The 72,089-nt window shown below is 35.8% G+C and overlaps 3 protein-coding genes, 3 long non-coding RNA genes and 2 other non-coding genes across 12 annotated transcripts in view; 4 read left to right on the top strand and 4 right to left on the bottom strand.

The window, feature by feature from the left end:
• Positions 1 to 32,250: 32,250 nt before the first annotated feature.
• LOC113303888 lies at positions 32,251 to 34,624 on the top strand. Its single transcript, XR_003337869.1, has 3 exons — positions 32,251 to 32,477; positions 32,907 to 32,956; positions 34,340 to 34,624. It is a non-coding gene; the product is annotated as an uncharacterized LOC113303888 (long non-coding RNA).
• A 217-nt stretch (positions 34,625 to 34,841) lies between these two features.
• Positions 34,842 to 35,429, bottom strand: LOC113304163 (F-box protein CPR1-like). Its single transcript, XM_026553222.1, has one exon. The coding sequence runs from the start codon at positions 35,427 to 35,429 to the stop codon at positions 34,842 to 34,844; it is 588 nt and encodes a 195-aa protein (XP_026409007.1).
• A 1,023-nt stretch (positions 35,430 to 36,452) lies between these two features.
• Positions 36,453 to 36,526, bottom strand: TRNAN-GUU. Its single transcript has one exon. It is a non-coding gene; the product is annotated as a tRNA-Asn (tRNA).
• Positions 36,527 to 38,983: 2,457 nt separating this feature from the next.
• Positions 38,984 to 40,781, top strand: LOC113302472. The gene is made up of 6 exons (XR_003336896.1): positions 38,984 to 39,065; positions 39,158 to 39,192; positions 39,332 to 39,443; positions 39,541 to 39,606; positions 40,019 to 40,079; positions 40,652 to 40,781. It is a non-coding gene; the product is annotated as an uncharacterized LOC113302472 (long non-coding RNA).
• A 2,293-nt stretch (positions 40,782 to 43,074) lies between these two features.
• On the bottom strand, positions 43,075 to 44,758 carry LOC113306698 (cysteine proteinase inhibitor 12-like). Its single transcript, XM_026555606.1, has one exon. It carries the CDS (start codon positions 43,948 to 43,950, stop codon positions 43,537 to 43,539), a length of 414 nt encoding a protein of 137 aa, XP_026411391.1. The 5' UTR covers positions 43,951 to 44,758; the 3' UTR covers positions 43,075 to 43,536.
• Positions 44,759 to 47,813: 3,055 nt separating this feature from the next.
• Positions 47,814 to 48,740, top strand: LOC113301883. Its single transcript, XR_003336527.1, has 2 exons — positions 47,814 to 48,093; positions 48,311 to 48,740. It is a non-coding gene; the product is annotated as an uncharacterized LOC113301883 (long non-coding RNA).
• Positions 48,741 to 60,684: 11,944 nt separating this feature from the next.
• Positions 60,685 to 60,758, bottom strand: TRNAN-GUU. The gene has a single exon. It is a non-coding gene; the product is annotated as a tRNA-Asn (tRNA).
• Positions 60,759 to 69,007: 8,249 nt separating this feature from the next.
• LOC113303700 overlaps positions 69,008 to 72,089 on the top strand; it is a 3,393-nt gene continuing 311 nt past the window's right edge. The window contains exons 1-7 of one of the 5 annotated variants that reach the window (XR_003337702.1): positions 69,008 to 69,182; positions 69,263 to 69,340; positions 69,587 to 69,614; positions 69,758 to 69,835; positions 70,261 to 70,338; positions 70,803 to 70,868; positions 70,974 to 72,089. The exon at positions 70,974 to 72,089 is cut by the window's right edge and continues 311 nt beyond it. Coding sequence is in view for 1 of the 5 variants with exons in the window: in XM_026552758.1 (XP_026408543.1) it covers positions 69,078 to 69,182; positions 69,263 to 69,340; positions 69,758 to 69,835; positions 70,261 to 70,338; positions 70,803 to 70,868; positions 70,974 to 71,049; positions 71,155 to 71,216 (543 nt within the window). In the remaining 4 variants the exon portion in view is untranslated. Of the gene's footprint in view, positions 69,183 to 69,262; positions 69,341 to 69,482; positions 69,615 to 69,757; positions 69,836 to 70,255; positions 70,339 to 70,802; positions 70,869 to 70,973 lie in introns of all 5 variants that reach the window. The other 4 variants (XR_003337700.1, XR_003337701.1, XR_003337699.1 and 1 more) reach the window with 4 other exon arrangements.

Below are 72,089 nucleotides of genomic sequence, written 5' to 3'. Positions count from 1 at the left end.
GGAAAATCTGCTTTTGGCAATATTTAGAATCAACCCAATTATTTAAATTGCATAGTAAAAAAAATATTAGATCACATAAGTATTGTTGAATGGTGGAATCTTAACCCCTATTTTTCCATAAAATTTTACGTCAGTTTGCTATTTTCCTAAATTTTATTTAAATCTAGAAATTTTGTTACCTTCACAATTCTGAAAAGAACCCAGTTTTTACCACTATTACAATCACTATTTAAAAACCATCAATTTTTGGCGCCGCCGACGCGGATTTGTGTTTAGGTAGCATTTTTTTTAGATTTATTTTATTTTTATTTTTATTATTATTTATGTTCTTCTTTACGTTTTTGGGTTTTTTTTGTTTCCTTGCAGATTTTTGAAGATTGGAGCGAAAGACAATTTTGCCAAAGCTTGTGGTGATTTACTTAAAGTTTGGGAGCGAAAAGCAAAGCGAAAGGAGCGAAAGAAGAAGATTTTCTTTATTTTGTAAAAAAGAGAAAAAGAAAAAGAAAAAAAAAAACAAAAAAACAAAAAAAGAAAAAAAGAAAGAACCAAAATTCTCGTGCAAATCCGAGAGATTATTCTCTCAACTGCTCGAGAAGAAAAAAAAGAGAAATACTCTCGGATTTGCACGAGAATTTTGGTTATGTTGGCTATATAAAGCATTGCTTCGAGTCTTAGAGGGGTTAGAAAGTTTTAGGAAACCCTTAGGAGAGAGTTTAGAGTTCAGGATAGACGAGAAGAAGAAGTTACAGGAGATATTGTTGCTGTTGTTGCTGCCATTGAAGATCCTGAAGAACACGAAGAACAGACTCACATAGTCAGTCGTTCTTCAACAGTCTTAAATAACAACACCAGTGTCGTTCTTTTGCAGCAGTAAAGGCTTATCGTTTACAGAAGTCTTAATAGCACTTACCCCTTTGTAACAGTGACTCTGTAACACTTCTACAGCGTTGCTAATTCCTGTTTCATCTTATATACATCAATAAAAACACCTATTTTAGCCATGAATGTATCTTGTGAGTGTGTTTTTGGGATGAGGAGCTAAACCCAATCCCAGGGGTGATGGAGGAAGCCATTCTTCCAAAAGTTATGTGGTAAAATTCATTTAAATTTATTTAAGCAATCCTTTTATGATTAATTGCACCGAATGAAAATTGAATAAATGATTTTTATTAATTAATTGTGTTTTCTCTTGATGAAATATGCTTGGTTTATTGCTTTTGATATTTCATGCTTGCGATTAACAATGGATGTTTTGAAAATCTGAATTAGGCAATGATTAGAATCACAATTGTTTTTGATTTGAATTATAATGTCTAGAATTGCATGATAATAATTATTATTGAATCACATGAATTTTGGTGAATGGTGAAATCCTAACCCCTGGTCTTTCCATAATATTTACATCACCTTTGAATTTAATTTGTTTAATCTTTATTTTTATTAAGTCTAAAAATTATTTCCTTCACAAGTCTGAAAAGAACCCAGTTTTTACCACAACTACAACATCATTTGAAAATACATCAAATTTTTGGCGCCGCCGATGCGGATTTGTGTTTAGGTAGCATTTTTTTTAGATTTATTTTATTTTTATTTTTATTATAATTTTTGTTCTTCTGTACTTTTTTGGGTTTTTTTTGTTTCCTTGCAGATTTTTGAAGATTGGAGCGAAAGACAATTTTGCCAAAGCTTGTGGTGATTTACTTAAAGTTTGGGAACGAAAAGCAAAGCTAAAGGAGCGAAAGAAGAAAATTTTCTTTATTTTGTAAAAAAGAGAAAAAGAAAAAGAAAAAAAAAAAAAAAAAAAAAAAAAGAGAAAATATTGAGACCAGACCATTTGACCAAAAGGAATAAATTCAATAAAGTCGACCACTGGTACCCTTGTAGATGCCAGTTGTGTTGACCTAGAGTTAGGTTATCGACCACTGGTACCCTTGTATATGCCAGTGTGTTGATATTAGTCAGACTAGTATCTCAATCCATTAAGATAGGTTCATTTTGGCGGAGGCCTTCAGACAGATATGGGAAACGCCGTTCACTTAGTAAACATCAAAACCATATATGTTTTTCTATATCCATCTTCTTGATCTATCCATGTGATTAGTTTTGACTCCGAATATGATGTCCATAGTGCAACTATCTGAGTAGAGCTCTGTCACTTTATATGAATTTTAGTATGCTTGAGTGCAAACTCGTGTACATAAATTGGAATTTCTCATCAGGGTACTTCTTCCTGTAGTCAATAAGTATGCCAACCAAGGAGATTCTTTAGTTCCTTGCAAGGTTCTGCGTAGATAGTTAAGGTCTGGAGTACAGGTTTTGTGGGTATATCTCTGGTAAGCCCTCCCGAGACTATAACTCGACCACTAGGGCCACCTCGGGGTTTAAAGGTTTATTGCATACGCTAAATGCAATCGACGATGCCTGCGACAGTGAGTTAGGATTTTATTTTGTAGTTTTGATTTGCTCGGGACTAGCAAATAATAAGTTTGGGGGTATTTGATAGACGCATTTATGTGTCTAATATAGCTCATTTGTATATATTGTTAGTGCTCGATATCGTACTTATTTGGTTATTTTATTTATTTATAGGTGTTTTTGGAAGAATAAGGCTTTGTGGCGAAATTGGCTAAAAATGCGGCATTTGGACCTCCGTTGATAACGTGCCGGAAGCACCCCAGGAATACCCCGGAGGAACTCCGAAATAGTGCGGAAAACATCCCATAAGAATTGCTAAAGGCACCCCTAAGTTGGATAAGGGGCACACATTTCAGGGCATGTACTAAAGGGACTCTCGAATTGGATAAGGGGGAGGTCATCTTCATAATTCAAATCTGAAAAAAAAAGGCGGGAAAACTTGGTTTCACGATGTTGATTTTGGAAGCAAATTGTTTGAGTTGTTCAGGGAGATTCAATGCTGCAAATCGATTGGGATGAACTTCCCAGACAATAACAAGCCCAGTACAATCGATTGGACCCATCCAATTGGGCTGGAATGGCCGAGAGAGGGTTTCAAAGTCCCAACAGAGAGACGTGTTCTGTTTGGAGTTTAGAAGATTTTTGAGAGATTTTCGGAGGACTTTGACGATGGATTAACATGTACATGGTCCTATTCAAGTCTAGGGAAGAGTTTGGTAGCTATTATATAGCTAACAGCACGTGGAAAAAAGAAAACAGAACTGATTATCGTTTCAACCTCAGAGAAGAAAAAGAGGAGATTTCATCGGGATTTGATGAACCTGTTGAGTTATAAAAAGGTTGGGTCGAGTCATAAGAAGGGTTAGAAAAGTTTAGAGAGAAATAGGAGAGAGTTCAGAGCCGAAACGAGGAAGATACCATTGATTGTTGCTGCTGCTGCTGTTCGAGGAGGAAGAAGAAGAGGAAGAACAGACCTGCTAAGGCAGTCGTTCTTCATCAGTCTTAAAACCAGAAACGAGTGTCGTTGTTTTACAGCAACAGAAAAGTATCGTTTAATTTTCAGCACTTACCCCTTTGTAACAGTGACGCTGTAACACTTTTGCAGCGTTGCTAATTCCTGTTTCATCTTATATACATCAATAAAAACACCTATTTTAGCCATGAATTTATCTTGTGAGTGTGTTTTTGGGATGAGGAGCTAAACCCAATCCCATGGGTGACAGAGGAAGCCATTCTCACAATAATTATGTGGTAATCTCTATTCTATTAATTTATGCAATATTTTTATATGATTAATTGCATTGGTAAAAATGATTTAAAATGGTTTTTATTAATCAATTGTGTTTTCCCTTGATAATGCATGCTTAGTTTTAGACTCTTGATGTATTATACTTGTGATTAACATTTGATATTTTGGAAAATCTGCTTTTGGCAATATTTAGAATCAACCCAATTATTTAAATTGCATAGTCAAAAAAATATTAGATCACATAAGTATTGTTGAATGGTGGAATCTTAACCCCTATTTTTCCATAAAATTTTACGTCAGTTTGCTATTTTCCTAAATTTTATTTAAATCTAGAAATTTTGTTACCTTCACAATTCTGAAAAGAACCCAGTTTTTACCACTATTACAATCACTATATAAAAACCATATTAACATGTACTTTGTTTTGATCCATGTCATATATTTTGGTGCTATCTTTTTTCTTCTTTTTCTTTTTTGTGTTTCAATGGTCCACGGTTGCTCTTTGTTTTGCAGGTCAGCTCATCGATGAATGTTGAATAAACAAGTTAGAGTGGCTATATCAAGTGACAACCACTGTATTTGTAGCCATATTTTGGATTATTATTCTTTTTGATGAATTTTAGTCTTCATTATTTCTTCTTCGCAAGTGGATTCTTTCCTTTTCCTTTGTGGTAAACGTTAAATCTTTTGCTCCAGTTACTTTAGGTCTACTATTGGTGTTGCCTTTAGTGTTCCAGTTACCAACCATAAGGTAATATTTGGAATCAGTTTTATTTGTTTTTTCTAAGAATTGTGTAACTTCTTTCTAAATTTGCTGCATCTAACTTGGTTTATGTTAATTATTAACCCTTTGCTTTTTATCCTTCATTGTTGCACATATATATGGTTTAGCGGTGCAGGTAAATAGGTTGTTTTGCATCTCATTTGTGTTGGTTCTGGGGAGTGGGGAACCATTTTCAAGGTGATGGTCATTGTTGTTGATTTCCCTACTTCAGGTTTGTACTATTAGCTTTTATTTTTAACTGCATAAAATTTAACTGCATAAATATGAGAAAAATCATGCCAGGAACATGTTTCTTATGAAAATTCTGGAAAAGGTGATATCCCCTGCACTCATGTGAAAGTCTACATTGGACATTTGTTGAATCACCACATTGAAGAATCAACTTAGTTGACTGGCATGAGAGTATATACCTAGATGTCTAATGTTAATTTGGTTTTGTTTGTTTTTCTTTGTCGCGATATAGGTATCCAGAATGCAAAGATACTAATGATACTTTTATTTCGCGTTTTTTCAGTGTAAGATATGCAATTGATATCGCCAACGAAAAATATGCGCTCATGGGTCTACAATATATATTTAGCTGCTTGCCTTATTCTGACTTCAGCATATGCTAAACGAGGGCATCATAAATTCTGTATGGAGCGTTGCTGATTTAAAATTTTTGTTGATGATTGCAAGATTTTAGATGCCTTGTGGTGACAAATTAAAATGAGTCTCTCACAAAAAAAAAAAAAAATAATAAACAAAACGTACAAAATAGAATACCCCAAAAAAAGGATACGAACAAATAGAAAACCATAAATAGGAATCTTCTAAAATCGCAAACCATTGAAAAAATATCCTAAAGTCATTTTATTTTCAAATAACTAACCTAAAAGGGAATGTAAATCCTTTTCTGGAGCGGTGGGTTCGAAACAAAGTGAATGAAATCCGATACAAAAGTTATATGCGAAATAAATAAGTAAAGCGGGTGGAGAACCGAGATTATACCCAGCTCCATCAAGGATGATGTTATGAAGGAGAGGTTTCTAGGTGGCCTGACTTAATGCTTCCTTGACCGTGAAAATGAAGGAAATGGGCACCTTATATATGATTAGTTACAAGTTCTGAAATACTACCTTTGTTTTAAAAAAATACGTTGGTTTCATGTACAAACTACACATGAAACAAGCCTACGGAGGGAGTAATTACTTCTCAAATTTATTGAATTAAATTTTTTATATCAATTCATTTATAGGTTTTACTCCCAAAATCCATTACAAGACATCATTTACACTTGGGTTCCAAAACTGTTTATCTAATAATTCACGGGTCTCTGTAAACTTACTCAATGAAAAAAATCAGGTTTAGATATCCTTATTGGAATACCTCACCGACCTCGCAATTAATTTACCCAACAGGATCAAGTTTATGTATCATAGAGTAAGCGTTCCTAAACAGGCACGCAGATTTTAACTATCATACATTAGCAGGTTCCAATATGAATTTTAATGCGTTTGTTGCGCCAAAATGAAACACGTTAGTATAGTGAAATTCACAGGTACGTAAGCCTACACAATGATTATTTAAATATTTACGTTCATTCACTATATTCACAGGAATTGATTTTTAAATATACAAAATACTCAGAAATCATGTATCCAATTATTCTTAATTTAAAATTTTATTTATCGCGTAAATTACAAGTACATATATAGTGTCGGGAAATTCTTATAGTTGTCGAATATATTTCATTGCATTATTTCAATTCGACTGAGGTAGAGGATATATCGGTTCGTCGTATGGGTAGTTTTTCATAATCATCTCAGTAATTTCATGAGAAAGTATTTCTGTATTTGATTTCATTTTTTCTGATTTTTTTTTTGTATTTATCCATGAGAAAGTATTTCTGAGTTAGTGCAAAAATCGAAATAAAACGAAAAAGAACGCCAAGAAGTTACCAAAAAAAAATATCTGCTCGATATCCATTTAACCTTGATAAAATACCAGCCTAAAATCTATTTAACCTTGAAAATATCCGCTCGATATCCATTTATACATAAAAGATCAAGTGCCTAAACATGATTTATTCTTTTACATTATGAGGTATCACGATTTCGATGACGCTTCTACGGATAAAGCAAAGCTATGTAATAATTTAATGGACTTAAAATGAAAGAGTATAAATGAGTTCTAGAAAGAATCAAAAATTTGGAAAAAAATTCGAGCATCATAACTTTTAATCAATTTATGAAGTTGAAATAAATACTGCATGTTTTGAAGATGTTGTGTTGCACTTCTTTATTTTTTTGCATGTTTTATTATTGGCTATTGAAATATTTTATTTGTTTTTACTGTCATGGGCTTCTTCAATTTTTAATACTTTCTTAGAAATATTTTTTATTCTTAATTGAAATAATTCTGAATACAATCCAATATTTGATAAGCAAGAAGTAGACCCGTGCACGGATGACAAACTAGTATATTGAAAAAGAAAAACTCAAAGCTACCATAGTGAAACGGTAGCCTTGTTAAATTATACAAGCACTACAGAGTAGCTAAAACGGTTCATAACAGACTGATAATTGATTAGAGAAAAATAAAGCTACACAGAACCAAAAACTGAACATATAAGGAACATCAACCATTCCTTCCCAATTGGGTAACTCATACTGATTATGATTACTGAGATAGAAATTTTTGAAAATATTGGTGCCAAACCACCAGTTGTTGTGTAAGCATATCACTTCACCAAGTAATTAATCAAAGTAATTGTATTTGGACCCAGACTAACTTGACAGTTGAAACTATTGAAAAAGAAATTCAGAGAATTTCTAGTTTCAGTAAGATGCAAAAAGTTATGGGAATTGGTTTCTACAACTTTTTTGTACATAATGGAACCATTAACTATTGAATTCCTTAAGAATATCCAAAGTCGGGTTGCATTATAGCATAATATCCAAGTAAAGCAAATGACTTTTTATGCTATTCTTAGCTTCCACGAGCTCTTACGAAGGAATTTGATTAATCCTTCAATCTCTCACTAGTATTATATGATGTTATAGTTCAGCGGCCATTCACACTTTAGCTTCTCTAAGGTCTCTAAGGTTATAGTGAGTTTGAAATTCAAAGCAGGGATACCATTACTATGAACCATTGTATGTATCTTATATAGAAGCAAATTTATTTTTTGATATACATCCCGTAGAGAGTAGAGAGTAGGAAATAAGTTAGCCAAACAGTGCTCCTAACAATTTATCCTACTAGAATAAGACTCTATTACTATTTTTCACTTAAACTGTAGAGTTCCGTTGAATAATAAGTTTGAGAATTGAGATTACTTCACCATATATTGCCTAGGGTTTTGAAGAAACATTCGGAAGTAGACCATTAACATCAAAATTGTTGTTTTTCACCCCGACCATCACCTTTTAATGGTTAGTCCACACGATGAACTTGGTTAGCCACTAGTCCCGTTTAATGTTTTTGAAGCGAAAATGTTGTTCTCTGGTCAATTACACGTGCGGTGTACATCATATTTTTTCTTAAAAAAAATCTAAGAATCGCCCTTCCATCTATAATCTATTAGAGAGATAAGAGAGAGAGAGCAAGAGAAAGGGAGTCAGAGAGCCAATTCTCTTCTTCGATCTTTTTGGTTATTCAGTTTTGCTTGGCTTCGTTTGATAATCGTTAAAAATGAGAGAGTGCATGTCTCTTACTCCTCTTTCTTTTTGGATCTATGGTCAAAATAAGAAGAGATCGATATGAAGACTTTGATTTTGATTTTTGTGATCGTTGATTTGTATTTTAAGAATTAGGTTTAATTAAAAAAAAAAGATATGATGGAAAATGGGGAAAAGAAGATCAAAGTGTGAAAGCAATCAAGAAGAAGAGAATCAAGTGATGGTGAAGAAGGAGAAGATGAAGATTTTGGTGAAGAAGATCGAAGATAATATGTTTTCTGAAAACATTTTTGGGTTTGTATGATTACAGTACATATTTTGAGTTTTGCATGTACATATGTTGGGTTTTTGCTAGTATATATTTTCTGTTAGAGAATAACAATTAAAATTGATATTATATCAAATAACTAATTTATATAAGAGGTACTTATCTGATTTTCGTGTCGTCTCCGATTCAATTGTTGATGACTTGAACATCCCTGTTAAACATCATGGAAACAAGAAAACGGTAATGGTAGATTGAGGCGCATGTTCAACATACTGTCCTTAAGACAAGAATGCCCGGCTACACTCTAAAAAGATGATGCTATATCCCTACGGGTACATCTGCCTCCAAGATACAACAATCTTAACAAGCTTGAATAGCACATTCAAACTTGTCCTTGTAGAACTTGGCAGCGGAAAACTCACGAATCGTTAGCACTTAAAACCCCCGTATCAAAGATCGGAAAAACGAAGAAGAAGTACTATAAACCCTAGGGGATATTAGAGAGGTTTTTCTATATATATATACAATAAAAAATAATTCTTCATATATATAAAACCCTAACCCGATAAAATTTGGAAGGTGTTTTTATTTTTGGAAAAACCTTTTTATTAGTAATTTTTATTCACATAAAACTGTATTTTTTCCAACAATCCCCCACATGAATAAAAATACGATAAAACACGGAAAACAAGAAATATCATGAATAGGCATAGGTGTCCATAAGGTCTTGAACCTTTGCTTAGTGAGAGGTTACCTGAACTACTTATTAGCCAGTGTCCATTAGGTCTTGAACTGTCTAACATTTGGTGTAACTCGCGATAACAACCACACATGATATCTCCACGGTCGCTGCCAAGCTCCGCCGTTGTGTCCATTTTGGCCCTGGACGTCTTGTTTCTCAGAATGCTCTAGAGAATCAGCTCATATTCTCATAGAAAGCGACCCACTTCCTCATTCAGATAGGTGAGTTCCATTAAGAGTGTTCACTGCTACACCCCACTTCAATCTTAAATTGAAACTATGGAACTCATTAAGACTTATTAAAGTCACCCTTCACATGCAGTCACACTATCACATCTACACCATAGGGAAGGGACGGAGAGAATATAATTCTCTGATAGTGTTTACCTTTACCTACCATAAATTAGTTGTCTCATTCGAAACCTTGATCTTGGGATCTCCAGTCAGCAAGGTTGAGTATCCTTCATGACAAGTTTATTTTATATGAGCTTAAGTCCCATTCCCCCTCGATGTATAATTACGAACTATCTCTTTAGAAAATCCTTTCGTCAAAGGACCACTAATTTTTCTGTTGACTTCCCTAAGTCTGTGAGGTTCTCTTTTGACTTTACATGTCTACTGAGACCTCTTTTTGACTTCACGAATCAACTAAAATTACTTCATTAAAGAGTATAGTTGTCTTACCGAATTAGCCTTCTTCGAGTATGTCTAGACTTTGTCATTGCTCATTTACTTTAGACTCACATAGTCAATTGAGTTTCTGCAATGATGGCCACAGGCTTCGCTCACAGAGGAATATCTTCTAAGAAGCATCTTAGTAATCATTCGTCTTCCTCTTATGCTTGAATTAAAGCACACGAACTTTGATTTCTTCAATATACAAGTTCATCTTGTCTGTTTTAAGGACTTCCTTAGACAGACACTCCTTAAGAGGATACACACATAGGCTAAGATTTATCCATAGCCTGAAACAACAACATCTCTTAAGGTCAGTACAATATGTATTACATACACAATTTAAGATGTACCTCAAGTATTGCAAGTCGTATTGCAAGTCTCTGATCAGATCATCCCGGTAATTCTTTTGAGATACTAGTGTATTTGTATACGTCTGTTATACTGCACATTTACAACACACATTAAACTCATCGAGTTTGACAAAAACCATTTCCTTCAGAATTTCTTCTGGATCCTTTCGATCATTTAGATCATATCAACCATCTTGGTCTTTCAGTCAAATCTTAAACATATCACATATTTCATAGGTGGTTGTAAAGCATATATCACATAATTGAAATTAATTATGTACCTCATGCATTCCAATCTCTGGTCTTCTAAACAGAGCATCCCTGTGTTTTCCCAGGTTAAACGCGGATAAGCACATCTACTGATCCTCTCATCGTTGATGGATTACAAGATCACATGTCTTATCCCCCACATTTAAATACTTCTCTTTGCATGCTTATTCAAAAGAATTGGCAAATTAACTTTCTCATACCGACGAGTACCGTTGTACCTTCGCATGATTTTATTGATGGAGAACACACTTTGATTCACAAAATCTAGTGTTCCAATTCCACATCCATCGCCTCATCTTTGCACCTAGTCATTCACCTGATTAACTTATATACAATCACAACCAAGGTTAGTGATAAAAATTAGTTATTCAAGAATGTGGTACAATTTCGACCTCTCTCTTTGTATTCGTTCTCATAATTTTGATTAGACACGCCAGTCATAGTCTGCTGGCTTGTCTCTCGTGCCTTCATGTTTGCTGATTCAAGATCTGTCTGGCACTCTTCCAGGAGGACATTGCAGACTCGCTAAATCTTTGAAGCTCATCAAAATATGATTGAATATTTTGATATTCAATTGATCTCAATGGCAAAACATTACCAACCATCCAACTAGCTTTCTTCCCACAGTACAAAAACTGACCAATGTACATCCCCTCAGCCGCAAGGAACAACTCCTTCTGATGTTTGTACCTGAATGGATGACGGAAGGTAACTCTAGCTAATGGTGCACCACGTCTTCTCTCTGTGTTGCTCAACAACTTCCGCGGACAGTCTGATTACCGTGAGAACTAATTTCTTTTGAGTTTCAAACTCTGTCAATCTCTGCATTTTCTTTCTCTGTCTCTAAATCTATTCATAGCTCAGCTTCCCGTCACTGCCAAACACGGCTTGACTTCTCTCTAGCCCCAAGAGAACCCTGACTAACTTCTACTTCGTTCAAGCCACATTTTGTTCGCGACACCTCTTATTCTTCGAACTTCTGGTCATCATCCACTGTAGAGATTCAGATATATCCAGGATCGTATTTTCTTTCCTTTGTGTCACCAAGCACAGGTATACAAGCACAAGTCCAGTGTGTCACCTAGCACAGACTCTTGCAAACAGTAGCGATCTCACTGTCTTCTAAGTACATTTTAAATGACAGTCAGGGAAACATTGGATTTCTCTGGACGCTGCTTTGGAGTTGGTCCCAGATTCGACATGTTGGCAGAGTTGTCAAGACGAGAAAAAAAAAAAAAAGGCGGGGATAAAGCCAGATCCTGAGATCGATGCATTCATGAAGGCAACAGCCGTGGAAGGACAGGAGAGCAGTTTAGTCACAGATTATGTTCTTAAGATACTTGGGCTGGATATTTGTGCTGATACAATGGTGGGTGGCGCCATGGCAAGGGGTATCTCTGGTGGACAGAAGAAGCGTGTGACAACTGGAGAGATGTTGGTTGGTACAGCAAAAGCACTCTTTATGGATGAAATATCAACCGGGCTAGACAGTTCGACCACCTTTCAAATTATTAAGTTTATGAAACAAAATTCTGGCAACAGTCGTGAATTGTCGTTGAAGAACAACGTTGAGAAGGTCTGTAGAAAGATCCATAACAGCATCATCTTCCGAATCTTAAGCAGCATCTTCCGAAACAATCATAGCCCCATTCACTGAAGCAGAATCAACAGCAACAACGTCCACAAAATCCGAGCACTCAAAACATCTCCAGCAGGTTTATCTAAACCATGCAAAATAAATTCAACTCCTGCACTGTTGCAAGGTCCTTCCACGACATCACCATGAACAACTCCTTCACGGCCTCTACACGCCTTCTTCCATCCACGTTGATGCATACATCAATGTTTCTCTAAAGAAACCTTTGGAAGACCTCTGCCATTAATCCATCCTGACAGCCATGTAGATGTTTGAATGGGAAGTGACAAAAGTTATCATCAGTTGTGTCTGTTTGAGAAGAAGAGATTCCAAGTATTCAATTGTCAACTTCCGGTATTCACTTGTCAGTGCTTAAGTGTTCGTCGCAGCTCCTTTGTCTACTCGACACCAAAATATATAAGGCAACCGGCTTCAGCTCCTGCTCCGCTCCTGTCGATCTCCATTTGAATAAGGTGAGTCACGACGAGCATGACGATATGGAGGTGGAGACCTGCTAAAGCTACGGCCTCGTCGAGGTGTGATGCTACGACGTCGTGGAGGTGGAGATCTCCTTCCCTGGGGGCTATTACCACTGTAGCAGAATGGAGCAGAGGCAGAAGACAACAAACATCTGTGGCTTCTAGTGATGACCTATGTAGGATAAACTTCGCATCTTCAACTAATCCGTAATTGTGCAGGTGGGAAAGGACTACCGTCCTTCAAGTAACCGAATGCATCATACATGCCGGTATATTTATGTTGTTGTATATGTACCAGGCCAGATGCCCACTATTCCTGACTTCGATTATGGCAGTTGAATGACCATAAAGGTTGTACCTCAGTAGATTCGTAATGAAATAGCACAAGGACGTATTCCTTGCTCAAACGCCAATTAATTCCAGTACTCACTTGTCAGCTCCTTAGCATGTGTACCAAGTTGGAACGTCGAAACCCTCGTGTAGGTACTAGACCAGATGATGCTTGCTGCTGTCACCTTTTTCTCCCAAATATCAAGTCCAAACAAGGTACCAAAAGATGTGGTAGATTTTTATTGACCAAAGAACCACAACTGATAGATCTACGAACATTATCAGATTGACCCGCCTGATTTTCGTCATAATGAAAACGATCAGAACTTTGTGACATACCAATAAAACGATACAACAATAAATTTATGGTTTCAAAAGGTATGGGAATAATTTATCACTGGCAAGGTAACGAACAGCTACTTGAAATAAAATTTTGGTTCGATCTTATCACCTACTAACACGTTTGATATATAGGGCCTTAAAGAAGAAATTGAGAGATAAGCAATCTCTAAAACAAACTATACAACACATGTTGTTTACGAATTAATCTTTTCGATTCAGTAGGCTAGACACTAATTCATTAGTCAATTTTACAGCACATACAAGTTCTTTCACGTCCATAATAAAGCTTCATATTTAGCTAGATTTTATGTTCCCCTCATACACTTATTTAGTCTACAACGTGCACACAAACAAATCAGTTATGGATTCTGGGACGAACACCCATGTAAATAATTACGTGGTGCATATTTTCTTCTTAGGGTTCAAAAGAAAATTTAGATTCATGAAAAATCAAGACCTATGCTCCACTTTACCGGTCCTAATCATTAAACCCAATTCTGCAATTTTAATTGTTGTTTATGAAAATTCTTGTCTTAAGTTGTTAGAGAATAACAATTAAAATTGATATTATATCAAATAACTAATTTATATAAGAGGTACTTATCTGATTTTCGTGTCGTCTCCGATTCAATTGTTGATGACTTGAACATCCCTGTTAAACATCATGGAAACAAGAAAACGGTAATGGTAGATTGAGGCGCATGTTCAACATACTGTCCTTAAGACAAGAATGCCCGGCTACACTCTAAAAAGATGATGCTATATCCCTACGGGTACATCTGCCTCCAAGATACAACAATCTTAACAAGCTTGAATAGCACATTCAAACTTGTCCTTCTAGAACTTGGCAGCGGAAAACTCACGAATCGTTAGCACTTAAAACCCCCGTATCAAAGATCGGAAAAACGAAGAAGAAGTACTATAAACCCTAGGGGATATTAGAGAGGTTTTTCTATATATATATACAATAAAAAATAATTCTTCATATATATAAAACCCTAACCCGATAAAATTTGGAAGGTGTTTTTATTTTTGGAAAAACCTTTTTATTAGTAATTTTTATTCACATAAAACTGTATTTTTTCCAACATTTTCATAAATTTTCGGTGTTTGTATGATCTAACAGTACGTATTAGTTTGTATTCAAGCATCAACAAATCGGTGTTTCCTTTTAGTACATATCAATATGTACTTTTGGATTATACACAATAAAAGGGAATATAATGCAGCACAAACACTTGTGATGTTAAAAAGATTTGCTGAAGTTTACTGTCATTAAAAGGGGTAATTTGACAGTCTGCAGTGGAACATCAGGCTTCCAAAAATGCGTCAACAAATTTGACTAGGGGAAGCTTTTGTTATATGAAGAGAAATCTCATAAGTTTATTTAATACACTACAAGACCCACTGAAGTTGCATCAACCCTACTCGTACATGACCTGTAGGTTAAGGCTTGACTCGTAAGCTCCGCTCTATCATTTTCTATGTCATGTATGTACCAGCTATTCTTAGTTAGCGTCCATTTGGGCCATCAGGATGCGAGCCAAACTGGTGGTGTTTTCCATTTGTTCAGTTTAACTAGCCCTTTAACAAAAGAATGTTCACCAGAGTTAAAATTATAAACGTATAAAATGAAAAAGTACTTCATGTCTATGAGTCATCAGTAAGACACTTGGTAGCCAAATTATTGGCCTCACTTTTTGATCCTAACCTAACAAGCAAAAACAACAAAAATTACCTGTAACTCTAAGAATATTTGGACAAAGTACAGAGGAAGTGAAATATAACATTTAAATACATCACAATAGCCTCAAACCATCATGATATTAATTTGTAATTCTCTTGTTATTAAACATTTTGATTTCTTCATGATTCATGCACGAGATTCATATTTTTGCATCACCTGTACTTCCATTACTGAGTGTTTGTCCCTTGTTTTGCCTATATTATGATAAGGACCGTTGACAAACAACACCAGCCCGATTTTCTTGTTTATGAGGAGGCACACATGGGACGATTCGAGTCATTTTCCATGAATTTAGCTTCAACATGTAGACGTCGATTAAAAAAAAAACTATCCATATCTGTATAAAATTTTATCATCTAGTAACCATCAGTTTTGCGGTCATAACCAAAAGCAAATACGCCGTTAGCCTAATTACTAGGTGAATCAGGGTAATTTTTTGTATTCCATTGTGGTTGGATCCTAAAAGGAAAGGATTGACGTGTAACCTATATAATTGTAGGAAAACCAAACCGTTAGAAGAACTCAACGAATCAACAATATTATTAATTTAAGGATTTACATCAGCAGTGGATGATGCTAATAAATCGTACCTATTGGAGCTAGCCTGTTTCATCACTACATGTTTCAACGTAAATAGGGTTGTTTCTCGGATGGAAATTAATGTGAAATTTAACAATATCAAGATTAAAAATAAAGGTATGCCAATTCTTGTAAACATACTTAAATATATATATATATATATATATATATATATATATATATATATATATATATATATATATATATATATTGTGTTTGCTAGCTAGTACTTAAAATAAAATAAAAAAACATCGGAAAAATAATAATAAAAATAAGACTCTAGAAAGAAAGATAAATAGAGTAGGGGATTTTAAGAATAAAATAAAACATTAAAGTGTGGGTCCAAATTTGTGCACCCCTCCAAAACCGAGGAGCACATTACGACTTACCTTATTTGTTGACAAATCAAGAAAACCACTTTTAGTTTTGCTCAACATTTATGTCTTTACTATCTTTTTTATTTTATTTTGGAAATTACAAAACCTCTGTTTTTCTTCCTGCTAAACCCTTTATTTTATCTTTTTATCCTGATCCATTGTAGAGATTTACTACTTACCAATACTGCATTTTCACATAGTTTTTTAATCGAAAAATCTAGTGAGACAATTTTGTAATTAAACTCATATATCCATTCATGCTAAAATTATGAACCTAATTAGCATTCACATTGGATGAATCTGCAAAATATACGACACAATTGACAACCAAAAAGAGAGCAACTTCAAACCTACTCACAAAATCATCGAATCCAATATCAATTAATTATCAAATTTAAAGTAGAACATCAAAACAAATTAAACCCACAAAATCAATTCATATAAAAACTTCAAGAACCTAATAGAAATTAAAAAAATCCCTTTAAAAAAGAGTAAGTAGGACTTAAACTGAGAGATGAATTTGATACATTATGAACAGAATTTTTAACATTATCTAGGGTTATATTGTAATTATAGGTATCAAAAAAATATTTTGATTGTAGAGAGTTGAGATTTTAATTAAGTTATAAGGAGAGATAAAAAGATTGGTGGCATAGACAGTCGTCCAATGGTTTTTCTTTTTTTTAATTTCCAAAATAAAATAAAAAATATCTAAATATCTAAAACTGAAAGTGTTTTTATTGGTTTTTTCAACAAATAAGGTAAGTCGTAATGTGCACCGAGTTTTAGAGAGTGAACTTTAGATTTCTTTTTACACATTAAACTTTTTTCAAACTAACATTTACCCACAAATTTCAAAGCATATACAGTTTTCCAATCAAGGTTGTTTATAGGTTTGTGGATTTGCAACTTTCAAATTTTTAGATGAAATTGATATATTGTATTTTTATTTACATATACGAATTTTACGGTAGGCACTTTTATTTTTCCTATAATTATATTTTGTATAAGTTTTCTTTTACAACATAAAGTTTGGTTTTATCAACGATTATTTGACAATAGTTTATGTAGTAGATGAAGTACTATAAGAATTATTTTAAAAAATGATAATATTTTCGTCATATCTTAATTACTTACTTTGTGTGTTAATATTAAATTAACTGCGAAAATATGTATTATCTTTTAAAAACACAATAGTATTAAAAATTTAATAAAACATTTTTTTGCTCGTTAGAAAATATTTCACCTGTCAAAAATGTAAGAATGACTTTCTTTTCACCTCTTAATTTGTTGGGTTCGATTTTTTTTTTGCGGGTTATATTCGTAGTTGTTTTTTTTTTTCATCTTGCAGACATTTGGAATGAAATAATTTAAGTGATGGCATTCCAGATGAAATGGAAAATTTTCTAGGACTGCAATATGTGTAAGTATTTGTCTTCTACATTTCAGGTTATTAATTTTGCATGTCTTTTATATTCCTTGATATTTTCTTTTTGTTTTTGTTTTTGGAAACAAAGTTTACCACTTGGCTCAAATATACGGTAAATCAGGATAATTGATCATCAAAGCTCTCCTCCAAACGTTACGGCATTTGAAAAAGCCTCCAATCGCCCCAAAATGAGAGCCATAATTGGTGTTCTATGTTCTATGATTTTACTATTGAAGTCGAAGTCGATCAAAGAAGCTCCTGCACCAGAACTGCGAATTCTTCACGATGATATGGAATCATATTCCTACGAAGATATTGTGAGTTTGACTAATAATTTCAATGACATACATCATCGGTTATGGTGCTTCATGTACAGTCTAAAAATGCGTGAAGGAGAACTTTAAACTTATTGTTATTAAGCGATTCTATGTTGAGGCTAAGGATCGACATGGCACGAGGGAATTTTAGACATAACATAAACATTTGACAAGATTAAAGACCAGAAAATTGTAATCTTACTTGCCTATTCACTTTTCCCGAATGGGAATACAGTAAAACCCCCATAAAAGAATATCCTAGGGACCACAAAAATATATACTTATATGGAGGTCTGACTTGAACAAACCAAAAGATTTTTTTTTCATATGTGTATTTGGGCATATTCATGCATACGCATAGGAAACACAAAAAGTATATACAAAATTTAAACTATTTAAATGAGGATTTTCTTTTTATATTTATGTATTCACAAAATTTGTAATAAAACAATTCACAATTATCACAACTAAAACTGACAATTAAAATAAAATGAGTATAAAGATATCCGTATTAAGTTGTGCAAAAAAAATTGAAAATTCACTTGAAGCAAACGAATTTGTAATATTGTTACAAGAATCTCTTCATCTTAAACTTTGATGTACGACAAGTGTTATATATTTATATATTTTATAACGGAACTTGATGATCAAGAGAAACTTGAGTGGGATGCTAGGTTAAAAATAACACTTGGAGCTGTCACGGGTCTGGCTTATTACCCTCACTATGACAAAAAAAACAGTCACGATGATATTAAGTCCTTGAACATCTTGTAGATATAAATTTTGAATCCCACCTGACCGGTTTTCAAGATTCAAAGAGCTTGTGTAATTCGAATGCTCATGCTTCAACTTCCTTTATAGGAAGCATGTTAGCATTCACGTTGAGAAGACCGACGTTTACAAGTTGGGATTGTTCTGCTTGAGCTTCTTACCGGGAAGAGAGCATCTACCAAGGGCACAAATCTCCCCAATCTGGTAAAAATTCATTTGCCCCTTTTTTGATTTACTCCTAAAGCGGACAACATGATTTTTTTCCACGTATGGTGGAATAAAAGTTTGTTTGCTCACAAGTTAAATGCAAGGCTGCGAAGAATGAAGTAATTCAAACAGTTGGTCATAAAATTTGCACAACATGTAATGATCTTGTAACAGTAAAAAAAAACTATTTGATATATGTAGCTAGATCTTGCACCACAGAAGAACTCTTTGATCCATCAAAAATGCACGAATTTTTTACTCTCGGAGTTGTGTAAATGTTCTAACAACAAGAGAGGGAGAGAGATAAAGAGAGAGAACTCTAGGTGCCCCCTGAGTTGTGTTGAGTTTTTACTCTCGGAGTTGTGTTGAATTTGTGCATACAGATTGCCTAAAAAGTTGGTGGTGTATCTTGGTACCCCTGCGTTTTCAGATACCATAATAAAATATGAGTATCGAGGGATCATTGATAAAAAAGAAATTAAATGAGATAGAGATTTTACGTGGTTCGGTCAACTCGATCTAAGTCCACAAGAGACCCCGTAGGGTGAATAATATTGATATCCTGACTAATAATATACTGGGATAATTTATAATTGCAATGACACACTTTTATTTATAGAGTGGATAGAAAATATAATTGAGATACCATCGTATTCTTGATAATATATCTTAATGAACTAGAATATATAAAGTATGGGAAATAAACTAGATACTTGTTGTATCTTGAAAACCATATAAAATACACAAGATATTTCATTCATGAAAACTTGGTTTGATCTCCGTCGATCTTCCTTTATGCTTAATATCTTTGATCTTATGATATCTAGATTGAGTCTTGAGTTTTGAGTCTTGACCATTTCATCTTGAGATTGAACACCTATATTCTAACAGGACTTCTGTTGCTTAAGATAATGTTTTTTCTGTATTTGGTGACAAACTAGTATTCCTTTGTAGATACATGGTTACCAAAGAAAATGTATGTCAATTTCACTAGTACAACAACTATTGTCTCACAAGAAAAGAAAATTATCACAAGAACCCCAAGTTACGAAATATCTTGAAGGCATGTTCAGGCCTACTCTTAGGGGTAAGCACCAGACATATTTGGCGAAAGAGCATCCAACTAAATGATGTTTTTGAGATTCATAAGGGCTATTATAGGAAACACAACGTAAATCTATATCTTTTAATTGGTAGAATGCATTATGTATACATTTCCATAAAAAAAAAAATTGACTGTTTGAGATATGTTATAAGTTTCCAAAAAGATCTTCAGAAGGAAGCTATACATTAAGTGTTTGAATTATTTTCTGCAATAATGTTAATAACAAGGTTTTTCAGTTTTTCATAAAGAGATTTAACTGAAAATTCCCCGTTGGCAGTAAACAAACACCTAAGCTTGTCAACTGTTGACATGCCATCAATATCAGTAAAGATTCTTATGCCTAGGATCTTATCAGATATTATAGCGGGAAGTTATTTCTAACTTTCTTCGAGTTCGATTTCTCTGTATCTGAATCATGAGTTCAGATACTAGTGTTATAGAATTAGTTTGAGTTGAGCAGTAAGATAAAAGAGTTCTTGAAATATCTAGAATCTAGTTTTCGGACCATACATTTATCATTTTACCATCACCTACCTCCTATCAACTATACAGATGTATAAGAAAGATTCCCTGCAGAATACATCTCCATAGCCAAGATTCATTGTAATGTTTTTTTGCATAAAAAGTTGTTGTATAGTGAAAATATTTGTTTTTCATGACTGAAGGCAAAAGTGAATTTGGTTGAGTTATCAGCCTCAAAGTCAGTTTGGTTATCATGTCATTTTATTTGCCTCCTGAAAACCTATGCCCCTCCTTTTGATAGATTCACATAAGAAGTCCCAACTTTTTATGTAAAAACATCTGGTCTCATTGTTTTTACCCACCAGAAGTCCTTCTAGATTGAGCTTATTTTGTGTGTTATCCTTTTAGGGATGACAAAACATCACATTTGATATATGTGAAGACTAGACAGTGCCAACCTAATTACAACCCTTTTACTAGATTGTGTTAGTGTTTCCATGCCACTCTTTTCTTCTAGCTTTATGACCCTTGTTTCCCTTATTAAGGTTGTTTATATACAATCTCACCAGGATTCGTATCAGTATTAAATCTGATTCAGATGGAACTTCTTTTACAATCAGATTTAACTATTTATGATGCTATGGACATTTAGATTCTACTCATTTAAATATGAGTCACCTTATTATTTCTTATCGTCATACCGAATCTAAAATTACCAAGTAGGAATACCATTCATATGTATGAGTCACCTTATTATTTCTTGATATCCCATAAATAGTAGAGAATAAGCTAGCCAAAGAGCGCTACGTAACCGTTTTATCATGTTATGATAAAACTCGATTTCCACTTTACAAATGAAGTGTAGAGTTCTCGTCAATAACAAGTTTAGATTTAAGGACATTTTTGAAGAATCGTATGCAAATAGAGCATTGGCATCAAAATTGTTGTTTTCACCAAAGCGTTAGAGAAAACACACTTATATTGCATACCAAATTTTTATTACTTATTCCAAAAACTTATAGCATGTTTGGATGTGTGCTCGGAAGTTACTTTTCGACTTCTAAAAGTTAAAAGACAAGAAATAAATTTTAGTATAGAATTTCAAAACGACTTCTAGGAGCATTTAACTTTTTTGTGAAGAAAGATAGCTATGCGTCTAACTTCTGCCGCTTCTGGTATCCAAACGCACTATTTTGGGGTGTACATGGTTGGTTTCAGTTCGGTTTTTGCTCAAACTAAAAACCATTACTCTCGGTTTTTGATTTTCCAAACAAAAACCGTGTCATTAACCAACAGTTTCAGTTTTTAGTTTTATCGTTGGATTCCGGTTTTACCATTCAGTTCGGTTTTACCATTATTTTGCCAGTTTCATGTAACTGGAAATTATTTTGTCGGTTTTACACATAAAATTACATATTAAAAATTAAATAAAATAAGAAATATACATTTATAATTTAAATCTATGGATAAAATTAAATATAGTTAATTAAAGGTAGATCAAATGGTTGATATTAATTACATCAAAACTAATAGGTTTTACTGTTGGTATTCGGTTTGGTTTTTACATCAAACCAAAACCGAAACCGCTACTTTCGGTTTTTATCTTTTTTAACCAAAATCAACCATTAAAAAATGGTTCGGCTTGGTTTTCTTCTAATTAGTTTGGTTCGGTTCGGTTTTAGTGGATATCATTTACATCCCTAGTGCTATTATTGCAAGACTTAAGTAAAAACCGATTGGCCTGAGAAAGTAGGATCCAATGACTTGCATTTCATCCCGGCAGACCCAACACAAAATTTCTAAACATCTCTCACCTCTTCAATCTATGGAGTCTGGAGCACAGAAACCACAAATCCTACTTCCATTAACCATTCTAAGATAAACCCAAGAAGACCTCCGATTTCTGCTCAAATGATCATTTTTTTTTACCCATGTCTGGTGAAATCGATGTATTCTGAGAAATGTCTGATAGATTTAATGCAACGGAAGATGATGATGATGAACACTTAGGAATTCATGCAATAGAACGATCGAGTTCAAGATGATGAAGATGAGCATTGGATTCTCTACCTCTTTGATTACATATGTGATTTCAATTATCTCTATCTTGTTGGTTCTGGTCGGGGCAAATTTTAAAGGGTTGTCTGATTTAGGGGATAAGTTAGGGAAAAAAAATTTTGATTCAGAAGAACTAGGGCAAATCTGATTCTTTTGTATAATTCAGTTAGTGGTTTTGTTTGTTCAAATTTGTTGAGAAATATGATGTTAGTATGCTTGCAAGCGGATTGCAAAAGGTTTGCAAACGGATTGCAGCAGAATAGTGAAACAATGTAATTGTAGTGTAAGTTTATATTTAGTTGTGTGTTGACTAAATGAGTGGATGTAATACATCCACATGGTTTCTCTTGTAAGGTCTTTTATAGACCAAGTAGAAGCAGGAGAGAGTAAGGTGATTGTAAGAGTGTTGTAAGAGAAGAAGTTAATGAAAAAAGAGAGTGAGAAGAACTAAGAGTTCCCACTTCTGCATTAGAAAAATCAGTCCTAAACACATTCTTTCAATCACCCAAATAACCAACAATTGGTATCAGAGCATAGATCAAGTGAATCTGATCCTAGTGAGCCAAAAATTTCAGCAAAAAAAAAGAATTTTAGCCCCAAAATCAAAGAAACAAGAATTCGGTTTTGAACCAAAAAAATGGAAAGTTCTAGTAATTCAAGCATATACATACAACAACCATCAATACCACTTTTTCATGGTGAAAACTATGATTTTTGGTCTATTAAAATGAAGACCTTGTTCATGTCTCAAGAGGTATGGGAAATTGTTCAAAGCGGGTATGATGAAGTTGAAGATACATCAACTCTAGAACAAGCCTAAAAGGATACACTCAAGGAGAGTAGGAAGAAGAATGCTAAAGCATCCATGTACATTCAACAAGGAGTTGGAGACACTATTCTACCAAGAGTAATTCATTTTCGTAAAGCTAAAGAAGCTTGGGACATTCTTCAAAAGGAGTATGGTGGAGACAAGAAGGTAAGAGAGATGAAACTTCAATCATATAGAAGAGATTTTGAAAATCTTAAAATGAAAGATAATGAAAAATTAAATGAGTTTTCTTCTAGAGTTATTGAAATTGTTAATCAAATATTGATGTGTTGAACCCATTGTGGCTGTTTTGGAAGAAACAAAAGATCTCTCTACATTGGAGTCACAAGAGTTATGGGATAAATTAAAAGTGTATGAAGAAAGGGTGTCTCGACATGCCGAGAATTCGATCGAGAGTGCTTTTCAATCGAAAATGAACTTGGACTCTAAAAATTCAGCAATGAAGAGAAATGAATACAAGGGTGATTCTTCATCAAACTACAAAGGAAAGGAAAAATACAATAGAGGAGGATCAAGTTCTAACAACTACAAAATGGGTGAACCACCGAAATGCAATTTTTGCAAGAAGAATGGTCATTTGGAGAAGAATTGTTGGAGCAAAGGAAAACCTCAATGTCAACATTGCAAGAAGTTTGGACATTTGGAGAAGGATTGTAGAAACAAAGATGATGAAGAAAAAGCTGGTAGAGCGGAAGAAAGGGAAGAAAATCAAAATTTGTTTTATGCTTGTGAAAGTGCTATGGAGACTTCCAAGAGTGAAGTATGGTTTGTAGATAGTTGTTGTACGACTCATATGTCCGGTGTGAAAAGCTTGTTTGTGGATATGGATACATCCATAAATTCTTTAGTAAAGATGGGGAATGGAAACATGGTTCAAGCTAACGGAAGAGGTACAATTTGCGTGCAAACTATAAATGGAGCAAAGTACATTAGATATGTTTTATATGTTCCGGATTTGGCATAAAATTTGCTTAGTGTTGGGAAACTTGTGGAGCTTGGGTATGCTATCCACTTTGAAGATGGATATTGCACCATTTATGACAAGAAACACAAGAAAAAAAGACAAGTGATGAAGACTATCAAGATGGAAAAGAATAGAAGCTTTCCGATTGTGTTTGAAAAGGAGAAGAATGTTGCAATGAGGATGGAAACCATGGATCAAACGTGGTTATGGCATAGAAGATTTGGGCATTTGAATTTCAATAGTCTCAAGGTGCTTTCCAACAAGAACATGGTGCAAGGGCTTCCACATCACATCAACAACAAAGAAGGAGTATGTGAGGGTTGCGCATTAGGGAAGCAACATCGTCAACCATTTCCAAAAGGTGTAGTAGCATGGAGAGCAAAGGAAATTCTAGGTTTGGTACATATCGATGTGTGTGGACCAATGAAGACACCAACTCATGGAGGTAATAGATATTTCATTTTATTCATTGATGACTTTACTCGCATGACTTGGGTGTATTTGATGAGGCAAAAATCTGATGTGTTTGGTATTTTTAAGAAGTTTAAATGTCTTGTTGAGAAACAAAGCGGCCATTACATCAAGGTCTTGAGAAGTGATAGAGGAAAAGAATACAACAACAAAAACTTTGATAAATTTTTTGAAGATGAAGTCTTAGAAAGACAACTCACGGTGGGTTATACTCCTCAACAAAATGGTGTTTCGGAGAGGAAGAATCAAACCGTAATGGAGATGAAGAAGTCCATGCTTCATGAGAAGGGTATGCCTAAAGTATTTTGGGCGGAATCCGTGAATGTTGTTGTCTACTTATTGAATCGATCGCCAACAAAAGCCGTATGGGATCAAACTCCGTTTGAAGCATATAGTGGAAGAAAACCGTCGGTAAGGCCTCTCAAAGTTTTGGAAGTGTGTGTTATTATCAAATTCCAAGGGTGAAAAGAAAATACTTGTTGAAGCAAGTAAGAAATATATATTCATTGGCTATAGTCTCCAATCAAAAGGCTATAGGTTGTATAGATTGAAGAGAAACTCAATGATCACAAGCCGTGATGTGTTCTTTGATGAAGGGGCTTCATGGAATTGGGAAGAAGGTGAAATTGAGAAGAGAACCATTATTGTTGATGAAGAAGAAGAAAATTCAGCAACAAATGCAAGACAAGGAGCATCTCCAAGTGTATCCCCATCATCTACATAAACATCACCACGACCAAGGAAGATGCAACGGTTGAGTTAAGTGTATGAAAGATGTAACTTTTGTAAGGAGGAACCAGAAAATTTTGAAGAAGCTTCAAAAGAACCCATTTGGATAAAAGCAATATGGAAGAAGAAGTTTATGTCGTTGATGTGAACGACACATGGGAGAAGGTAGCAAGGCCAAGTGACAAAGAAGTTATTGATGTGAAATGGATCTACAAAGTGAAGTACAATGCGGATGGATCGGTTCAAAGATACAAAGCAAGGTTGGTGGCAAAGGGCTACTCACAACAACCCAGTATTGACTACAATGAAACGTTTGCACCGGTTGCTCGTCTTGACACCATTAGAGCCGTGATTGCTATGGCTTACCAAAAAGGTTGGTTACTATGTCAACTTGATGTGAAATTAGCGTTTTTGAATGGAGAATTCGAAGAAGAGGTCTATGTAGAACAACCACCAAGGTTTTGTGGAGGAAGGAGAAGAAGACAAGGTGTACAAGTTGAAGAAAGCTTTGTACGGCCTAAAGCAAGCACCAAGAGCTTGGTATAGTGAAATAGATGGATACTTCAAAAGGCAAAACTTCAACAAAAGCAAGAGTGATCCTACATTATATGTAAACACTCAGGGTACGTCTATTCTCATTGTTGCTTTGTATGTTGATGTCCTTATTTTTACGGGTAATAATGTTCATATGATTGAACAATTCAAGAGAGAAATGATGATGAAATATGAAATGAGTGACATGGGTTTGCTCAAGTATTCCTTGGTATTGAAGTTCACCAAAGTGAAGATGGAGTGCTCATTTCTCGAAGCAAGTATGCCAAAAAAGTGTTGAAGAAGTTTGGTATGCATGGTTGTAATCCTACATCAACACCACTCATAGTAAATGAGAAACTCAAGAAGGATGATGGTGGAAGAAAAATTGATGAGACTTATTATAGAGGTCTTATTGTAAACTTGTTGTATCTTACACATACAAGACCGGATATTATGTTTGCTTCAAATATGCTTTCTAGGTTCATGAGTTCACCTAGTCATCTACATCTTGGCGCGACAAAGAGGTTGTTAAGGTACATACAAGGAACTATAAATTTTGGGATCAAGTATTCTATAAATTCAAGTGTAAAATTGATTAGATATTGTGATAGTGACTTGGGAGGTTGTATTGATGACATGAAGAGTACGTTGGGGTATGCCTTTTCTCTTGGTTCGAGTATATTTTCTTGGGCATTGAAGAAGCAACAAACCGTAGCTCAATCCACAACGAAAGAGGAGTACATATCGGCATCAATAGATACGTCTCATGTCGTATGGTTAAGAAGAGTCTTAGAAGATATCCAAGAGAAGCAAGAAGGAAGAACTGAATTTTTTTGTGACAACAAATCAGCAATAGCGATGTCTAAAAATTCAGTGGAGCATTGTCGTGCAAGGTACATAAAGCTCAAATATCACTTCATTCGAGAAGCGGTTGAAGATGGTGAGATAGAACTCAAGTATTGCAAGACGGAAGACCAATTGACAGACATATTCACCAAGGCACTTCCCAAAGGAAAGTTTCAACATTTCCGTGAACTTCTAGGAGTAGAAGAACATCACATTAAGGAGGAGATTGTTGAATAATATGATGTTCGTATGCTTGCAAGCGGATTGCAAAAGGTTTGCAAACGGATTGCAGCAGAATAGTGAAACAATGTAATTGTAGTGTAAGTTTATATTTAGTTGTGTGTTGACTAAATGAGTGGATGTAAGACATCCACACGGTTTCTCTTGTAAGGTCTTTTATAGACCAAGTAGAAGCAGGAGAGAGTAAGGTGATTGTAAGAGTGTTGTAAGAGAAGAAGTTAATGAAAAAAGAGAGTGAGAAGAACTAAGAGTTCCCACTTCTCCATTAGGAAAATCAGTCCAAAACACATACTTTCAATCACCCAAATAACCAACAAAATTCATGTTAATTCTAGTTAATGCTTGATTTGAAAGACTACTAAGAATAAGATGTGGTGATTCTGTTATTCTCATAGCTTAGAGAAGTTGTTTTCAGGGAATTAATAGTAATGCCAATGTGCTTGAGGACATGAGTTTGAAGTCCCTGGATGAGTATTATTACAAATAGTAATGCCAATGTGCTTAACATGATATCGTGTTTTACATTTGCAGAAGCATATTTCTGGCACACACTGAAAAGTTTGAAGAGCTCGTGCCAAATCTTAAATAGGTATCTTTCTCAAATTCTATGTATGGCTGTTAATCCCGAGTCGTTTCTTTGGTTTTCTTGTTGTCAGTTTTTTTTATCATCCTTTGGAAGAGATACTTTTGTGTTTATTTTATCATATGGATGCATCTGTGCATCTGATTCGCTATGAGGCGGTGTAAGTTATGAATCAATCATTTGAAAAGATAAGTGAACTTATAGCTTGAATTTGTGTTCAGTATCCACTCTTTGTATTTTTACCTCTCTTTTTTTTTTTTGTTTGCATCATTCCGATGATAGAGGATTATTGTAAAGCTAACGTCATATTAATTTGAGCGAACTGTGGTTGTATCATTCATGCTTAAGGCGAACTGAGTCAAGTTAAGCTTAGTGTCAAAGGAATACATCCCTAGAAAGCACCATTATCACGGGTTCTTTAGCAAGCATGTAAAATTGATGTGTATCAGCTGCTTCATTTTCCTCTCTGTTGAGGCTTTGAGATTTTAATTCTCTCTCTATTTAAAACCAATTTATGACTACTCTGCGACATAGCAGTATATGTCTGCCAGCTATTCATGAAATTTATATCATTGTTGTTTTTTAGGTGTTTTCGAGTTTCCTAAACTTGTTAAATTCCTTTAGTAACTCGCTACAATGTCTTAACTATTCCTTCAGGACATATTTCCTCCTCCTTGAACAAAATAATGGCTGACGTTAATCTTAAACTCCACATTTAGTAGTAAATAAGCTCGTCTTACTGTTCCTACTAACGGTAACCCGTGAGTTAGAAGTAGAGGGAAACCATTTTGGCAGTTAATTTGTCCGTTGTTGTTGCTGAAATTGGTCAAGCATCCATTAGAATTTTAGCACTAGAATACGTTCGATGTGTTATTCGCATGGTAAATGTAAAATTGTAGGTGTGTTTGCTTTTGACCTGAGTGATAATGAGACTGCAGTTTCTGAGTTTTGCCTCTGCCATAAACAAGGAATAGTGTGGTCTACTTGAGCACGACTGAGTTCAGGGCGCCCGCTTTTTTTTTGTTTTGACACAAACACAAGTTTGAGGATACCTGAAATGAACAGACCAAGAGAACTTATTCTAAGGACATTTTTTTTTTATCATCTTTAAGTTTTTATCCATAGTCTCATTTTCATTATGTTTTTGTTTTCTTCATCTTTTTCCATTTGGTGTTAACATGATACCATTCAGATTAATAATACACTGGATCTGACTTACTCTTATTTTTTCAAAATAGGATCTTGGCAAGTCTGTCAAGTTGCCATTCAGATTGATTATAAATGTGATATATGGTGCCTCACCTAGTTAACCAAGCCGCTTGAGAAATTAACTAATGATGATGCATGATTTGGTGTGGTTTTACCCTTATCTTTTTTGACATGTAAAATTCTTTAAGGGTTCTTTCTTCCATGTTTTTGTCAATTATCTTATTCGCCATTTGCATTTTTATTTTGGTCTTTACCTGAGACTCTCAGTTCTTTTATATTTTGGCTCAAAGAAAACTGAGATGACAGTACTTGTGTGTCGAGCAGAAAGATTGGTGAACATCGTCTGCTGCTTTTTGCCTATTAGCTTACAGCCTTCGAATTTTAGTGAATTTGTCCTCATGTCGAGCTTGGAGCTGTAGTAACTTTGACCTCCAGTTTGGCTTCGTATCTGGCAAATTTGGCTGCAATCTGGCTTTGGCAACATCAATGGCTTTACTATGATTTGCTGCAAGTTAAAGTTGCTTAACTATGCTGTGAAGTGCTCGCTCAGCGTGTTGGACTTCATGATCCCAACTGATTGATGCTTCATGAGCTTCCGTATCCTTGAACCATAGGTGCAACCGAGTGTAAGTCGATAGTGGCGAGATTAAAATGCCACAGTGACTCCACTGTTGAATCGCGACGCCACTCCATCACTTTATGAAGTATTTTCTGAGGAAAACCAAATACCAGAAATGTCTGATGCAATTGTTCATCAATCAGACCTATTCATGCAATTGAATGATCAGAGTCAAAGATGATGATGTGATACGGGACGTATTTGAGGCCTTTCCTTATGCGAGTCTTGTTTGTCAGTCCATATTCATTTTAAAGACTGTTTTGGTAGGATTTGATTTATTTCTTTTAGTTCCATAGTTTGCAAGTCTATAAGATAAGTCAAAAGGAGTTATCCTGATTATCTTATGAGTAAAGTTGTTAGGATAAACTTCACGCGTATGTGAAGTTATGGTTAGTCAAGGGTCTGTTAGGGTTAGTTAAAACTATAAGTATCTAGTTCCCCTACCGTTGTATACAGCTGCGGCTCGCTATTATTGATTAATGAAACTGTTAAGTTTGTTTGGTTAAACACCATTGTTATTCTCTTTTAACTCTTGGTTTATCGTCTTTACTCTTGGATTGGAGTTTCTATCATCACCATTAAGGAGTGGATTCTCCTTGTCTTTTATCGCTTCCGCTTGTGCCATATCATGATGAGCATTGGATTCTCTATGGTATGTGATTTCAATTATCTCTGTCTTGTTGGTTCTGGTTGGTGCATATTTTAGAGGGTTATCTGATTGAGGGGATAGATTATGCAAAAATTTGTGATTAAGCTAATAAGAAGAACTAGGGAAAATCTGATTCTGTATAATTTGGTTAGTAGTTTTTTTTTTTTGGTTCAAAATCATATTAATTTTCAGCTTTAATTCTAGCTCATGCCTGATTTGATTTGAGAGACTACTGAGAACAAGATGTGGTGATTCTGTAATTCTCATAGCTTGGAGAAATTGTTTTTAGGGATTATTGTGGTTAAGAATATGTAATTATTGTTTTTAAATGTATTGAGTATTTCGTTGAGGGCATGCGTTTGAGGTCCCTGGATAAGTATTACATTTGCAGAAGCATATTTCTGGCACACACTGAGAAGTTTGAAGAACTCTAGGGCAAAGCTTAAAAAGGTATCTTTTTCAAATTTTATCTATGGCTGTTAATCCTGAGTTGTTTCTTTGGTTTTGTTGTTGTTGTTTTTTTATCATCCTCTGGAGAGATACTTCTGTGTTTATTTCGTTATATGAATGCATCTTTGCATCTGATTCGCTAAGAGGCCCTGTAAGTTATGAATTAGTCATTTGAAAAGATAAGTGAACTTATAGCTAGAATCTGTGTTCGGTATCAACTCTTTGTGTTGTTACCTATTTATTTATTTATTTATTTATTTTTGCATCATTCCTTGCGATGATATAGGATTATCTTAAAGCTAACTGGCGTTATATCATGCTTAATGCGAACTGAGTCAAGTTAAACTTAGTGTCAAAGGATGAATGGAACTTGTTGCATGAAATCACTAGGAAGTACCATTATCATGGGTTCTTTAGCAAGCATGTAAATTTGATGTGTATCAGCTACTTCATTTTCTTCTTTGTCGAGGTTTTGAGATTTTAATTTTTTTTCTAGTTAAAACCAATTTATGACTACTCTGTGACATAGCAGTATATGTCTGCCAGCTATTCATGAAATCTATATCATTGTTGTTTTTTAGGTGTTTTCGAGTTTCTTCAAACTTATTAAATTCCTTTAGCTACTCGCTATTAAATTCGTTTAGCTACTCACTACAATGTCTTAACTATTCCTTCAGGACATATTTCTCCTCCTTGAACAAATATGCCAATGGCAGACTTTAATCCTGAGCTCCACATTTAGCAGTAAATAAGCTCGTCTTACTGTTCCTACTAGCGGTAACCCGTGAGTTAGAAGTAGAAGGAAACCGATTTGGCAGTTAAACTTGGCCTTTGTAGTTGCTGAAATTGGTCAAGCATATATTAGTACTTTAGCAGTAAAGCACGTTGGATCTGTTATTCACATGGTAAATGTAAAATTGTAGGTGTGTTTGCTTCATGACCTGTGTGATAATGAGACTGCAGTTTCTGAGTTTTTCCTCTGCCATAAACAAGGAATAGTGCCGTCTACTTGAGCACTCCTGCCACCACCTCAGTATAGGAGGGACTGAGTTCAGGGCGGCAGTTTTTTTTTTTTTTTGACAAAAGCACAAGTTTGTGGATACCAAATGAACAGACCAATATAACTTATTAAATTTTTTTTATCATCTTTCTGACTTTATCCGAAGTCCCATTTACATTGTGTTTTTGTTTTCTTCATCTTTTTCCATTTGGTGTTAACATGATACCATTCAGATTGATAATATACTGGTTCTGACTTACTCTTCTTTTTTCAAAATAAAATCTTGGCTAGTCTGTCAAGTTGCCATTCAGATTGGTTATAAATGTGATATATGGTGCTCTACCTAGTTACCAATCCGCTTGAGAAATTAACTAATGATGATGCATGATTTGGTGTGGTTTTACCCTTATCTTTTTTGACATTTGTAAAATTCTTTAAGGGTTCTTGCTTCCATGTTTTTGTCAATTATCTTATTCGCCATTTGCATTAATATTTTGATCTTTACCAGAGACTCTCAGTACTTTTATATTTTGGCGTTGAGAAAACTGAGATGACAGTACTTGTGTGTCGAGCAAGGAAGATTGGTGAACATAGTCTGCTGCTTTTTGTTAGCCTATTAGCTTATAGCCTTCGAATTTTAGTGAACTTGTCGTCATGTCGAGCTTGGAGCTGTAGTAACTTTGACCTCCAGTTTGGCTTCGTATCTGGCAAATTTGGCTGTAATCTGGCTTTGGCAACTTCAATGTCTTTACTATGAGCTGCTGCAAGCTGGAGTTGCTTAACTATGCTGTGAAGTGCTCGCTGAGCGTGTCGGACTTCATTGCTTGATGCTTCATGATCCGAGCTTCCTTACCCTTGAACCATAGGTGCAACCAAGTGTAAGTTGATAGTGGCGAGATTAAAATGCCACGGTGACTCCTCGGTTGAATCGCGATCCCGGTCCATCTTTTTATGAAGTATTTTCTGAGGAAAACCAAATACCAGAAGTATCTGATACGTTTAATGCAATTGTTGACGATTTAAGCTCATCAATCAGACCTATTCATGCAATTGAATGATCAGAGGTCCAAGATTATGATGAGCATTGGATTCTCTACGGTATGTGATTTCAATTAACTCTATCTTGTTGGTGCATATTTTAATTGGTTATCTGATTGAGGGGATAGATTATGCAAAAATTTGTGATTAAGCAAATAAGAAGAACTAGGGAAAATCTGATTCTGTATAATTTGGTTAGTAGTTTTTTTTTGGTTCAAAATCATGTTAATTTTCAGCTTTAATTCTAGTTCATGCTTGATTGATTTGAAAGACTAGTGAGAACAAGATTCGGTGATTCTGTTATTCTCATAGCTTAGAGAAGTTGTTTTTTAGGAATTATTGTGGTTAAGAATATTTAACTATTGTTTTTAAATTTATTCAGTATTTCGTTGAGGGCATTCATTTGAGATCCCTGGATGAGTATTATTAGGAATAGTGACGCAAATGTACTTAACATGATATCGTTTTTTATATTTGCATGAAGCATAGCTCTGGCGAACACTGAGAAGTTTCAATAGTTCTTGGCCAAAGCTTAAAAGGTATCTTTCTCAAATTTTATGCATGGCTGTTAATCCTGCGTCGTCTCTTTGGTTTGTTGTATCATCTTGTGTTCATCATTGTATCTAAGTCGCCATGAGGCCGACTGAGTTATGAATTAGTCATATGAAAAGATAAGTGAACTTAGAGCCTGAATTTGTGTTCCGACTTCCATATCCACCCTTTGTGTTTATCTCTCTTTTTTATTTTCGCATCACCATTGTCGATAGAGAGGACTATTGTAAAATTAACGTCATATTAATTTGAACTAAATCTGGTTATATCATGCTCAATGCGAACTGAGTCAAGTTAAGCTAAGTTCAAAGGAATACATGAAAGGAACTTGTTGCTTGAAATCCCTAGAAAGTACCCCACATATCATGGGTTCTTTAACCAGCATGTAAATTTGATGTGTGCAGCTGCTTCATTTCCTTCTCTGTTAGGTTTTGAGAATCCTAATCCTTTCTCTAGCTAAAACCAATTTATGAGTATTCTGCCACATAGCTTTATATGTCTGCCAGCGATTCATGAATTTATGTCATTGTTTTATAGGTGTTTTCGAGTTTCTTGAAATTTGTTAAATTCCTATAGCTACTCGTTACAATATCTTAACAATTCCTCCTTGAACAAATATGCCAATCACAGACACCTTAATCCTAATCTCCACTTTTAGTAGTGAATAAACTCGTCACACTGTTCCTACTGGGGTAACCCATGAATTAGAAGTAGAAGGAAATGAATTTGGCAGCTAAACTTGTCTTTCGTAGGTTGCTGAAAATGGTCAAGCTTGTATTAGTACTTTAGCAGTAGAGCACTTTGGATATGTTATTCCCATGGTAAACGTAAAATTATAGATGTGTTTGCTTTTGACCTATGTGATAATGAGACTGCAGTTTCTGAGTTTTGCATCTGCCATAAACAAGGAACAGTGTCCGCTACTTAGCATTCTGCCACCACCTCAGCATTGGAGGGACCGAGTTCAGGGACCCAGCATAAGTTTCACCTTTTTTGAATCAAGCACAAGTTTGAGGATACCTGAAATGGATAGAGACCAGAGTCTCATTTTCTTTATGTTTTTCATCCTTTTCAGTTTGGTGTAAAGTTATACCAAGTAATAATTTCTGAACAATAGACTGGTCCTGACTTACTCTTCTTTTTTCAAAATAAAATCTTAGCAACTCTGTCAAGTTGCCATTCAGATTGGTGATAAATGTGGTATATGGTGCTCTATAAGGGTTTTACTGTTTTACCCTTATTTTTTTGACAGTTTGTGAAATTCTATAAGAGTTCTTTCTTGCATGTTTTTGTCAATTCTATTATTCACCATTAGCATTTATATTTTGATCATTACCAGAGATTCTTAGTACTTTCATGTTTTGGTGCAGATAAGGTGCAGTTTGGGGATTTTGTTGGTAATCTCACAAGGATGTATTGATAGATATCTTCAAGAATGCTTGACACTGCTGCTGAAAAATTCTCGGGAAAATTTGGGGATTTTGTTTTCTTCGACACAAGCTACGTTTCTTCGCTGATTTTCAGGAATGGGTCCTCTGGTCCTATACTTCTATGTACTAAAGTTCTAAACTGGATGACTGCTATTTTCAGGAATTGGTCCTCTAAACTATAGCAACTGTACATATTGACCAACACTAATGAAATGCAAGTTTTATAGCAAACAAGGTTTAAATTTTGGCATGAAATATACATGATCAATTAGACTGCAACAGCAAATGTTTAACTGGAATATGAAACATGTAATAAAAACACCAATCCAAATCTCATCCATTATTACCCGAAACAAATACAAAACAAGGTTTTAAAATTTAAAGCCAAAGTCATAAAAATGCCCGTAAAGCAATATTTATTTTTATTCTCCACTTGGCTACTTCAGCAGTAAGTACCTGAACCAAGTGAAGCGAGCGTACTCACATATTTCTCCGCACCGCATGACATTTTGGCACCACGCGTCCGCAGTTTCTTAGCTGTATTATGCTTTGGATCGTAATAAACTAAATACTCATCAGTTTCGAAAAGTATCTCATTGTCCTGAAACTCGCATACTACCCTCAGATGACTTGTTTTGGTAATGAATTTTTGCGTAATTGTGAAACGTTTTGTCCACGATTCCTTAACACCGTACTGCTGCATTACCCATATGTCAACACTAATTCCATGAGTTTTATGAAGTACACAAAGGCACCCTCCTAAAACACCCACATCATTGGTATTAAAATCACTGTCATCGACAAGGTATGTGTCACCATTGGTATCAAGATAAGTGACAGTGTCACTGTCACTGTCTACTGGATGCACCATGGGACCTTCTAGTTTCGCGACCTCTGTGGATATCTCGTTAGTCGTATCAAAAGAAATTATAGCTTCATAGTATTCACCTGCCCTGTGATCGGCACACCAATGAAGATCTCCGTTAACAACCACCCCAGGTGTCACTCCACGAGGAAAGTAGTAAGGCATCTCTTGACATTCACAAGGATCTCCATGAATTTGACCCTAATGTATAGATATCAACTGCAGACCAAATACCATTATCAGAAGAATAAGAATCATAAATTTCGGCAAGTCTTACCAATTTAAAATCATCGATACTGTGGTCATAACCGAACCCGTACAAGCCATCAATAGTACTACTGTGTTCCAAAATTTGGTGGCACGGGTATCTTCTTGTATTCCCTAGTAGATGGATTCCATAGGAAAATGTCATTCTGACTAGTTGGGTCACTAGTGTCTAATAAGCAAAGCAAACCATCACAAGAACCCATAATTTCGAAAGAATCCGAAGGCATGATTGGGTAATCCATCTCAACAGCCTCTCTAAGAGGGTTATGTGCTCCAGATGATAATTTTGAAGACAATGAATTATACTCCACTGAGTACATTGGGTTGCTTTTACCAACACCAACCTCATAATGCAACATGATAAAAGTGCAAATTTTTTCTAATAGCATGATCGCGGTGCATTTTAACAAAGGAAGGCTTACCAAAATGACTGCAACATGTTTTGCACAAGGACTTGAACCGCAAGACAGTTTTCACGGGTAGTCTTGAATAGATTTCTAGCTGCATCTCCTCTGGAAGACTTGACATCTCTTCTTCTTAAGATTTCTATGAGTTTTATGAAGGGAAGAAGCAGTAAAATTTACGAATGGTCGATTTTAGGCAAGAAATCAAAGAGATTTTGTAATTTCAGAGGCAAAGATTTTGAGTCATGCCTTATTAAATTTACAGAATGTATGAGTCTACGAGATTCGCGGTGCATTGGTTTTGTTTAGAAAGAAATCATGTCCTATAAATCTTAATTTGATATCCCAACTATCGGCCGTTTGACTCCTCTTGTTTAATCTAAAGGAGTGCAAGTGCATTCTCTGTAGTATATGCCACTGTAAGTTGCACAAATGAGTGAGTATTGCATTACATTAGGAGTTTGGAGCAGCAACAACAAAAACCAAAGAAGGTGAAGAAAAAAATTTACAAGAAAAACGCTAGAAACAGGGATTGAACCTGTGACCTTGTGGTTAACAGCCACACGCTCTAACCAGCTGAGCTATTCCAGCTTTGTATTTCTTTATAATAAAACAAATATACTGACTATACATATCAAAACAATAGAAAACTTCTACCCATGAACTCAGCATCAATCTCCATCCATGATTCTAGAAAACTTCTACTCGTTTCAACATTGTGGGAGTCGACCACCTTCTTTATTAAGGAAGCTAGGAAACATAATCCTCTTTCTCCAAGCAGCTGTTGTTGGTGCAGGAAATCCTACAACCACACTTTGTATAAGAATCTGAGCAATATACTAAGAAAACATGGTAAAGATCATTTATTTACTCATTAAAACCTTAAATTGGATACAAGATGATAAAAAGGTTTTACTTGCTCTCCAAATAAACTTTGTCTCTTTTAATCTCTTGTCTAACACACTTTAAAGATCTCTCAATTACATGATAGCCCTTCTCTTTATATAGGGTACTAAATAGTGGATGACAGCTAATAGATCCCTTATCTTCGGAATCACCGTGCAATACAATCGCTCATGTACATTCCTTCATCTTCGCACACTTTACACTTCGCAAAGATCTTCACACTTTACTCGTGATTATGCTGACATCATCAAGTAGGTCATCTCCATTTTACTATGTGCGATGATCTTCGCTTATATTACATGACCTTTATTTCGCATACATAATGAATGTGTGATATTTCACTCCTACATTCTTCCTCTTCTAATTTTGTTTTCTTTATAGAGTGAACGATATGAGAAATCTCCATCCTAAAATATCGCACATGTTCAACTTTTCATATTCTACTTTGCCGACAAACTTCCGGAATTTGAGTTCTTAATTTATGCGTGTTTTCTTGACCATTCATTATCTGACACGTCCTTATAACCGCTTCTTCCTATCAATTTATTCTTCACATTAAATGAGATAAACCTCGAAAATCGAGAGTAAATCCCTCCTCGTAATCTCCTTATATTTCTTCGTCTTCTTCTTTCTTCTTTTTACTTCTCCTTTCTTTTTCACCTGTTACTGCAATTATCATCATCACCTTTTCTTTTTTACAATCTATCATCTCACCCCATCTTCTTTAATCATTCTCCGCTTTTTCCCCTCTTCTCCATACAACTTAATCTCAATTTTACTAATTTGATCATAATCTTACTGATTTAATCTTGATTAGGAATTTTTTATTTTTAAACCCATCATTCCCATTCTTATAATGGCTCCTGCTGGAAAAAAGATGGAGATAGAATTCAACAGACTCGAGAAAGAATTTGATACCGGAGGTTATTCGCTTTCCCTTCCTTCTGATTCTGATTATTCATCCAAACTCAATCTTCAATTAATCAATTCCGAACAATGGACTAATCAGAAGGTCATCGTGTCACTAGGAAAACTTCTGAATAATCTTCCTATCCTACTGTATAATCCAAAAATTCCCTTGTTCTACGAAATTCTGGCTGATGATCGATTCGCACGGGGAATATTTCAGTTAAGTGGTGATGCTATTAGAATAGCTTTGGAGTATTCGCGTCGTGCAACAAGATTAGGAACTTCTTATGCTAATGAGGTGCGAAATGAATTATTGCGTGACAAAGCTATCAGTCCTGCTGATTATCACTAGTGGAAAATGAGTTTATAACCACTTCCCGGGATTCACAAGTACTACTGTTGCCGGGCTGACGTAACTGCAGGTGCTGTGAGCCACAGTTGTTTTTTCGGGAAAAAAATAAAAATAAAATAAAACTTGTGTTTAACACAATCATTTTTTTAGAGGGTATTTATGTAAAAATGTATAATTTTAAAAACTATTGTGAGAGCAAATTGTTTCCTTTATACATAGAATTATCCTCGATTATATCTCCTGAAACTTTATCTCTTTCTCTGACTTTGAAATCTAACCCAGATGCAGTCTCTCTTCCATCTTCTTCATCTTTTTCACCAAACTGAAACAAACAAACCCTAACCCTGAAACTTCATTCAAACAAAACCATAGTCGTTCCCACGATTCGTTTCTCCCTGAACCCATGATTCGATCTCTAGCTTTGCATTAATTTCTTCGATCTATAATGTTTTCTTCTTATTTAAACTTCTTTGATCTGTAATATTTTGTTCTTTCTTCAATTTCTTCGATCTGTGATATTTTCTTCTCTTATTAATTTCTTCGATCTGTAACATCATCTTCTTTCATCAATTTCTTTGATCGGTTCTAATTCACTCGTCTTCTATTTCGTTCTGTAACTAAAGAAGAAATCGAACATCTTTTGATTTCATCATTAGTAATATATCGAAGAAGAGAACAACAGATTTAGTGATGAATAGGTTTTGGTTTGAAGCAATTCTTCTCTACTAGGAATTATCAATGGATTTCTTTATGTTATGGGTAATTATAGGTATTACATCTACAAATGGCAGGGGAAGAAACACAAAATAAAAACCCTAATTTTCTTTTTATAACTTCTTATGCTTCACTGATTATGTTAATTTTATAGCAGATGTGTATCGGTAATCATATGTGGGATGTGGCTACGGAGAGAAGGGATAAGAAGCTGGTCGAGAAATTGTATGATGAGAAGAACTAGTTCAGGTTTGGTTTTGCTTAATACATGATTCATTGACAGTGTTTGCAGAATTTAATTTTATATTGATGGATTTTGCAATTTATAATTTTGTATGTAGGTTGCTTTGGCCATGGTATTGTGATTTCAAGCAAGGTAATTGATTATAATTTCTGCTGTACATCCTTGATGTAATTTGAAATTTGTTTCATGTGCAAGGGTGTTGGTATTATGTGGATCATATAAGCATCAAGGTGTTTGATTTTTATTGTATTATATGATGTAAAATCTAAAGCCAGAGGACAGGACTTTCACAGCCCCATCAACTATAGCTGAATTAGATACGGAATTACTGGAACCAATAAAAAACTAAAGGTGTATCTAAAAAAGTTTTATAACCTGAGCAGGTAAAGATTTGATGAATTATGATAAGAGCAAATTTTTACAAAACTTGGTTATAAGCTTTTGATTGTGATTTTATTTTTGGCCGTGTTTAATTTGTAGAAAGCGAAGTTTTACAATTTGAGAAGGTGAGGATTAGAATGATGGATTGAACAAATTTACATCCAGGTGAGGATTTGTTACCATGTTTAATTTATAGGAGGTGATTGTTTTACTTCTATAGGTTGCACTTGTTCTTTTTCCTACACATTTCTATTCATGAATAGTAATAATTTGGTTGGAGCTACATGTTTAGTTAATCTGTGTATGTATGTTGTGATGACCTATATGGTACTACGAGTACATGGTAGTAGTTTTTTAATTTGTACCCTACCGCGTGTTTAGACATGTATAAAATAAGTGTTGAACCTTGTTTTTGTTTGTTAACAATAATCTATGTTGGTTGCAGAATTCATCTAAATTTCAATTCAAATGTATGTGAATGAATTCCCTTTTTAAATGGTAATGATATATTGCACTATCTGTTACTCAATTTTGTTAAAGAACATCATGTTCTTACCTAATAATTTTACATTTCTAGGGTCCCAAAGAAGAATGGTATGCTGGGGGAGCACTTGCGATTGCAGTTATGCTAGTGACAGGTGCAGAGATTTATTTTCTCCAACCGATGAATTGACGCTATACTTTTCCTTGAGTGTTGGGTTTGCTTTGTGAATTGCTAGAGCCTCAAGGTTTTGTTATGTTCTCAGTAATTTTATTTGTAATTATGCTATTATTATCTTACTGCCATTCTAGACCTTGTATATAGCAATATCTGAGTGCTGAAATTATTTATGTCGGTGAATTAACATGTTTTAAACATTTGCTGGTTATTTGTATGCTTAAGATTAGTTGAGTACTTATGTACTCATATTTTGGTATACTTAATACATGAATAGCTTTCTGAGCCTGTGTTTTGCGTGATTCTTTTCAGTAGAGTCGCTTGGTAATTAGTTTCTTTTTTCTTTTGTGGATTCTTTTCATTGTTCCTAAGTATAATATAGAGCACATTCATAAGAACAAGATTTCAGTCCCTAACCTGATTGAATGAATCTTGTAACCTTGCAGTTTGTCATCATAACTGGATCAAGAGTTATAACTCTGTTTTACTTCTTGTCTGTATTTTTTTTTTGAATGCTTTAGATCCAAACTAACTATCATCTTTTGTTTGCAGGAAGTTACGATGAAAGATAAAACTGCTGGTAGTGGTGATTTTCCAGTGCTATATATCAAATTGGTTGCTCTTCATATCAGCTTGAGCATGTTTAACTTCAAAGTATGAATGCTAAATGGAGATTGTTGGAGGATCCTTAAAAGGTGTCATCTGTAGACAATTTTTTTTTGTGTGTGTTAGAAAACCAGGTTGCATTTCATTAATTTGTAATGTATATTGTAACCAAATAGTATCAATATTCAGATTGTATAAGTGATAGTAGATTATTGAAGTTGTAAAATGGATTTAGTAGTTCATATAATTTTCATTAAATATAAGTTTAGGTTTTTAGCTTGTTTTAATCATATTTGATTTTAACTTAAGGTTAAGGTGAATCAGCTTGATTCAGCTGAATCAAATCCCTTTTTTTTTGTATGATAATCGAAATAAACTACTGTGTCAATCAGTGTTATTGATAGAACTGCTGAAAGAAGTATTTTTCTCAAAGAATTGAATGTTTGTGAGACACAGTCGTTTTGGAAAAAACCACTAATAAGTTAGAGCTGATGAACACAGTCGTATTTAGCGATATTACTTCTTGTCGTGGCAGTGGTTAAACTTCTATTTTCCACTAGTGTATACTCTTGATAATTTCTTCAAACATTACTATGTTGCGATCATGAAGAACGAATCCACCAAGTGGTACTTTCACTTAAGAAGAAAAGATGGCATTGTCGAAGATGAGAAGGTTATGCGAGACGTAGATTGGAACGACAAATCCAATAGCACTGCACGCAGGTCTAATGACACGTGTTGGCTTAATTGTTCCGTGGTCTTAGAAGGTCCTTTTGTGTCAGGCAGAGCTGTTGATGGTAGCGATCTTCCCTTGCCTGAGAAACTTTCTGCTTATCAGCCTTGGAAATTGTTTCTGTCCGAAGATGAGAATAAGAAAGCGGTATGAGATCTTCGCAAAAATATTCTAAACTTTGCATGACTTTATTTTCTTTATTTCTTATTTCCTGCCCCTTCAATTCTAGGCTGTTAGGTCGAAGACTATGGCTAAGAGGTCCAAAGTTTCGCACGATGCATCATCTTCGCAGAATATCGAGGTAATGAACATCCTTTCTGATTTTAACAATATTGTTGCCTCTGTTCCTTATCTTGGTTATTCGCGCAGGTTGAAACTTCGGGTGTTAAAACAATGGGTAAAGCTAAGAATCAACCCAAGAAACCTGTGTCTAGATCTTCATCCAGGAAGTGTAAAGAACTTGACCCTTCTTCAAGTCCTGAATCCGAAGATGATGATTTTCTTGTTTCTGAAGATCCATTGACCTCCTCCTCAATGAAAGATTTATCCAAAGGACGACATAATAAGACCTGACACCAATGTTCTAAGTACAAAACAGATGTGGGTATTCTTTTAGCTTTATGCAAGTACCAGTGTTTAATGCCGATGTGGGTATTTACCACTGTACAAGATGGTGGAACCAGACTATCGGATCATTAACAGAACTGACATATTGTATTGAACAATAGTAATGAGCCGTTGACAACACAAATAAAGCTAGCATTTGATTACGATTTACTTGTTTACCACCACCTACTAGACAAAAGATGCGTCAGAGAAAATGGAACTGTGTACATAGTTAGACAATCAGAGGAACACAGTAGGAAAACAAATGTTTCTGCAACTAAAAAATTTCCATAATTAGACAGGAAACTGGTAAAGAAAGTTTTTCTGAAACATCAAAAACCATAATGGGGCAACAGAGTATAGTTTCTGAATGAATCAATTATCTAGACAACTTCAAGAGAGTAGACTTAATGAAGAGTAAGTTAGCCAAAATTCAATATGGGTGGTATCAGAGCCGGTCCTGAGTCTAGAAGGACCCTGTGCGAAAAAGTTTCGCAGGGCCTTTTATAAAGTTAACGCAAATGATAACTCTTAATGTCCACCTACATGCACAAAAATACCCAAAGCAAACTCAAAATATATAGTCATGGGCAGGTGCATGCGGAAATAATATGATAAAGATTCAAAAAGTACTGATGGTCTGGAGCTGAAAAGTATAACAAGAACAAGTAGTCAGCCTAGTGGATTAAAGAACTTAATTATCTCACCCATGTCACTCGTTCGAGTCTTAACTAGGGATGAGCATGGGCCGGTATGGACCGGTTTTCGCCTCGTCCGCATCCAATCCATTGCACTACGGTTTTCAAATTTGGCATCCGCATCCAATCCAGATCCAACGGATTTTCATCCAATGGATGCACGGATGGACGGATTGGGTACGGATAATCCAATGGATTTTTTTTAGTTAAAATTTATGGTAAAGAAAATAAAGCTAACACAAATGACTCCTTATAAAACCTGCATATCCTGTATATGCATACAAATATAAAAATGTCATGTACAACACCCCAATCAAACATCTTAAAAATTCCTAAATGATTCATAGTATTTTCTAGAACTATATAAAGGTCCTTAATTTAACGGATATGGATGTCCAACGGATTTTCATGGTTGCATCCGGACCTAATCTGTTATCCGTTGGATTTCAAAAATTCCATCCGCATCCAACCCATTAGCGAACGGTCCGGACATCCATCCGCAAAAAAACGGTTGGTCCCGGTTAAATCCGCAGATTACGGGCTAAATGCTCACCCCTAGTCTTAACAGAGGCAAAGATTTTTTTCTTTTTTTGATACGTTGGCTTACTGGGCTTGGAGGGGAAATTGAGTATACATCATAGATCCATAGGGAAAAAGGCCTCAGGCAGAGCTGGGCCCTGTGCGGTCGCACACCCTCAGGCCCGGCTCTGGGTGGTATTGCTCTAGACTGGATGCAAAGTTGCAAACCATAGCTTTCAAATTACACGATTTAATTTACAGAAGAGGTTCCTTTTTCAAATCCTGCTGCTGCTGCACGAGAAGTTGGGTTCCAGCGAATTCAAAAAGAGTTTACCCTTCACATTTTTGTGTACTTCAACCTTGTACTTCTCTTCATTGTTTTCGTTCTTCACCTTGAGAAGCATATGGAACCTGGCCAACTCTTCAGTTACCTCAGCCTTCACATCAATAATCTCAAGCAGTTCAAATTGAGCCAAGAAATTACATCTACCCTGGATACTCATCAGAGCAAAATCCTCTGCATATTTGACTGCTGGATCATCTGTGGGTACTGCTTGCAATCCAGGTGCATGGCACTCTTGTTTAACCCCTAGATAGGAAGTACAGGTGGAAGCAGATGATTCATGATCAGATTCAAAACTGTTTTGATATCCTTCAAAAAAGTCACGACCATTACCATCCATAGCCATTCCGGTCACCCAAAGTTTCAGGTTCAACGTTGCAGAAGAAAAGATGTACTGTCGAGAACCAGGGATGAATCTGGATAATTCGACAAGATTACTCCAATAAAAATAAAATACCTAGTACAATTTAAATTCTCGTGGATCCCAAATCGAAAACCTCTTGACAGAGTTGTCGAGAACCAGATATGAATCTGGATTTTCGACAAGATTATTCACATTCAATAAATACCCAAAATTTAAATTCTCGCGGATCCCAGATTGAGAACCTCTTGAGATATTCAATGCAATGGTTTCCCCGATGTTCAGTGAAGAAAGAAATATATATTAATCCAAGAAAAAAATAATATTAATCCAAAAAAAAAGAAGAAAAAAAAAACGAAGAACAGTGCATTGAATCTACACTTAAAAAAAAGGCATTGAATCTGATTCATTAATTTTCTTCAATCAATTGAAATCACTAAAACAGAATCAATCAACAATATATACCACCACATTAACGAAACAAATATATATATTTATATATAAACCTCTGATCAACATCGTCAATTGATATCCATGTATCTATTCATGAACCCTAAATACATAAATTAACCTCGGAAGAAGAACTAGATTTCTCTTCTTCTACTCCTCCATTTCTCAATCAATCGGGTAAGAATGAGCAAGGGTATGATTTGATAGATTGTTAGGGATTGCATATGAGAGTGAGTGGGTTTGGATAATACAGGGGTGTGTGAAGCAGAAAAGAGAAGAAGAAGAAGAAGAAGAAGAAAGAAGACGAAGGACCAAAAGAGGATATTCTCAAAATGAGATCTTGTATTCTTGTCCTTTCAAAAAAATAAATGCTTATTTTATTTGTGGGTCGTGAATTAAGAATAGGTGGAGCAACGTCATGTGGGATAGGGGGACACTTGGGAAGTTAGCAGAGATGGCATAGAAGAAGAAGCTTATTATAGGGCGCCATGGTTTATTAGAGGGCGGCAGTGTGATAATAATGTCCCTTTAATTGTTTAGGGATGTCTTAAAGGGTGTAAATTCACTAGATTTCCCTTCTCATTTTTTAACCTAAATCAAAGCTAAATTGAAAATTTGTTTTCTTTTTTCTTCTTTTCTCCTCATCCCATCAACCGTAACCTCCATTAAAATTCAAAATTTCATCGTCTTCGATTAATCGACGATTGGAAAATTAATCAAGTATAGTGTAACGACTTATATGAAGTATGTTTTGAAAACCCAGTTACGATTTGGTTTATTTTGTTCGATTTAGGTTTAATTTCAATCAAAAATTAGGGTTTTAGATGAAAATTAAAATTGAAATTTCTGGGTTTATTTGAGTTACGGTTGATTTTAACTCAATTATGAACCGTAACCGGAGATTTTGATGTTGTTACGGTTGGTAATAGTTCAATTACCAACTGTATGTTCTTATATCTGAGAATGTTCTTCAGTTACGAACCGTAACTGGACATTTTAGTTTACGAACCGTAACTGGTATCGAGCATTTAGTTACCAACCGTAACTGGTTTTACGATTGAGTTTTATTCAAATTTAACCAATTATGGTTGGTAGTTCATCTTTTACGAACCGTAACTTCGATTTACGGTTGGTTATGAGCAAAATTCCAACTGTAATTAGCTCTGAAAATGTAAAAAATTTGAATTTTTTACGTACTTTAGATAACTTTGAGCAACAAAAAGCTAGTTGGGACTAATTTAGAAGTATATCCGGTCATTTTCAGGTCCTGGTTCATTATTTTGTTGGTTAATTTCTTCAACTGATTGAGATTGACCTTCTCCTCTAATTTATTTTTTTTTAACTCTAAAAATTTGATTTTGGTTTTGATTTTGAGTTAATATAAGTGAAATTAATCATTAACACTAAACTTGATTATCATCACTAAACCAGGTTATCAATTATGAGGGTTAATTTGTCATTTTCAGTATTTTTTTGATAAGGAACACCTTGAATGATCATTTAATGATCCTTTTTGTCCTATTAGAATGCCGCCCTTCTAATAAACCATGCCGCCCCTATATCGGGTTACTAGAAGAAGATGCTATTGGAAATCCGAACATGGGCCATATTTTCTACACTTTTCTGTTCCTTATGTACATGCGTATATATTGACCCGATAAACCACTGGTTCACCCGCTGGTTAAACTAATTGACCCTGACCCAGTAATTTTACTGGTTTGACTTCCGGTCCGGTTTTTAAACATTGCATGTTTCTTGAATGAGTGAGTTTACTTTTTAGGGAAAATTAATAAAGTGGCCAGCTTCAACACCCCTAATTAATAAACCGGCCACATTTGTAGAACCTTTTATAAACTGGGCTTTCCGTTTATTATTTCACGTGGTCCTACCAAAATAGTCCAACCAGCTGACTTGGTCAATTTTAGGCTTAATTTGCCCTAAATATCCTCACCCTTATGTTTACTCTCGACTCACCCACTTCCTTCGATATTTTATTCTTTCTTCTTCTTTTCTCCTCATCCCATCAACCGTAACCTCCATTAAAACTCAAAATTTCATCGTCTTCGATTAATCGACGATTGGAAAATTAATCAAGTATAGTGTAACGACTTATATGAAGTATGTTTTGAAAACTCAGTTACGATTTGGTTTATTTTGTTCGATTTAGGTTTAATTTCAATCAAAAATTAGGGTTTTAGATGAAAATTAAAATTGAAATTTCTGGGTTTATTTGAGTTACGGTTGATTTTAACTCAATTATGAACCGTAACCGGAGATTTTGATGTTGTTACGGTTGGTAATAGTTCAATTACCAACTGTAAGTTCTTATATCTGAGAATGTTCTTCAGTTACGAACCGTAACTGGACATTTTAGTTTACGAACCGTAACTGGTATCGAGCATTTAGTTACCAACCGTAACTGGTTTTACGATTGAGTTTTATTCAAATTTAACCAATTATGGTTGGTAGTTCATCTTTTACGAACCGTAACTTCGATTTACGGTTGGTTATGAGCAAAATTCCAACTGTAATTAGCTCTGAAAATGTAAAAAATTTGAATTTTTTACGTACTTTAGATAACTTTGAGCAACAAAAAGCTAGTTGGGACTAATTTAGAAGTATATCCGGTCATTTTCAGGTCCTGGTTCATTATTTTGTTGGTTAATTTCTTCAACTGATTGAGATTGACCTTCTCCTCTAATTTATTTTTTTTTAACTCTAAAAATTTGATTTTGGTTTTGATTTTGAGTTAATATAAGTGAAATTAATCATTAACACTAAACTTGATTATCATCACTAAACCAGGTTATCAATTATGAGGGTTAATTTGTCATTTTCAGTATTTTTTTGATAAGGAACACCTTGAATGATCATTTAATGATCCTTTTTGTCCTATTAGAATGCCGCCCTTCTAATAAACCATGCCGCCCCTATATCGGGTTACTAGAAGAAGATGCTATTGGAAATCCGAACATGGGCCATATTTTCTACACTTTTCTGTTCCTTATGTACATGCGTATATATTGACCCGATAAACCACTGGTTCACCCGCTGGTTAAACTAATTGACCCTGACCCAGTAATTTTACTGGTTTGACTTCCAGTCCGGTTTTTAAACATTGCATGTTTCTTGAATGAGTGAGTTTACTTTTTAGGGAAAATTAATAAAGTGGCCAGCTTCAACACCCCTAATTAATAAACCGGCCACATTTTTAGAACCTTTTATAAACTGGGCTTTCCGTTTATTATTTCACGTGGTCCTACCAAAATAGTCCAACCAGCTGACTTGGTCAATTTTAGGCTTAATTTGCCCTAAATATCCTCACCCTTATGTTTACTCTCGACTCACCCACTTCCTTCGATATTTTATTTTTAAAAATAAAAAAACTTAGACAGTGCCCAAGGAAGGAGATGCATAGTTGTGCAAGTGGTGTCATTGTTTGGACAAACATCAGACCTACTGTTAAAAATTTTATAGACAATAGCTACATTTAAAACTTGCAAGTTTTGGGTTCTATGAAGAACGGAGAACAAGTGATTAGCAGGGTACAAGTCATTATTAATTGAAGAACAAGAATAATATATTAGTGATATTTGGGAATTTTGAAGTGTTAGGATTTCATTAATTGGATGCAGCGAAGATGAACTACAAATCGTGGATGAAGAAATCAAAATCCAGGTAAGTTTCTTAGAACCCCCACATTATTTAATTTAGTATTCGATGAAAACTCATGTTTATGTTTTCAAATTGATTGATTTCGGTCGATTTGAGTTCTAGGGTTATAGCTGTTCTTTCCCCCTTTGGCCCTTTTTGTTCTCTAAGTTACCTGATTTTATGCCGATGATTGATTGACTTTTTTTTTTTTTTTTTAATTTGTGCTTCACGGATGGTGAAGATTGAGTGAGCATAAAGAGTTCCATTATTAGCTGAAAATGGATTCACTGAAATAACAGTTGAAGAAGGAGATATTACAAAGCTTAAAAGAAACAAGGGCAAACTCATTCCTAATTCAGCAGCGAGACACACGCAAGGTGTTTGTGAAAAAGCTTGACCGTGTAGTTCCTTACAAATTTAATTTCAGCTGTCACCAGTTCTTGAACCAATTGTTTTCACCGGTTAAACACCAACAGTTCTACTATCGACAGTATCATCATCAACATTATAAGGTCTTATCTAATATTGATTTTATTTTTTGATTCTGAATTTGAGCTTTGATGTGTAATTTGGAGATCCTGCATATTTATCTGTTTTCATATGAATTTGTTGATGAATCATTGTACTCATAAGAATTGAATCAATTGGATAATGGTGGAATTTTTTCATTACTTTGGACCCAGTGAGTTGATTTAAGGGACCTAAATGTCTTTTGAATAGACCAGGTAACCGACACATAAGCAATAACTGACGTTATCCGTTTTTTTTGAAAAAACCGGAATGGAAATGGCAAATTCGGCCACTTTATATAATGATTCAAAAAAACTGCCACTTTCTTAATTATGTTGCAAAAAGTTGGTCACTTTATTAAAAATCCCTACTTTTAATTCCTTTTAAGACGTGTTTTCTATAAATTGGACGTGGTCAACACGTGTCTCGTGCATATTTACGGACTGGTTATTTAGAGCAGTTCATATGGCTCAACAAACAAGGATTTGTCCATTTTAACAAACATGAAAAATGGATGAACAAACCAATAAATTTGTTGGTTTGTCGAGTGACTTGGAAGAACAGACGCTCGTGTGACGGAACATCGGGCGGTAGTGACAAAAACTCGCGGTTGTACCGAAAACGGCAAGTACAATTTCTGATTATTTTACTACTTTTTTTTATCATATTTTATCTCACTTTATCCTATTTTATCTCACATCGTCCTATTTTATCTCACCTAAATATTATATTTTTTATTTTACCTTTATCCTACACAACATTTTACATTAAAAAGAAATATTAGTGGGCCCTAAAAAACCAGATGTGTTCATGTTGCTCTAGTTTTCCATAGTGGAAAACACAGTTTGTTCATCCACGTGGCTCGACAAAAAAACATATTTGCTGATTGCCATATGAACTGCCTTTTTTTTTTTTTTAAAGCGAAGAGATGTATTGATTAGATTTCACGGGTTATAAAGTTTGTATCTTCATGAAGCTGACACTGAATGTTCTCAGGAGGTGATAATAACCAAACACTCATAATACAAGACACTCTAGCAAAATTTAACAATACATGTGCTACTTTGTTTTTCTCCTTAGGCACAAAACTACAATGTCAGGAACTATTATTAGCAAGAATATTTTTAATGTCTAAGAGCATATTACGAATCATATATTGCATCTTTGTTTTTTTATTGCATCAGCTACTAATTGCGCATCCAGCTCGAATTCTACCTTCTCTAGATTCTTCTCTTGAGCCCACTTTAGTGCTTCCCGTGGACCTTTGCATTCTACTTGCTCTGGACTCCCAGCTGCTACTAGATAGATGAATTTTGAGCCCCTATGGTTACCTGCAAAATCACGCACTATCAGACCAATGCCACCTGTTTTATGAACATAATAAAAAGAGTCGTCAATATTAATTTTATTAGTATCCACTGGAGGTGGAGACCATTGCAGACTAACTCTACACTGTCTAGTAGTTTGGGGTATCAAGCTAGGAGGTTTTCTCTTATGAAGCTTAATTTCCATCTTGCATATGTGAACAATTTCATCTACTGCAATCTTCATACCCTTGAAAACAGTGCCACATCTAGTTGTCCAAATACACCAGGCAACTATTGCTATCTTGCAGATTTCCTCCTGTTGAACTTGATGACTTGTCAGTTTATCAAACCAACTGCAGAACCAATCAACAATATTTACATCTGGCTGAATATGAATTCCAAGAACATCAAACCAGACTGCTCTAGAAGTATTTCAGTGCAATATACTATAAGAGGAAGTTTTCAGAGTTTGAGCACATAGAGGACCACCATAGTCTCCATTTTGAATAACACACACAAGCTTGTCTCTGGTTTGTAAAATATCTTTGATACATTTCCAAAGAAATTGTGCAATTCTTGGTAGAAGAGGAAGTTTCCACAACTTTTTGTAGATTGATTCCATCATATGTCCAACTGACTAACCAGTATTTTGCTCTTCAAACATCTTTTTGTAAGCAAATTTCACAGTAAACATGCCATTTCTTTTAAGAGTCCAAACCAACATGTCTTTATGTTATGGATGAATAGAGATATTGAGAATAAGTCTTGCTATTGAAGTTTCAAAAAGGGAGAAAATGAGCTCATAATTCCACCCTCCTGAGTCTGAGAAAAGTTGATGAACATAAGTATAATTTTGATAGTCAGTGGCACCATATTTGGGAGGAGGTACTGACAAATATAGGATCCATATGTAACTCCATATTTGTATTTTATGACCATTACCTATGTTCCAACAGCTATATTTCTTGATGAAATGAAGTTTTGAGCTTATACTCCTCCAATACCAAGTTGAATTTGAGTTATCTTTTATATTAAAAACCTTCTCATCTGTTTATACTTGGATTTAAGAGATAATGCACATACATAAGTCTTATCTGTGCATAATTTCCAAGCAGATTTTGCAAGAAGAGATCTATTAAAAAGTTTAAGATCTCTGAATCCCAGACCTCGTTCTTCCTTGGGTTTACTAACATGTTTCCATGAGATTCCAGGCTTGCCTTGAGTTTAGACTATTAATAGTTTTATAGATCTCTGAATCCCTTTCTCTAACTGGAACTGCATTTGCAACATTTCTAACCATGGCAGATCTTCTTGATTCAGATATATTTATAGAAATCCATCTTAAGAGCCTTGTATCCATTTTATCTATCAAATTAGAGAAAGGTATCTTCTTGTTTCTACCAATGAAGAAAGGTAAACCCATGTATTTTTCATCTGAAATACTTAACTGTCTGACTTGAAGTATTCCACTGATAATTTGACCACATGAAGGGGATGTATTTTAGCTGAAATAAACAGCTGACTTACAAAAATTAATTAGTTGGACAGATCAAGCACTGAAGTCTTCAATAACTTGAAGTAACTTGTTGGTTTGAGAAAGATTAGCCTTACAAAACAGAAGGCAGTCATCAGCAGATAACAGATGATTTATCTTAGAAGCAGATCTTGAATTTTTCATACCTGTAAGCTGTCTAGTGTTTTCAAATGATACAATTGTCTTGAAAAAGATTCCATAGCAATGATAATTAAGTAAGGGGAAAGGGGATCCCCTTTCCTAATTCCCCTTGTTGGCTTGAAGAAAGAAGAAGATGACCCATTAATCATAATCTCAATTGGTGTTGTACTGATGCATTGATGAATGAGATGACAGAATTTTTCACAGAAACCAAACTGTTTTAGAACGTCAATAAGAAAATCCCACTCTAGTCTATCAAAATCCTTGGACATGTCCATTTTGAGAGCTAAATGGCCGGTTCTACCTCCTTTCTTTTTCATAGGTTTCACAAGTTCTTGAACTAAGCAAATATTTGCTGAAATAAGTCTACCAGGGACATATGTTGATTGCATTGGAGATATGATATCCACCATGTGTTTCTTGAGTCCAAGAGCAATAATCTTGGAGATTAATTTGTAGATGGTGTTACAAAGGGCTATGGACCTGAAGTCTTATGTTTTATAATCTCCACTGATTTTAGGGATAAGAGAAATCCTGGTATTGTTGATTTTCTTGAGCATAAAACCTGAGTTGAAAAAAGATTTAACCATATTGCAAACATCCTCACTTACTATGTGCCACTGTGTTTGATAAATCCCGGTGGAAAACCATCAGGTCCCGGGCTTGTCCAAGGTTGCATTGTCATGAGAGCTTCATAAATTTCAGTATTATCTGGAATCTTTATAAGAGTATCATTTTCTTGCTTAGTAATGAAAGAAGGTATATGCTTGAGAAAATTTAAGGGATATGTTGGGTGGGAAGTAGAACTAATCTTCTTGAAGTGATAGACAAGGACATCTTCCATAGAATTCCTATGTTGGCACTAAGTTCCATCAGCAGCTTGCAATGAATCGATTTTATTTCTACCTTTTCTTTGATTCACTCTAATATGGAAGTATTTAAAATTCATGTCCATATCATTATAAAAATGGTCTTTGGATTTCTGGATATTTCAACTAGCTTGGATCTCAGTAAGACTGTCCATCTCAATCTCAAGTTTCTTAACTTCTTCAGTATTACTGCCATGAAAGTCTATTTCTTGAAGTTGAGACAGATCTTCTTGAAGCTGAATAATTCTAGCTTGAATGTGACCAAATGTTGCTTTGCTCCATTTTGAGAGAATATATCTTGTATTAGAAAGCTTATCAGTTAAGAGATATGCTGCAGAGCCTGTAAGATTAGTTTTTCAAGCAGACAAGATTTCATTTTTGCAAATATAATTTTTCAACCAGTGTTCAAAAAATTTCCAACATTTACCTGAGATACTAGACTTGTTATACAAAGATAACAAAATAGGGGCATGGTCTAAGCCTTTAATAGGCAGATGAAAAAGCTTAGCATCTGGATAATTAAGCAGCATTCACTGTTAACAAGTGAGCTGACAAGTCTAGATTTTATTTTTACCTGTTCCATGATTGTTGCTGGTCCAGGTAAACATGTTTCCACTATATCCCATATCATGTAAATCATAGTCTCTAATGCTATCTAGAATTTCAGTGGAAGTATGCGCAGTATTTGTATTTCTTTCAGATGTGTTCAAAGTGATGTTTAAGTCACCTAAGAGAACCCAAGGAATTTTAACAGAAGTGCTTAAATCATGAATATACTTCCACTGACTAGGTTGGTCATTTTTATAAGGAGTTCCATAGACATAAGAGAAAAACCATTCTCCTTTACTAGGATCATTTTTAACAAGAGCATGAAACTTATTAGTAGAAGAATTCAAGATATCTAATGAAAAACCATCTTTCCAAAGCAAGATAATACCACCAGCGTGGCCAATAGATGAGACATAACATTTGTTAGACATCTGAAGAAAACTTGTAATGTTTAGGATACTGTCATCACTAAATTTTGTCTCAGAAAAAAAAATAATATCATGGGAATGAGTTTTGTTTATGTGAGATAGATAATCTTTAGTATCTTTGCCTAGGATACCATGGCAATTCCAGCTCAGGATTCTCATATCTAAGAAAGAAACTACGTGAGATAATTTGATACTCAAATTACTACTAGAACTGAAAACTGAAGAAAAAAGATTGGTGTTTAGACTAAACACAGAATTAATAAGAGCACAAAAGAAAATGCTAAGTTGAAACTTTAAAGAAAAGAAGACAGGCAAGTCTATGAGTAAAAGGGAGTATACCAGATTATTAGGGGCCTCGTTCATCTCATGGGAATTCTCTCCTGATCCTTCATTTCCTTCCTCCAAGATATCATGTTTCATATCATCATTTCCATTGGCGGATGGCAGAGTATCAGTATTACTCTCCATGAATTCACCCTCATTTTCTTCCACATTCTGGTCCCTTCTAGATCTTTTATTATTCCTTGTAGTGTTCTCCTCTTGTTGTTCTTCAATATGTGCCTCTTCATCTCTTTTTTTCCGACTAGCTTCACAAATTCTCTCTAGAAAGAGATCAATATATTCACAAATATCAACCTCATAAGCGGCAGCAAGCTCATGTAAGTAGTTGATATACTGGTCATTAGTGAACCTCTGAATCATCAAATCATCTACTGTATTGAGACACTCAGCTTCATTATGGTCGAAAGTATAACACTTAGGACATAGATTTTGAGGTTGTTTTTCCTAGTGTAACCTAATCCAAGTAACACCACCAGCAGCAGTATTCCACCGTCCTCCCCTGTGAAGGGGTTTTGTTAAGTCGATTTTTATTCTTGCATTGATAGTATTACCAAATGTTGGTTTACAGTCCTCAGGCTTTGTTGAATTTTCTCACTCAATTCCTCAATAGCTTCACTCACTACATCCACAAAATGATGTTCTGGTAAGAGATTCTTGAATTGAACATCCCATTCTTGATATTTGAAGACTTAATTAAGAGTGCACACGGTACAGTTCGACTCGGTTATTTCCAAGACCGAGTACCTGTACCTCCCTAGCCTCGGTTCCAAAATTTTAGACCTGTACCTTGTACCTCGGTTTCGGTACCATTCGGTACACGTACGGTACCAGGTACGTTTCCAGTTCCGATCAGTTCTGTTCTGTCAGAATTCCAGACAGATTTCCCTGTTAGTTTTCCAGACAAATTATGTACTTGTTTTACCTGTTTTTCAATATATTAAGCAATATATCAATCAAATAACAAAGTAACAACCCAAAAGTAGCAATAATTATACCAGCAAACCAAAGTGCCAAACAACCAAAGTCTTGACAAGTAGCGGTAGCACACAAACTGACAAACAACCAAAGTCTTAACAAAATAACAAGTACTCAAGTAGCAGTAGCACAAACACACACACTGATGACTGACCAACAACTAATAGAAAGCTAGTTGAAGTTGCAGCATGGATGAAGTGGTTGTGGAGATCTCTTCCATGGCAGCACTGGTGGTGGCATTATTTTTGATAGGAATCAGTAACTCTGCAATAAAAAGTAACAACAAGTTAGGAAGTTAGTAACTATTACTAAAAAAAGTAACAAGGAAAAAGAAATTTGTGAATAGAATATGTTACCTTCTTCAACTTCGACATCGTCATCTGGTATGTAATCACATAAAAGATCAAGTTGTATTGACTTCAACTGTCTCAACTGTGCTAAAAGCCATCTTTGTGTGCAAAGTAGTTCCTCAACTGTCCTTGAAGATAAAGAGATTCTACAAGTACTTAACACTCGCTTTCCTGTGCTAAAAGAAGATTCAGAGGCAACAGAAGACACATGAATGGCTAGTATGTCCTTAGCCATATGTCCAAGTATCTTATCTTGTTACTGTTGGTCTTCCACCAAACCAATAAGTCAAACTCATCATCATCACCATCTTCTCCTTCACCTTCTTCTAACTTGTCTATCAAATATCTATCCAACTCGATTTTTCTCACATCATCATCTGGGTTGCTCGTGAACCTCTTACTCCTTGACATCAACTCTTTCATCACCCAATCTTTTGCAGGAATGGGAGCATTATATTTTAACAAATTCTGGCGACTCTTATGAATATTCCATGTACCACTTTTTAGGATAATATTCATGGCTTCTTCAGTACAGAATTTAAACAGAAATATATTCCGTAAAAGAATGACTTCCTTTCGCACAATGCCAGTTTTGACAGGATCTTGAGTGATTTTTTTTTCAATTAAGGTAGTACCCCATTCATCTAAAGCTTTTGTGATAGTTTCCTTAGCACCCACTGCTCTTCGCGTTTGTCTAGCACAAATATCTCTAATTTGAGTATTATGCATATTTCCAGTAATGGATGAAATATGAGAGTTTGAAGAAGAGGCCATTGAGTCGAGAGAGCTTAGAGAAAAATCAGTTTGCGTCTTGGTTATTCTATGAGAGAATGAGGAGAGGGTTTTATAACTAGAATTAGTTATTAGCAAATTATCTTTTCCTGTTAAAAAAGTAAAGAAGATTATATGTTCATGACTAGGGGATCGATAGAAGATTATCTTTTCAATATCAAAGGATTCTGTTAAGGTAACAGAATGACAGGTCAACGAAGTAATTATCGGCGGTAGAGTTGGTAACCAGCAGTTACGTGGTTGTAAAGAGGGAAAGTTTGAATTTTGAATGAATCGTATCTAAAGAATTATACCGTGTCTTATAGAAACTCAAGGGATCAACGATTTGATACTGGAACTGATCCATGGTGATATCATTGAAATCATACACATAATAGAGAGAGTAATACTAGTACAAACTATTGGATACTGTATGTCAAGTCAACTAATGTTGACTTGACCTTATTGTGTAAGTGTGTGAAAGACCTATGTGTCTTGTACATTGTATTAATCATTACCTATTTAAGGTATATGATTATGTCTGTATGGATTAACGTTTAATGTAATAACACTACAAGTTTTTTAAGATTTCTCATGGTATCATTCGTTCTGATCCAGAGGACCTGATTTTTGACTTTTCCAATCTTGGTAATCACCCAAGACGTAAATAATCAAAACGTGAAAAAAAAAATCAAAATCAATAGAAAATGAACAAAAGAATAGAGATTCAAAACTAAAGGAGAAATTTTTTCCACTGAACTGCCCTTATTTTACTAGTTTTGCAACCGTCCACGATGTTTAATTATTTGTTCTTATGAACTATTGCAGCCAGAATTTGAATTTTATTTCTTTCTTATGAACTATCAAAGTTTATACTCATGATCCTTATAACATGTTTGGATACATATTCAAAAATTATGTTTGGCTTCTGAAAGCCAAGACGTTTAAAACTTAGATCAGATATAAAATTTCAGAATAACTTTTAAAATAGTTTTGCTTCTTATTTATGGGGTCAACTCTTGCAAGTAAGGGTGAGCGAAAACACTCAAATCCGTGGATTTTACCAAACCGATTCGCATTTGGCGGATGGACACTCAATCTATTGAAAAACAGATTGGATGCTGGTGAATTTTTGAAACCGGTCGTTTTCACGGGTTAGAAGTGGGTGGAACATGACCCTTCCGTTGGACACACGATCCTACGGACAAGTCGTAGAAGGTATTGCGAGACAACCAGAGGCAGAGGGTAAAATATCATCGAAATTTACAGAATCAGAACAAAACATCGAAATTTCAAAAAAGAATAACTGCAAGAGAGTAAGTTAGTAAAATTGCCTCAGCCATGACAATACATATAAGCTATTGTTGTTGTTTTCTGAGGCCTTGCCATTTTCTATCTCCTAACATAAGTACCAGAGTTGAGTGAAACCAGGTTTTCAATATAATTCTTTGCTTCGCCCGTGAGTGTTAAACTGCGAACCCTTGGTTGTTTAGCACTTGCATGTTTCCGGTCATATAAAATTAAATCACAATAACTGACTCGAAGAATCTCATCATTCTTGAAAGACCATATTAGATATAAATACGAGCACTCCCTAATCAACCCTATGGTAACGGAAAAACGTTTAGTCCAATATTCTTGAACTCCATAGTTCTGCATTACCCATACATCAAGCTTAGAACCATCATCTACAAGTACACAAAGGCACTCTTCCAACATTCCCAAACATTTGCACAAATGCCTCTTCTCCAATTATTTTGGTAGGGGCATATCTTCGAATCTCTCGCTGCTGATATCTAAAGAGATTATAGAGGTGGAGATGTCCTGGACTTGGGAATCGAGATATAGAGATCCATCATTAAGCACCCTTTGTCTTGGATCAAAGGGAAATTTTGTACCTAACAGATGAAGCTTTCCATGAACAAGTACCCCAGACATTTCAATAAAGGGAAACGTATGTGTTTAATGGTCAATACTAAGAATGAAAAGTCAATGCGTACTTATTTGGAAAAGTCAATCTTATTTGGGTGATTACCAGCGAAATCTGTATGGGGTACTTATTGACTTTTCCAATGCGTACTTATTTGGGTGATTACCAGCGAAATCTTGCGGTTGAGAATGAATTACCAAGAATCACCTTTTGCACCGAAATAATCTGACTATGAGAAGATGATATGGCACAAGCGGAAGCGACAAAAGACAAGGAGAAACCACTCCTTAATGGTGATGATAGAAGACTCCAATCCAGGAGCAAAGACTCTAATCCAAGAGTTAAAGGAAAATAACACTCAATCTCTCAAGAGAGGTAAACATGATTTTTAACCAAATACTAGTTTTCATAAACGTGAGCCGCAGCTAAGGAGACAATAGATATGGATTTATATAGCCTACAAAGATAAAATCCTAAAGTCTAGAACTTTCCTAAACAAGATAAACATAATAAAAAAATCTTAATTATCCTAACAAAAATACTAAATATCCAAGATTTTTAGTCAAATCTTGGACCGAGTAAGCCAGGCCTAAATACATCCCGTATCAGAAGCAAGGTAACAATAGGCGCTGGTGCCAGCCATGGTGTAAATGCCAAGTCCACCATCCTTGATAGGAAAGGTAGCTAATCGATGCTGAAGAGGACCAAACCCCGCACCGTCACCAGTGATAAGAAGTCTTAAGTACTTAAGTAAGTGATCATCAAACAGAGCAATGTCTGATTGCAGGACTGCAGGATTGGTAGTACGCATTGCAAAATATAACCTAGAAACTCCAGTGCAATTACGAAGTAACAACATCTCACTTTGAGGGTCTTTGAGTTTCTTGATTGCAGAGATCAATTGAACAGTCTTATTCACCCTGCTCAACATCATATCACTGATAAAGTCTAAATTTAAACTCACCGGTCCACCTAGCAGTTTAACACCATTAGAAGGTCTACCAATATCAGTAGGAAAAACATCGCCAGTTGTGCTTCTAGGGTCAGTAGAAGGCCAAAAGACTTCAGTTTTTCTAACATTGAGATATAAACCCCTGCATGGTCCTTAAGTTTTGAATATGCTCAGAGCCTTAGCAACCTCTAATGTGTCACCAATAATTGTACCATCATCAAGGTACCAAGTGTGTAAGTCAAGTTTGCATCGAGAAGCGATAGTCTTCACGAGAGGGAGAAGTGTCAACGCAAAGAGCAAGGGACCGAGATGGTCACCTTGCTGAACTCCAAGTGCGTAAGACAAAATATAATGGTCATAATAGAGTTTTGCAGGCCTCAAGTAACAAAATTCTACCCGGCGAGAAATACCTGGACAATGAAGACGAAACTCCTTGATGAACTGTGATTTGCTCACCATGTTGAAGGCATTGGATAAGTCAATAAGTAACATTGAAATTTTTTCTGAGTGACCATTCAACTCCAATAAGCGGTTCACAGCATGTAAAATACTTTCCTCACCAGCAGGAAATCCAACCCCGAATTGGTAATCACCCAAATAAGTGGACATATCCTTTCCAACCGACACAGCAGCCACTTTCGAAACCAATCTACGCCACACTGTACCAACTGCAATGGGCCTAATACCACCTGCAGGTTTAAGTAACGGAGTTAAACGTGCACTTGCGATGAACTCGCCCAGAACCGCTGGACATCTCCCAGCCAACCAAAGATTGACAACTCCAGTGATCGAAACAAGTAAATCGTCTGCAATAACAGCTGCTGCCCCACTAAATGCATCGACTAAATGTTGAGCACGCAAACCATCATGTCCGCATGAAGTGCATTTGGGGAAGCTCTTGATAGCCCTTAAAACAGCCCCAGAATCCACTGTAATTGGGTCGACAATGGCATCATCGCCCGAAACAGTAGGGGGAGGCGCAGGTGGATGCTTCTCATCAAATGTTTATTATCGGGAGTAACTTTTCCAACAGTGTAAAGAGTAACGTACCACTGCATAAGATTTAGGTTCCTCCCTGTTCAACAAAAATAGGCTATTTGCAACTCAAGAGTACATCTCGCTATTCTTAAAAGACCATACAGAGTCTAAAAATATTTTTGGTCACCGGTCATACTCTAATGAATAATGCAAATTTAACATAAAAAAAAAAAGTTTTTATGAAGACTCATGTCATGTTTCAGAGGTAAGGTCTTAATTGAAGTTTTGATAACCATTGGACCCGAAAATGAAACGTTGGAAGAATCCTTTTGATCTCTGAGAGTTTTTTTATGGATTCTCCCGATAACTAAAAAGTGCATCGTGCATGGCTCTAAATGGAATCTCCGTTTCAATTTACCTTATAATAATCTAATATATATAACCCTGAAAAGAAAAGCTTGACATAAACAAATCAGTCACAGTCTCAAGCCCTTATGAAAACGCTGAAAGAAAGATGAAAGTAACATATATAATTTGCTATGATTCAGAGGATGACATTTCTAGCATTAATCTTAGATCAGTTGTCGGCGGTATTCTTCGACGAGTAACTCAAGCAACCCTGATTTTTGGCTTCTGCAAGTTTTCTCGTCAGAATATCACTATTCCTAGCAACGATGTTGCTTTCCATAGGTTGGATGCAAAAATAAGAATAACCACAGGATGTCACCTCCTCAGTCATCCAATTATTAGGAAGTAGTTTTCTCAGGATTGAAATATGTGCTCTAGCTTCTCTTGCACTCCATATGTCGCCAACATCAGGGCTTTCAATTATTCTGTCAAGTACCACTGTTTCTCCGGGAGCAGAACACCCATATGACCGAACCATGGACTGGATCAGGTCTAACAGTTTTGGAAGGATTCGGGGACGCGGAGAAAACGCTAAAAATAGACAAAAAGAAGTAAAGAAAACGCTAGAAAACGCTAGAAACAGGGATTGAACCTGTGACCTTGTGGTTAACAGCCACACGCTCTAACCAGCTGAGCTATTCCAGCTTTTTTGTGCTATGTATTTGCATTTGTTTACAACTCAAAAATTGAACGCTCTAACTCAGTTTACACAATACAGGTGCTACTGATGGTATCCAATTGACTTTGTGGAACCCATAAATAACTGTATTAAATCAAAAAATTAAATACATGCAGAATATTTAGAAAGTGAAAGTCAAACACAGAAAACTGTATCAAATGTTGCTCCTGCAATGTTACCATTTCAAACAAGAAAGGAGAACTGATACCAAAATCTAAAGACAACAGATGTAAGAACAAAAACACTATTCGGTTGAATCTTCATCATCGCTCGGACAGTTTTCGCTACTTCAATTCACGACCCTCAATAAAACTCGTCATCAAACACCATCTGTACACGCCCAACTCTGAATTCCAGAACTTAGTCATTAGAGATCAGAGTTCCTCATTTACTAAATCACGACCCGGAATGAGTGCCTGTATTTGAACCCAACTAGTAACTGTGTAAAAAGTACCAGATAGACCACCTGTCCAGACAATAGGGTTTCCAGCTGGACACCAGCATACAGAGGTATAAACGTAATACCAAAGTGATTTCCCACCTTATTTAAGCTTTTGTTTGACCCAATCACAACGCCAATATCAGCTGTAAGCAGCACAGCAAGTCACTAACTGAGTCACCAATAGTACGGGGCAAAACGCGATGTTCTTTTGCATTCTCCAGCACCATGTCCTCAAAATATTTTAAGTTTAGCTGTAACAGACTGATGTGCCTGACAAGTTACTTCACCCGTACATCATTCCTGTCTACTTTCAACATGTCTAAACCACCTGCAAAAAAACATAAATATTTCCGCTTAAAGAGTATCCTTGCGAAAACACTTCAGGAATAGAGTTTTAGACCAGAAAAAACCATAAATTTTTAATACCTAGGCAATCACCCTGTGGTGCTCTACCAGTTAGAGCAGAAAGTATTAGGCACAATCTCAGATGGTATATTCCAATAAATCCTCGGAAACTCAACACCATCGTTAGTCAAAAACCAATAGTAATGGGTCCCAGCAACATATTCTTTTGATTTAAAGCTTTACATCAGTGGAAGTTTTGCCAAGTTTACATCCTTCTTTGCATACAATATTCCTTCTGTTAGAATCCAATCAAAAACAAATAAACAACACTATAAAGTGTAGAACAGGTATGTACGTATATGGATCTAGTGAATTTAAGTTTTACCTTGGCTCTCTGCTTTTGCTGTGGGTTGCAATGTGCAAAAAGCTGTTGATCCTCTTGCTCGTCAACTTACCGAACAACTGAAACTAGCTATTTACGTGCTCGCAGCAGCCATGTAAAGATAGAGTGCATTTGCATGGATTGTACAAAAAATCTTCTTATGAAACTTTGATACCTGTCATCAAGGAGCTTAAAAGAATGCGAGCAAAAGGAGGCTGTACATATCTGCCAAAACTGTCAAAAAGCCAAAAACAAATGCAATTGAAGATCAAAGGAGATCCAACCAGCTTGACTTTCCAATAGGCTGGGAAAAACACTTTGGCATGAATAATGTTCAGACTTGAGCAGTCTGTTTCCTGAAACTCTGACAGGAGACCTGCTGGACTCTGCAACTTCCTCTTTTTTTTGGGTTTGTCTTAATGAATGTAATTAACTTTCTCATGAGTTAACTTTTATTCTAAATGCCCATATAGCCGATTGATGCCTGCTTCTAGTAGAAGATTGGTTTCTCTCAAAATTTAACCGTGTAGTTGCTAAAAATCTAACAACCACACCCAAAGAGATCTAATACCTAAGATGGAGATCTACTAACAAGTAAGAGATGAAGTGCATCTAAGTAAACATGAACACAAGAGTTTTTAAGTGGTTCGGCCATTAATGAAGCCTACGTCCACAGGATTTCACTATGATCGGAGTGTTACATGAAGATCCATCAATGGAAAATCCATTAATGGAAGAAGTGTTACAAACTTAAGAGCTCTCTCTCTAGTTGTTGGAGGAGGAAGAAGTCCATCCCCTACAAACATCTCTCTCTTTCCCTTATAAAGGGTAGGGAGACAAATCAAGTTACAATACTGCCCTTAGGGCTAACTAGATAGGATAAGAACTAGTGAGAAGATCTGATTTCCTACACACAGTTGTATCTAAACTAGGTTACTTCCGCCTTGATCTTTTGACACGTGTTCGTTACATATTTTGCTCCTACATTTATGCCCCTTTTCTTGAGGTTTGATCGAAGAGCAATCCTTAAGAAAATCCTTCGGGTCATGTTACTGTGCTGTTGTTTTTGCTGTTGTTTTGCATTTGATACTTCTTCTTTGGGCCTTGACTTATTGATTCTCTGTAAACTGCTTGATAATGGCTACTTGGGCTTCTTGTTGGGCTTCGAGCTGTCTGGATCTGGCCTCCCGATTAGGTATATCACTGTCTTCGGTTTTTCTCTTTGTTGTACTTTCCGGTTGGTTCTTTCAACTGTACTCGATGTTGCGTGCCTATTTCCTCTTTACTCGGCTCTGGCTTTTCTAGATTTTGTAAACGAATTCAAATTGTGCTGTCATAGATGATCGTCTCGGAGTCAAGTGTCTCGTCTTGTAAGGGTTGATTTGAAATTCTCGGGTATACTTATACTACTGAACCGGCTTCATCTGGAGTTGAAATTTCTGGATGGTAGCGGTTCTCTTCGGGACAGTTGTTTTAGCAGTTGCTCAAGACGGTGTTGGTGTCTGGAATGTGTTAACGATTCGAATTCGATACAACTGAATACGGAGGGTCCATGATTCGATTAGACTATTCAATTGTGTCTAACTTTGGTGATCAGCTCTCTTGGTGTTGCTGACTATCGCTTCAATGTTGCACTCTTGTTGGGAAATTCTGATGTTGAGTCGTTCTTCTCGGCTTTAACTGACTTCCTTTTTTGATACTAGTCTGGTGGTGTCTGCCTCTGTTGTGGGTCTTTTGTTGGGGTAGGTCGATAATTTCGGCTGAATGGTGCATCGGACGTACTTTGGGGTGGGCTGCATGGCTTCACATTGTTGCTGAAGGAACTGAGCAGAAGAATACAAACTGCGTCTGCAGTATGCATACTTTCCCCTATTCTTGTGCGAAGTTTCAAAGCAACTCTTGGTTCAAAGGTTGCTGATTGTTGTCGTCGTGTCGTGATATTCTATTCTTTGCAACTCTGTTTTCGTCGGGTTGTACTGTCTAGTCTTAGCTAATAATTGTGAACTGAACTGTTACCTCTTCCCCGAGCTATCAGTCTCCCTTGGTAATCGCTGCTCGCTTCGTGTTTGATTGCTATTTTTTTGCCTGAAGTATACATGGAGCATCCCCGAACTGATTAAACTCTGGGCCATCCACTCATCATGTTAGAAGTTGTTGTGTTTCTCCTTCGTGGTCTATGCTCAAACTTTTACTGGTTCATCAGGCATCAGTTCTTGTCGAATCGTAATTGAAACTCTCCAGATTTTGTTGCTGCTTATGAGGAGAAATGACAATTTTTATATCTCAAGTATATTATGATGCAAAATCAAAACTTTGTTGTTAGCATAAACATCACAATGAATCGACCCGTGTGATTATTCGGTTAACTGAAAAAAACAATGAAAGGTTCACGCTATGCCCCGAGAGGCTCACATTTAATCCTTAAATTCAAAAATTCTAATGAGTTTTTTAACTTCTAGCATTTTTGTGGTCAAACTTGTTTCCATACGACTCTAAGGATGTGACCGATTGTTCCCGTACTCGCGATTTTATTCACTAAACATGCTCATAGTATAAATCAGGAAAACATTTTTTATCTAAAGTGAAAAGATATATGAAAGTTACTCAAGTTATCTAAATGGCATGTCAAGTTTCCTAATATACGTATTCTCCTTAGTCATTGTGATTACGCAAATAATAACCATTGAATACACACAGTAGACAGTTACTTAAGATAGGTGATACTTAGATGTCTTGTGAACCAGCTGGCGATATTGTTGTCCTCGATTTGCTTCAAAAGATGAGGGTTTTCTTGCGCTCCTCCAAAAGATTTTTCTTGCGGTGTTGTGACTCTCCAATGTTGTTGAAGGGACTGCGCAAAGGAATTCCATTAGCACCTTCCTAATACGCGTACTTTCCCCTATTCGTTTGCGGAGTCTCGAGACAAAAATTGATCCCCAGACTAGCTCTTGTCATTAGCTTCCACGTCTTTATTCTCACCCGAAGGTATGCGTCCAGATCTGTGCACAAAGTACTTAAGCTCCTGTTTTAACACTATTCGAACGAGTAATCAGTTGAGATTGTATAGTGGACGATGAGGAACCGAAATGTATGGATGACATGTCCCCTTTAGCTAAAACAATTTGCAGCCTTGGAGATAAGCGATACTTAGCTCGTTTCTTCGGTGATAGATTTTGGTATTGATGCTGATGATGAAGTCCATAAGTTCCTTTTCTCGACCTGGCAAGTCCACACACTTGGGCGCATTGTTCCGCTGCATTTTTCAATGGTGTGTGAAGGCTATCCATAAGCTATATCCTGCCCTGCCTCGCGACTGCCTCATACTTGTTTGTGATTTTTAGTGATGTCGGTACAGCATAGTTCATTGATACAATCTTTAGTTTGATTCAGAGACTCGGTAAACACCGTAATATCATTGCATCCTTCGTCTCACTGCAACGTTCATTTGGTTGGTGACCTCGGTCCGTAACTTTTGCTGTTGACAATTCTCGACTAAGACAGTTACTCTTCTTATCTTCCGTGTCCCTGTATGTAGCCTCCTTGGTTCATGTTATCCCCTGTTAACGCGTTCTTCAAGTTTCATATGCTGATGACTTGGTAGGTCTTTTGTCACCATTGTGTTGCCCCGGTTGCTGATATACGTCGCGTGCCCCTGTGGGTTCCCAAATGAATCCTCCAAGTACCACTTGCCCTTGAAAAATTAAGTCCATTACAAAATGTGTGACGCCCTTGCAGCTTTCACGAGTGTTCGTAGTTTACCGCACATGTTTTCCTGTAATAATAAGCATTTCAAAGTAGGCATTAGTTAATATTCCATATCTGTCGAACACACTCAACAAGGAGGGTCATCGGGCCAAATGCCATGTCCCGATTGAGGTATCTCATCATTGGTGCTTTGACCCAATGGAAGTGTATTAGGTCTTGCCTAGGTTCTATAGCTCGAATATCCTGGGTGCCATCAAACGACTATCCCGGATCAAGTGAGTTACCAAGTACTCATGCCTTGATAATCGATCACACTTGCGATGGGAGCAATGTTGTATGCTCGACTATCAAGTAATCATACCTTGATAATCGGTTTCTGGTTTCCAACCACCAGAACCCTTAGGCTACCTCGACACTTGCACCCTGCCACCGCCCCGAGTATCGAATAGCCAGTCGATTATAAGTCACCTCGGCATTCGCACACTGCCACTGCTCGAGTACGAATGACCATTCGATTGTAAGTCACCTCGGTACTTCCACAATGGCGTTTCCCCTAGTACGAATGACCATTCGAGTGTAAGTTACCTCGGTACTTCCACACTGGCGTCACCCCGAGTACGAATGACCATTACGATTAGCTCCTGACTCGTTCAGGACTCTTATATAACCTCGGATCATTCCGTTTGATGACCCGAGTACTAATGATCCGTGTGTTACAATACGCTAACAACCCAAGGCGTCCCCCAGGTTATTTAGTCACCATAATCTCGTGTATTGGTAACCTCGACTCGATAGTTTTGGTCGGGACCAAAACTTTTGGACCATCACGAGCCATTCCATTTGATGACCTGAGTACGAATAATCTGTCACTGTGTTTGTCACATCATCTTCTTACCGTTGTACTTTTGATCCAACACATATTGCGTTCTTCATATATTCAGTTTCGGTATCACTTGGATGCCACAATTTGCAAGTTCTTTTCCGGATGTTAGAGTTAGCGGTTATCTCGTGACTCACTGCAGACTTGTGACTTTACAAGTTGGAACAAATTTACTGTCAACCTTCTCAAGAGTTTTTGCAGATGTTATTCAAAATATCAGCAATTAAAGATCTAGAGACAAGAGGGAGAGGATTATCCCCTTTCTTAGGTGTCGCTCGTAAGTTGATGAGCCTTGCAAGCTGGAATTGACAATGTGATCAGTCCGAGTTGGCTGCTATCCGATGATCATTCGCAACGAAGAAGTGTTCACTGCTAGGACCCGAGATGTATTGGATATTCCCCGACACGAGTAGGCGCAGCATCTTGGTATATTGCTTTGTCCCGAGATGACTGATTTTTGTTCATAGTCCGACTGGCATATCCTAATGAACTTCGCATACTTAAGAAAACTGGACCATTCTGTCGTGCCTTCATTGTGCAGATTCTCTAAGCAATCAGGGTCTCCATGTTTGGACTTTCGAGCTTCTGAGTTTCTTGCAGAATTCTTGAGTTCATTTTAATGAATTCCTATAGCCCAGTGACATTCCTTAGAGTATTCCATGTAAGTAATAAGCAAAGGGAGTCAACATATAAGAGAAGGAAAGTGTGATGTCCAATCTGTTGTTTCCATACAAGCTTATCTAGGCAATCCTTGACTTGTCATATTTGAGGCTATCATGAATTTTACTTCTGCATCGCCGCAAGCTTTTATGTGTTGGGATGTAGCAGTTAGGAAAAGCGTTCTCAGTTGTCGCCCGAAGAGGATGATTGCCCGATATAGGCTGGTCACAGACGTTTCTGGTTCGAGATACTGGAGTCTGAGTGGATTGTATGTGCCCCGACTGACCTGGCGTGAGTAGGTGCATCTTGAGATGCTACTTCGTTGCTTTCCGAGTTGATTGACCTGAACTATTTGTTCCAAGATAGATTCTTTTGACGCAATGATGTTTCATGAGCAGACTAGTATGGTTAACTCCAAGATGGTTGACCCGAAGTGATTGTTCATAAAAGGATTCTTCCAGATGATCTCACCGAGGGGTCAATATACGATTAAAGAGATATCATTCCCATCATCATTTTTCTGCGATAACTAATCAATTAATTGAGTATCCCAAGAAAAACATGAACCAAATTGCATATTCGAAATCCAATCAACAGAAGTATTACTAATGACAAGATTCAATTTCTCAAAATTTGGCCAAGTAATTAGGCACTTACGGCTTTCGAAATAATTTAAGTCAAGCCGGTTTTAAACAAAAAATAATTTTATCTGGGCCAGTCACTAGCATTTGAGTGTTATACATATCTCAGGGAATGAATCCAATGCTATATCCGTTGTACTGAATTAACTAAGTGTTTAGGAAAGGTGATACTTAGCTTCAACTTCCAACAGCTAGTCCCATGGCCTGCACATTGGTGAAGATTTAGACAGAGTTTGATCTGAATATGTGTTTGACAACAAGATGGATCTGAGATTACAAGAAGTTGATGATGCCATTGAATTAATGGGTTTTGGTGGTTGATGTAGATTGCGGAGATGGGTGATGTTGAGCACTGTTTGACGGAGATGAAGTTGATGACAAGATGGTTGTTGTTGGGCACTGGTTGATGGAAATGAAGATCACGTTGATATTATGGTTTTTGTTTGTTGGTATATTATAGAAATTAGAATTTGAATGGGTTCACTGGAGGTTGAAATGAATTACCGTATGTGTTCGATTTGGCGTCGTGCGATGTTGAGAGTCAGGGAACGAAATGGAAAGCTGGCTCTGACAGTGAGGAAACATATGCTACTTTTACGGTGTATTTCATCGAAGAAGATGAGGGTATTTAGAAAAGTTTTTTTGCCACACGTATATTTTTGCCACGTGTGTACTCTTGCTGACTCAGTTAACCGAGAATTGGATGGAAAATCTAATGAGGGGAGGAAACACTAATTTTGATTTATTTGGGGAGGAAACTCTAATTTGCAATTTTGGGAGGGGAGTAAATGCAAAATAGCCCCAAAAAAAAGTGTAGCCTCTCCCACTTGAGAATCACAAAAGTAACAAGAAATATTTTTAATGTGCTATTTCCATAAAAATTGGGATAAAATTATTCCTCACAAATGAAATAAAAACAAGGATGATTCCAAATTAACAACACCCAGAAAAATAAAAAATAAAAGACACCTCTTTCATGTTGTAGCGAGAGTCATCCTAGAAATGTCCCATTTTGAAGTGGATCCCACTCCAAAATGAGAAGGGTCCCATTTTATAGGTAGGTCCCACTCCAAAGTGAGAGAGAAGCTGTTTTTGATCTCGTGGTTATCGGCCACACGCTCTAGTCGGCGGAGTCTAGGTACGTGAGCTGGACCGCGAACAATTGATATTGTTTTTCACGAAGTTCATCTCTTTCCTTAGTGTTTGTTTCTCCTTTAGTCTTATGAGAAAATGAGACGATTTCGGATATTTGATTATAGTCTCAGAGAAGAAGCATCAGCAGTAGTGTTTCTGCCACTCGTAAAGGCGATCTTGTGTTCGTTGTCAATCCTAAAGGTTCTATTTTGATGTATCTCTATTATATTCTCTGTCTAAAGATTGCATTTTTATTGTGATTGATTGAATTTGGATTGTAGGGTGCCAATGGAAGAACTGGTAAGGAATGGAAAAAATTATTACCCTATTTAAGGATTCATCTTGGTCAACATCGAAATGTAAGTTTCTTCTTTTTAACTTTTCAGTTGTAATCAATGGGTTGTAATTTTCGAATTGGGTTTTGATATTGAAGATATGGGTTTTAATCAGGATGAATTTCATTTCACTAGTATGATTAGTGTGAATATGGGTTTTGAGCAGATTTTTGAAATTGCAAGGGAGAAATTTTCAATTTTTTCTCTGAGCATTTGGTTACTAGGATTTCAATGAGCTGCAGATTTTTTTTCTTTTCTTTTTGGTTGCAGTCGGAGGCGATGGTACTCCTTTCATGAGGTTCGTCTTGTTGTATATCAAGTGGTTTCTTAAGTTTTGTTTTGATAGTACACTGGGTATGTTGTGGCATGGTCATAAAAACTTGAAGTATTAACAAATGTTAGACTTCTGAGTTCTCATCGTACTTTGGCTTGGATTGCCAGGTTGTAAATCGCCTCTTCTGGGCAGAAATACCTGTTTCAGCTCACAATGAGGGGAACAATCATGCAACTTTCCTTCGTGTAAGTGGTTACTGATCATGTATTTTCAACTTTTCATTCCTTCAATAGATTTCTCCTTCGTGCTGGTGGTGTCTTTTTGATCCTTAGACCCTTAGCTACCCTGCATTTAGCTCAAAAATCAAAATAAGGTAATGTGTCCATGTAGAAACGGGAATGTGCATTCATTAAAATTGGACTGCAGTCTGTCAAGACTCATAATAGTACTCTTAGAGGGACAACAAGTCAGATATAGGTGAGTACCCCAATGAGTCATACCAATCAAACCGAGTCAGCAGCATCTCGTCAGAGACTAGTTACAACTCATAAAAATAATGCCTTTTCATCTGTTCCTAGGTTCCCACTAACATGTTCTAATCAACGTCTGTCTCATGGTAAATATGAGATCCCTCTCTATTAACACTGATTTCTTCTTAATATCAGAGCAGTATACATCACTGCTCAGCATCCGTACATGTGCTGATGGAAGAATGGTTGCCTGGACAGCTCTTGCTCAACATCGAAACGTAAGCTTCTCTCTAACTTTATGGGTTTTGTTTTTCGAGATCCAGAAATTTGATTCATTTTTAATCAATTTATTTTTGTTCAAATTCTGGAAATTGGAGTTTTTTGAAATTACAACACCAATGTAAACTTTGCAATATCAACCCAAGGGGAAAAAAAATCCCAACTCATTCTCGACTTCTTCAATGGGTGTCTAAGACATCTTGTGTGGCTTAACAACATCATCGAGAATTCTAGAGGCTAGTGTAATAACTAAATCCAAAAATATGTTTAGTTCTAATTTTGATTATTTTGGTGCGAAAAATATTGGTTTAGTCGTTTGGTTGTTAGCTGGTATATCACCGAGGTATGGGCTTTTTACATGGTTGGTTTTGCAAGAAGAATAATATGGTTTCATTAAAATTAGTTTACTTGTGCTTGTTCTTTCAAGTCATTCTAATTTTGTATTGTTTTATGCTGAGTGCAGAGTACCAATACTCTTTCTTTGGTACAAAACAAGCACTTGGTTTTAACCTTCATGGTTGTGGCTCAGGTATAGTAATTTCTTCAACTCTGAACATGGGAAGGATCCTTCTTCTTTTCTTCTAGCAATTACTTTGTGATTTCATTAACTAGACTGATGCTAGTGCTGGTGTAGGACCTTTCTGGTATTGTATCCAGCTGGAATTACCTGCGAAGATGGTGTAATATGTATCTTTCTGCACTACATAAAGGTAATGAATTCAATCCTATTCCGCGTGTTTGATTTATCAATGTTTACATTGACATTTATCAGCAAAGAAAAACCTTCAGTCATTAACAATGTCATACTCTTCTAGAGAGATTTTTGGGGTCTCCTAGAATGAACTCACACGGCCGGGAACACTTCCTTAATGTCTAAAACTCATTGCCCAAAGTTTAGTTCTTAGTCATGCAAGAACTCCGTGGACAACTGCAGATAGAGAAAAACTACCTTAACTCGGGAATGGATAACATTTAGTCCTACTGGCGATTTATCAGTGCTTACTTGTTTGCAATTGGGTGAATTTGCTGGTTAATGGAGACGTCATAATAAGCTTAAATTTTATCTGGTTGGTGAAATTTGTAAAAGGAGTTATTAATTGGGAAATCGACAAAGGAACCTGTTCTTAGGCCGAGTCTAGTGGTCATATCCAATTCAAGATTCAACTTACCAATCCACATCAGCTTGAATTGGAAACTGTGTCTAGTGGTTAGAAGAATTCCAAGCGCTAAACCATTTAGCGCCAACAAGTCCTGCCCATTGATCTCTAACCACTAAAAAATCAATGGCCGAGATTGTTTTGTGCTAAATGGTTTAGTGAAATAGCAAAAACCTTTCGCTAATCATCCCATGCTTCTTCTCTGATTCAGGCTTCCCCTTGAACCAGAAGTTGAAACAAATTAAGGAATACACCACTGTTTTTGAAGTTGAATGACCACTAGATTCAGTCATATACTTTCTATTGCTTGCTTATTGTAGTACAAGTTGATAAATTTTATAATATGCTGGAACTTTGTGGGCTGTTAAATAATAATGGTGGTGCTAGAGGAGAAAGTGAAATCAGAACTAGTTCGGCCACAAGAATCTGAGATTTAACTTTTAAAGAGATAGCTACTCCTACTGCCAAGGAAAACACGAAGGATAAAAAAGACAACCGCTGGGAGCTAGGCCATCCACTGGTTGTTCTAGCTTGTACATCCTTAAGCAGAGGAGAAAGTGAAATCAGATCTGGCTAGGCTACAAGAATACTCC

Source organism: Papaver somniferum, chromosome 8 (assembly GCF_003573695.1).
Source record: "Papaver somniferum cultivar HN1 chromosome 8, ASM357369v1, whole genome shotgun sequence".
NCBI lineage: Eukaryota > Viridiplantae > Streptophyta > Magnoliopsida > Ranunculales > Papaveraceae > Papaver > Papaver somniferum.
Note: the sequence above shows the minus strand (reverse complement) of the source record. Positions and strands in the feature narration are given on the sequence as shown.

What these genes read in the sequence shown, in the direction of transcription:
- LOC113304163 (XM_026553222.1), bottom strand. Translation starts at nt 35,429, where the DNA reads ATGCCTTACTACTTTCCTCGTGGAGTGACACCTGGGGTGGTTGTTAAC.
- LOC113306698 (XM_026555606.1), bottom strand. Translation starts at nt 43,950, where the DNA reads ATGGCTATGGATGGTAATGGTCGTGACTTTTTTGAAGGATATCAAAAC.